The sequence below is a fragment of the Trachypithecus francoisi genome, unplaced genomic scaffold, assembly GCF_009764315.1.
Source record: "Trachypithecus francoisi isolate TF-2019V2 unplaced genomic scaffold, Tfra_2.0 Lachesis_group1, whole genome shotgun sequence".
Classification (NCBI taxonomy): domain Eukaryota; kingdom Metazoa; phylum Chordata; class Mammalia; order Primates; family Cercopithecidae; genus Trachypithecus; species Trachypithecus francoisi.
Window position 1 is genome coordinate 64,057,337 of NW_022681454.1, and position 72,089 is coordinate 64,129,425.

Here is a 72,089-nt window from a genome sequence, read left to right on the forward strand (position 1 = left end):
TCTCCAGATCTGCAAGGTGTGAGCTTAAACTGTCTATTTGTTCTCTTTCAAATTTTTGATGTAGGCTAAGACTTTCTTCTTAGCACCACTTTTCTTGTATTCCAGAGGTTTTGATAGGTTGTATCACTATTGTCATTCATTTCAATTTTGTTTTAGTTTTTATGTTGATTTTATTCTTGACCCAATGATAATTCAGTTGCAGGTTATTTAATTTCCACATATTTACATAGTTTTGAAGGTTTCCTTTGGAGACGATTTCCAATTTTGTTTTACTGTTTTCTGAGAGAGTGCTTGATATAAGTTTGATTTTCTTAAATTTGCTGAGATTATGTTGTGGCTCATCACATGGTTTATGTTAGAGAATGTTCTATGTGCTGATAAGTATAATGTATATTCTGCAGTTCTTGAGTGGAATGTTTTGTAAATATCTGTTAAGTCCTTTTTTTGTATGGAATAATTTACATCTATTGTTTCTTTGTTGACTTTCTGTCTTAATGACCTGTCTAGTTCTGTCAGTGGAGTATCAAAGTTCCCTACTATTACTGTGTTGGCATCTGTATCATTTCTTCGGTCTAATAGTGATTGTTTTATCAATTTGGGTCCTCCAGTGTTAGGTACATATATATTTATGATTTTGATATTTTCTTGTTGGACTAGTCCTTTTATCATTATATAATGTCCCCCTTTGTCTTTTTAAACCTCTGTTACTTTAAAGTTTGTTTGATCTGATGTAAGAACAGCTATTTCTATTTGCTTTTGGTGTCTATTTGCATGCAAAATCTTTTCTCATCCTTTTACCTTAGGTTTATTTGAGTCCTTATGTGTTAGATGAGTCTCCTAAAAACAGCAGAAACTTGTTTGGTGAATTCTCATCCACTCTGCCATTCTTATCTTTTAAGTGGAGCTCTTAGGTCATTTATATTCAATGTTAATATTGAGATGTGAAATAATATTCTATTCATTATGCTATTTGTTACCTGAGTAGCTTGGCATTTTTTCATTATCTTATTGTTGTATAGATTCTTTAAGATTTATGCTTTAAGGAGGTTCTATGTTGGTGTATTTTCAGGATTTGTTTCAAGATTTATAGCTTCTTTCAGCAGTTCTTGTAGTGCTGGCTAGGTAGTGTTGAATTCTCTCAGCATTTATTAATCTGGAAAAGACTATCTTTCTGTCATTTATGAAGCTTAGTTTCACTGAATGCAAAATTCTTGGCTGATAATTGTTTTATTTAAGGAAGCTAAGAACACCACTCCAATCCCTTCTAGCTTGTAGGGTTTCTTCTGAGAAATCTGCTGTTAATCTGATAGGTTTTCCTTTGTAGGTTACCTGATGTTTTTGCCTCAGAGTTCTTAAGATTTTTTTTTTTTTTTTAACTTACCTTTAGATAACCTGATGACTATGTGCCTAGGCAATGATCATTTAGTAATAAATTTCCCAGGTGCTCTTTGAGCTTCCTGTATTTTGATGTCTAGATCTCTAGTAAGGCCAGAGAAGTTTTTCTTGATCATTTTCTCCAATATGTTTCCCAGACTTTAACATTTCTCTTCTTCCTCAGAAACATCAATAATTCTTATATTTGGACATTTAACATAGTCCCAACCCTATTGGAAGCTTTGCTCCTTTTTTGAAGTTAGCTTTTCTTTGTCTTTGATCGATTGAGTTGATTCAAAAGCCTTGATTTGAGCTTGTTCAATTTTATTTCTGAGAGTTTCCAGTGCATTTTGCATTTTTCTAAGTGTGATTTTGATTTCCAGAGACTTTTTTTATTTTAATTTATGCTATTTTACTGAAGATTTTCCCTTTCATATCCTGTATCATGTTTTTGATTTCTTTAATTTGGAGTTTAGCTTTCTCTGGCTCCTTCTTGATTAACTTAATAGTCTACCTTCTTTTTTTTTTTTTTTTTTTTTCCTGATAATTCAGATACATCATCTTGGTTTGAATGCATTGCTGGTGAGCTGGCATTATTATTTAGAAGTGTTAAAGGACCTTGTTTTGTCATATTACCAAAATTGTTTTTCTGGTCCCTTCTCATTTCAGTAGACTGTGTCACAGGAAAGATATGGGACTCAAGATTCACATTCTTTCATGCCACAAGGTACTCCCTTGATGTAGTGTTCTCCCCCTTTCTCTACGTATGGGGCTTCCTGAGAGCTGAGCTGCAGTGATTGTTTTTGTTCTTCTGGGTCTGTCCACTCAGTGGAGTTACTGGGCTCTGGCCTGTACTGGAAAGTGATTGCAAAGAGTCCTGTGATGTGTTCCATCTTCAGGTCTTTCAGCAGTGGATATCAGCATGTGCTTTGGTGGAGGTTGCAGAGGAGTGAGATAAACTCTGTAAGGGTCCTTGGTTGCATTTTTGTTCAGTGCACTGGTTTTATGTTGGCTGACCTCCAGACAGAAAGTGGTACTTTCAAGAGCACATCACCTGCAGTACTATAGGAAGAATGCAAACTTTTCCTAAGGATGCCTGGTTAAGTATTAAGGTTTCTCAGGAGGTGAGCAAGGCAATAGAAATCCCAAGATATTATGACTGTTGTCTTTGGCTATCTGAATGGGTAGAAAAAAATTTCCAGGTTGGGGCATGAATAGGTGTGTCTGAGCTCAAACTCTCTTTTGGCAGGGCTTGCTGGAGCTGCTGTGGTGGATGGAGGTGTAGTTCCAAGGCCAATGAAGTTATATTCCCAGAGGGATTATGGATATCTCTACTGAGTCATACAGGTCACCAGGGAAGTGGGGAAATGCCGGCAGTAATAGGCCTCACCCTGCTATCATGCAGCCTGCAGTCCTAAAGCCTGGTCTCACTCCCATCATGCCCCACCCCCCACGCCACCAACAGAATTGGGTCTATTTTTATGCAACCAGTGACCAAGGCTGAGAACTTGCCCAATACCACAAGCCTCCCCACCTAGAAAGCAAGCAGACTCAGTTTTTCAGCATCTCAGGAAACCTGCAGTGGTGATCCATTTCCTTCAAAGTATCTGTGAAATTTCTTACCTTTCCTGATGTGTTCCTGCCATAGTCCTTGGAGAAAAAGTTCATGACATGAATTCCAACACACTGCTCTGTCCATTTGAGTAGAAGCTGCAAACTGATCCTGCCTCATTTTCATTATCTTAATCCTATACATCTGTAGCATCCTTCTATGTCATTTATCTATCTTTGTTGGTTTAAAGTCTGTTTAGAAAGAAATTAGAATTGCAACCCCTGCTTTTTTCGTTTTTTTTATTTTCTTGTTAGATTATTTTCCATTTGTTTATTTTGAGCCTATATATGTCACTGCAGGTGAGATGGGTCTCTTGAACACAGCATATCAATGGGTCTTCGTTCTGTAATCAGCTTGCCCCTCAGTGTCTTTTGATAGAGGCATTAAGTCCATATGTATTTAAGGTTAATATTGATATATGTGGACTTGATCCTACCCTAATGATGTTAGCAGGTAATTTTGCAGACTTCTTTATGTGTTTGCTTCACAGTGTCAATAGTATGTGTACTTCAGTATGCTTTTATAAAGGCTGGTAACACTCTTTTTTTTTTTGTTTTTTTCCCCATATTCAATGCTTCCTTCAGAAGTTTTTGCAAGACAGGTCTGGTGGTAACAAATTTCCTCAGCCATTACTTGCATGAAAAGATTCTTATTTTGCTTATTAAATTTTGTTAGTCTGGATATGAAATTCTAGATTGAAATTTATTTTCTTTAAGAATGTTGAATATTGGTCACCAATTTCTCCTGGCTTCCGGGATTTCAGCTGAGAAATCCATTGTTAGTCTGATGATCTTCCCATCGTAGGTAATTTGGTCTTTCTCTCTAGTTGACTTTTACATTTTTTTCTTTATTTTGACTTTGGAGAATCTGATAATTGTTTGCTTTTGGGATGATCTTCTCATGGATTATGTCACTGGGGCTTTCTGCATTTCTAAATTTGAATATTGGCCTCTCTAGCTAGATTGGAAAAATTCTCATGAATGATATCCTGAAATATGCTTTCCAAGTTGATTTCATTGTCCCCATCTGTTTCAGATACACCAATTACTCTTAGATGCATTCTTTTCACATAATCTCATATTTCTCGGAGATTTTGTTCATTCATTTGTATTCTTTTTTCTTTATTATTGCCTGTCTATCTTATTTCAGAAAGTCTGTCTTAAAGCTCTGATAATCTTTTTTGCAGTTGGTTTATTTTGCTATTATTTTTCAGTTGATTTATTTTTATTGCCTGTCTGTCTTATTTCAGAAAGTCTGTCTTAAAGCTCTGATAATCTTTTTTGCAGTTGGTTTATTTTGCTATTATTTTTCAGTTGATTTATTTGTGATTGCATTACAAAAGTCTTGTGGTGTTGTTTTCAACTCTATCAAGTCAGTTACATTTTCTCTTCACAGGCTACTTTGTTAGCTCCATCAATGTTTTATTATTATTTTTAGCTTTCTTGCATTGGGATGCAATATACTCCTTTAGCTCAGTAAACTTTGTTTATATCCCTATTTTGAATTTTACTTCTGATGTTTTGGTCATCTTGGCCTCAGCCTAGTTCCAAACCCTTGCTGGAGAGGTGATGCTGTAATTTGGATGAAAGAATGCACTCTACCTTTTTGAGTTTTCACTGTTCATGCACTGATTCTTTCTTATTTTTGTGGGCTTATCTGCCTTCAATTTTCGAGGTTGTTGGCCTTCGGATTTTTTTTTTCTTTTATTCTATTTGATTGCCTTGAGGGTTTGTTTGTGATATAAGGTGGATTCAGCCAACTAGTTTTGTTTGTAGAGGGGGCAGTCTTCAGTTCCCAGTTCCTGGACTGTATGCTTTAACTCTGGTGGACTTGCATTGAGCCCCAGCTTTGTTCTCTTGCTTTTCAAGGCTTTAAGTCTACTGCACTGGGGTGATCAAGGTGCGGCCACTGCAGCAGCATGCTAGTGAGTGCAGGAATATCTGCCTCTTTCTGAGTGTTCACCACAGTGGCAGAAGCAAAGCAGTTGGAAGGGGAGTGGAAGGCCCCTGCTGGAGACTATGTGATGTTACCCTGGAAGTAGTGTTTGTTTAGAGTGGGGTGATTACCAGCACAAGTCTGTGTGCCTTCTCTGTGTCCTGCAAGAAGAATTGATGGGAGGGTATGGGAGAATTCTCTGTCCTCTGTGCAGCATCAGAGAAAGGTGGGCACTGGCCAGACAGGGACTTCTGGTTGTGTGCCCATCAAGGCTCTGTCTGCAATGCTGCAAACACTGTCAGTGATTTTAGTGAATATGATGGGGAACATGGAGGGATACACTACAGTCCTGTGTGCTGCTGGGTCAAGTAGAGCAAAACCCATCCATGTAAACATGCACTCAACAAAGTGGTGTGAGGAGTTTCTCTAGGCTCAGGGGAAGCTGCAGTATGGGAGAGAACATGCAGACTGGTGCACAGTGGTAGGGGCTGCCTCAGTGGAACTGTCTATCATTCAGGCCTGGTCCTCTGTTGCAGAAACTATGGTGTGGATCCCCAGGTTATCAAAGACTCCCCTGTAAGTAGGCATGACAAGGCTGGGGTACCAGGGGAGGGTAGAAGATCAAGGAGTGCTCAAGTCAGACCAGCCTCATCTGATGTGCAGGATCACCATGCAGGGATCAGGTCTGACTCTTACCCAAGGGCTAGGGTTTCTTATTCATGAAACTTGAACTTGAAGAAATCTCCACACTTTGCTACAGATTCTCCTGCACCCACCCCTCTGGACTCCACATCAGTTGGCCCTGCTTCTTTGCTACTGTGTTCCTGTGGCTTCATCTCAGAGAGATGCAAGTTAGCAATGGCTCAGTGTCTTTGATCCTTTGTTGGTCCAAGGGAGGTAAGGAAACTTCCATTGCAGAGGCAGTGGTCGAGAGGCTTTCTGTTGCCCCAGGGGCTCTCTCCAAAGAGTTGCCAAGTTGCTACTAGCTAGATAGATTGGGCAGGTGTTGGCTAGAAACTCAGGCCTGGAAAATCTGCCCGATGAGGACATACAGGAGCAGGCAACCACATTACACTCTGATCATTTTTTCTGTAGGGCTGCTGTGGTATGCTAGGGGCCCACTCCAGTCACTAGTCACCTCAGATTTTATAGTACCTGGAGGTATCACCAGTGAAGGCTGAGAAACAGGAAAGATGGAAAACTGCCCTTTTATCTGGTAGCTCCATCCCAGGGAGATATGGACCTGTTTCTGGCAAAAAAGCACCTCTAAGAGGTGGCTGGAGACTGCCGTTGGGAGATCAGACCCTCAGTCAGAAGGAATGGTGTCAGGGACCTGCTTAAGGTAGTCTAGCCATATTTTTGTAAAGCTACTGTGCTGCGCTGGGGGTATACTTCAGCCCCTGGTTGCCTTGGACACTCCAAAGCTAGGAGGCTGGAATGGCTAAGTTGCCCAAACAGCAAAGATGTCAGCCTGCCCTGCCCCCTGGGGTCTCTTTACCAGGGATTCCTGGAAACTCTGTCAGCCGGTGAATACCAGAGGTGGTAGCTAAAAATCCCTGTTGGGAGGCTCCACCCAGTAATGAAGATGAAGATCAGAAACTCAATTAAAAAAGCAGTCTGGCCCCATTTTTATGGTTGTTGTGTTCTTCTGGTGTATCATTTTCACCCCAGTCAGCTTGAGCTCTTCCAAGCTTACAGACTGGAATTGATAGGTTCCTCAAACAGCAAAGATACCGGCCCATACCACTTTCTGGGAGCTCTGCCACAGGGAGTTTTCAAATCTCTGTAGACTCAAGAACACTGGTGGGAGTGATTGGAGTCCCCTGTTGGGAAGTCGCACCCAGTGAGGCGGAACAGAATCTGGTAGCTGCTTAAAAAAGCAGTCTGGCAATGTTTCTGTAGAGCAGATGTTCAGCAACTGGTGGATTCCTTCCACCACCAGTACATTTGGACTCTCCAAAGCTTGAAGGGCAGAACAGCTAAGTTACCCAAACAGCAAAAATGGCAACTCGCTCTGCACACCACGCTTCAGTTGAAGGTGTTGTATATAAATTATGTGTAAACAAAGTATACAAAAAAAAATTTGAACCTTGTTTTGTTATTTTATCTTTAGTTCTGTGTCAAACAAAATGCAGAAACATGAACCTCTCATGGCTATGTTTCTGGTAACTCTTCTAAAATAAATTACATAAGACAAGTGATGTGTCCATACAAGAACATTGATATTAGCTCAATGTTCTCACTTATAAACATAAAAGGGACATTAAACACACTTGTGTAAACAGGTCATTTATCTTAATTTATCTTCTTGCCATGTATGTGCTCAGACTGCTAATCTAATGATAATATATTTACTTTGAAGTGTAAAAGTTACATTTGAACTTCGTGATTGATTTATCCATGGATATAACCATAAGAAATGACAGGAAGAAACAGCAAATGGGAAAAAGCATTGCATTGCACCAGGACGTGTATGAAATGGACTTCAGCTTTTTTGCTGATACAGCTGACCTGTTACATTAGCTCTGGGAGTTGTGGAAAGGTACTGGTGTGGCCCACAGATTTCAGTCATTGGATGAATATAAAGACAACAGTTGATGTGCTTGTCCAGAGGGGTCATGAGGTGACTGTATTGGCATCTTCAGCTTCCTTTTTTTTTTTTTTAATCCCAACAGCCTGTCTACTCTTAAACTTGAAGTTTATCCTGCATCTTTAACTAAAACTTAGTCTGAGAATATCATCATGGTCAGACCTTCCATAAGACACATTTTGGTCATATTTTTCGCAGGTACAGGAAATCATGTGAACTATTATTGACAATTAGAAGGTTCTGTAAGGATGGAGTTTCAAATAAGAAACTTAGGGAGAAACTACAAGACTCAAAATTTGATGCTGTTCTTGCAGACACTATTGTTCGCTGTGTGGAGCTGCTGGCTGAGCTATTTAACATACCCTTCATGTACAGTCTCCCCTTCTCTACTGGCTGCACATTTGAAAAGCATAAGGGAAGGTTTCTATTTCTACCTTCCTAGATACCTGTTGTTATGTCAGAATTAAGTGACCAAATGACTTTCATGGAGAGGGTAAAAAAATATGATCTATGTGGTTTATTTTCCATTTTGGTTCCAAATATTTAATATGAAGAAGTGGAATCAGTTTTCCAGTGAAGTTCTAGGTAAGTAAATTTTTCAGTTGGTAACATGGAGATTAACTTTCCTGTGCCTTTGAAGCTGAGCTTATATAAAGCAATAAAGTCAGGGTACTTGGTGTTTTAAATTTGTTTTTGTTTTGTTTGTTTGTTTTTGGTGGAGTCTTTCTCTGTCTTCCAGGCTGGAGTGCAGTGCTGCAATCTCAGCTCATTGCTGGAGTTACAGGCATGTGTTAGCACGATTGGCTAATTTTTTGCATTTTTAGTAGATATGGGGTTTCACCATGTTGGCCAGACTGGTCTCAAACTCCTGACCTCACTTGATATGCCTGCCTCTGCCTCCCAAAGTGCTGGGATTACAGGCATGAGTCACCACACCCAGCCGGTAGTGGAGTTTTTTTGTAAGTGAATTTATGAAATGAAAACACAAGATGATCTATCAATTGCACAAATATTATAGAAAAGCTTAAATTATAAGGTCAGTTAAAACCCTGTGGCCATTGCTCATTCAGAACACTCTAGGAAGTCATAAACCTGTAAATTAGTGCACCTAATATTTCTTTAAACAATCACACATCTGTTTTACTATTAATTTTTTTTTCATTTTAAAAAAAGTCAGGCCCGTCCAAAAACATCTTACTGAATGCATACATGTAGATTGAATAGTTACACAATTTTCTACAACAACTGTCTAGGCAACATTGCAGAAATTGTTTTTCCTTGTATACCTCAGTTTCCTTATTCTGAAATTAAAATATGTCCCCATAGACATAAACCAGAAGGTTTCCTTCACACTTGAGAGAAATAGTGCCTCTATCTCAAATGCAAAAACAAATAAGGGTAAATTGTAGTTTCTAATGTCTCTACATTCCTTCACTAAAAGATTGGAAATTATTTATTTTAAGACCAATCATCTTGTTGAAGTCTGAACATTGTTATATCTATATAACTTAAAAACAAACAAAAAAACAAAAAAAACAAAAAAACAAAACAAAACAAAAAGAACTATGTGTATTACAAAATATGAGCCAAATTAAGTTTGGTACAAATCTCTATTTGAATAATTTCTCAAAATTTTCTATTTGTAATTTGCAAATATATTTACTTAAAAGCCAATATGATTAATACCTTAGCATGAATCAAAAGCAGTAGTGGGTACAAAGATTTCAGTCACACTCTCAAAATAGCCCACAGTACACTTCAATAACCAAAGATTAAAGGATTAGCTTAATGAACTGTGGAAACTAGACTATTTCTTAGAAAATTGTTTTTATGGGTACATCAGAATTAGTTGATCATGGAGCTCGAAGAGTTGTTTAAATGTTTATACTCTACTATTGAAGGTTTAAAGGGTAAAGAAATGGATGTTTACTTCTCTATAGATTATTTTAATAATGGTTTATGATTGTATTCTGATGTGACCTTAGCACAATGATGTAGTTTTCTCTCAAAATTCTCTTATCACTTTGCTTTTCTTATAAACACACATGGGCAAAATATATAATATATAAATATTAAATTATGCTTATATTTGAATATATGTTTACGTATATCAAAGTACAGACACTTTGCCTACATTTATGCCTACATTATTCTAATCCCTTTCAGAAAATTACCTAATGTAAATATCTTGTGTCATCCATCTTTTCTTTCCTTTTTCTTCTCAGGAAGATCCACTACCTTATCTGAGACAATGGGAAAAGCTGACATATGGCTTACTGAAAACTCCTGGGATTTTCAATTTCCTCATCCACTCTTACCAAATGTTGATTTTGTTGGAGGACTGCACTGCAAACTTGGCAGATCCTTACCTACGGTAAAGATAATTTTGTTGGTTTTGTATTGTTGGCTTTGAAATTTTAGTAGGAATAATTCTACAGTCTTCATGCAGAGTGTTTGACTTATACAGAAAGAAAGATGGGCAGTGGGCAGGGTAAAGCAGATACCAATTAGGAAACGTGTACATGTTGATTTGTTGATACCATCACAAGTACGTGAGTTTCATCATTATTATAGATAGAGAGGGATACTAAGAAGACTTTGAAAATGGGGTTGGTTAAATTTAAGCCTTGATTATGCAACACATAAGAAGGTATTGGTCATCCATTAAAAGAATGTTTATAAAAAATTTAAGACAAACCACAGGCAAGAGGAAAAAAATAGACACAATTTCTGTCCCTACACACATTACATTCTATTTCAAAAGATAGAATATGTGCAAGTAATAAAAATTGCACAAAAGCTATTATCTCAAGGAAAAACCCAATGCCAAGATAGCATCAGCGGAGAGAATAGAAAGTAACCTGGACTCACTGATAATGAAGCTGAGAGCTGAACAATGTGCAGAAATTGGTGAAATAATGAGGGGGCAGGAAAACACAAAGAAGAAACCAAGGTAAAGTATTCAGGAAAGTTCTCAAGACCCCAAGTTTAGTTTACAGGGAAAGGCTGAGTGAGAATCAGATGATGCTGCAAGGCAAGTTAGAGCCAGATATTTATTAGGAGTTAACATATTTATTAAGCACCTTTGAGAACTACTAAAAAGAGTTAGGAAATGAAGATATATGATAAAGTTATTAAAAAAAGAAACAAAGAAAGAAAGAGCAGATTTTTTGGGAAATTTTGCATGGAATCTGGTAACAGATGATGGAAAGGTGAACTAGAATGTTGATTGAAATAATTATGTCTACATTTACAGTAATAGTACCCACTTCACACTGTGTTTTGTGGAAAAAATGTTAATACAGACAAAACACTTAAAATGTCTCTGTTATATAGTTAGTGATTCAGAAATATTAATTTTGCAATTATGATTATTTTGTCAGGATTACTAACACTGCTAGTTACTTAACATGTGCAAGTCACTTGAGATATCATTCTTCATTTAATAGAACCAGATTGCTCAGCACATCAAGATTACATTTTCTTGAAAAGTCGTGGATGACAGATATATTGTGGACTTGAATAAAAGCAAGAATACTAGTTTTTCCAGTAAGATGGGCAAGTTGCACATGTGCCTTAGAATTAAAGTATAATAATAATAACAATAATAAAGAATGCTATTCTAAAATTCTACTGTAAGTGATGCAGCTCTTAAGTATTCTAACTTAAAAGAATAACTCAATGATATAAATGTGTACCCCTAATAATCTTTGCAGCCAAATCCAGTGTTCCCTTGATTTTACTCAAGAATGTAACTCATTCTATGCTGAGATACCAGATGTTTACATCTGAGAACAGAAACATGCCCTACTAGAGAAGATGTTTTCAGCGTTATGACATGCAACTTAGTAAAGCTTCCTGATGGAACTTGTGTCTAGACACCAAAGCTCCCTACAGAAAAGCATGGAGAAAATGAACGATGCATGTATTATAAGTACCAAATAATTTCTATCACTCGTATCTGTATGGTAGTAAACTTAGTTTGCAATAACGAAAGAATTCTGTCTACTTAGAAGATGATATTCTTTACAAAGGAACACAACACCCTCATACATTTTAAATTAAAATCATACTTTTAAGACATATGTAGAAAGTAAGCATTATTTAATACATTATTAACTAATCTCTTAAGATTTTTGTCTACATAAAACTGAGAACGTATTCCATGGTTAAAATACAATATCTATGTCGAATGTAAATTGTATGTGCTTTATAACTTTTGAAAGAGACAAAAGCTGAGGTAAGACTAATGAAAATTCTATGCCACCCTACCCTATTATTGAAAGATTTCCCTATTCACATTAAGGGAAAGTGATAGTGCCAATAGGAGGGGGAAGAGAGTAGGAGGTGTGGAGGGACAAGGAAAAGGATGACTAGTAGTACAATAGTGATAATTACTAATAGTAGCTGTTGTTATTAATTTGCAGAAAAATTTGAATGAAAATCAATGGTTGTCAAATTGTTTCTCTAATTGTTTATTATACAGAATAATTGTTAACCCAAGTTGTTTTCTTTTCAATTAAATATTAGATTCTCAGAATATATGTGTATATTTTAAGAAAAAAAGACACGGCAAAATGATTCTAGTGATGTAAAAATGCACATAACCATTGGTTTCATAATATAGTATCATGTAATCATACTGAGAAAAAAATAAGTCAAGATGTGCATATTTAATATTTATGGAAAATATTCATAAATTAACATTGGAAGTAATCTAACATCTTAAATGAAGGAATGCTTAAAAACTTATACTATATGCATACTATGGTGTTACAATAATTTTATCAATCAAATATTCAATTACACTGTGAGCCAAAATGCAAGTAAAGGGAGGTAGAAAATGGTAAATATAACAAGATGACAAGATTTTGTAGGAGAAAAATGTATGTACAATAAGGCTAAAACTTTCTAAATAAATGGCATGTGTGTACATGTGTAAATAGAATAAAAGCCATGATGAGAACATGCATATTTTACATTGGTAATATCTCTAGATAGAAATTTTAGAAATATTTCCTTTTCTTTTTGAAACTTTTCATACTTTTATTAAATTACTTACATAGGTTTTGTATTACTTTTATGAAGTTGTCACAGAGTGGGAAAAAACCAGTCCACATCAGTGATGAATCAGTAAACAGAGTTTAGATTACTTCCACACTGGTGGATGAAGAAGGCTCCGGGCATTAAGACACTGAGAGTAAACACTGAACACGCATGACATTAAATGTGGCAACAGGTAACTGCAATCACACAAAATGCCTAGATGCCCCATGTGTCATCTGGAATAGCAGTACAATGACTCTCACATTAACACTGATGTCTTAAGTTTAAAAGTCATATTTGAAAAAATATACAGCAATATACGGTCTTCACAGTCAATATTTGGATTTTTTTTCTTTGTTTTATAAACAACAGTTAAAAAAAGTTTTACCCTAATGATTAAATCTGAAAGTTTAGAAATGTAAATATTGGCATAGCTTTGAGAAAGCAAATCAGAATAAATATCAATCAATTTTAGCCAAGCACATCTTCACCAGGAAGTGTAGTGTGAGTGAGCTACTCATGAGGGTGACCAGATCTCCCCTGTGGAAAGTCCTGGGGGCCTCTCCCATTATGGTGCAAGTGCTGCTGCCTCCGAGACCTAGCAAAGTGATGATGAGAGCTCCTCACATGCAGTTATAGATAACCCATCAATTTAACAGTGTGATTTCAGGGAAAAGTTCTTCCACCTAAACAATAACCTGAAAAATATGATCATTCAACCATCTAACTGTATACTGTGCAATTCTGTATTATAAATGAGACTCTCAGGATTAATTCATAGAAATTCCAAACCACAACCAGACTCCAGAATATCAGTGATTCTTCACCACCTTTCACAGTTACATTTTTTCTTTTTTGAGAAAAGACTGGAAACCTCTGACAAAATTTAAGGAAATGTAAAGTATTATAGAGAAAGATAAATGTAGACATAAAATCATCCCAAATGTGAGTAACTTATCCTCAGGGCTTATAGTTAGGGAAGCAAACCATTGATAGCTTCAAATCAAAACAATTCTGCGGAAAACCTGCCTGAAATAAAGATATGTGATTTAGTAGGATGACAATATAGAATTAAAGCCAGGTAGTGTCACTTTCCAAGAACCTATATTAGTAACTCTAATATTAGAAGTGAAGAGTCTGGGTATAATATTTTCTAACGTTATCTCCCTGACTACTATGAAATAGCTCCATTTCATTTCTCCCTTATACACACACACACACACACACACACACACACAAACATGCACACACACGTATTTACATAAATACCCTTAGTAGAGCCCCATTGTCTCATATTACACATCTTCTTGATAAGAAACTGAGTGATTGAGTTAGTTAAAATACATAATTTCCTCCAATAATTCCTGATAATACTTGATTTTCTCTCTTTAGTAATTTGTACCAATTATTTCAGTAGTGCCTGCTGTGCTGTTACTCTTTTGTGATGGAAAAAATTCTTTTGTTACAGGAAATGGAAGAGTTTATCCAGAGCTCTGGAGAAAATGGTTTTGTGGTGTTTTCTCTGGGGTCAATGGTCATTAACATAATAGAAGAAAGGGCCAGTGTAACTGCATCAGCCATTGTCAAGATCCCACAGAAGGATAGATAAAGTTCCTTACTGGTATGGAAAACTACTAAAAGAAGCTGTGATAGTCTATAAATAATTCAATTATAGAAATTTCCTGCCTGGAAATGTAGCTCTTGGAAAAGCTCTCATTATCAAATATTAGTTCAAAATCAGAAATATAGGCCAGGTGAGGTGGCTAACACCTGTAATCCCAGAAGTTTGGGAGGCTGAAACGGGTGGATCACGAGGTCAAGAGATCGAGACCATCCTGGCCAACATGGTGAAACCCCGTCTCTACTAAAAATACAAAAAAAATTAGCTGGGCCTACTGGCGGGCGCCTGTAATCCCAGCTACTCGGGAGGCTGAGGCAGGAGAATGGCATGAACCCGGGAGGCAGAGCTTGCAGTGAGCTAAGATCGTGCCACTGCACTCTAGCCTGGGTGACTGAGCGAGACTCTGTCTCAAAAAAAAAAAAAAAAAAAAAAAAATCAGAAATATACATGGAAGAGGCTAAAATAGTACAAAGGGTATACTCATGGATAATAAATTTGGCACTAATATTGTGATCAGGAATAAATATATTAAGAGGTGTAGGTAAAGTTTTGATATTATCATGATATTGGGATCGCATAAGAGATATCACCAAATTATTTCCCTGTCATTTGATCCTTATGTTTAAGGATTTCTGAGGGTGTTGGACACACTACAGATGTTATCAGAAGAAGTTACATTTTAATGGGTAACTTCACTAGCACAATAACGATACCAGGTATTTCAAAATGTCTAACATGCATCATGTAGTTTAGGCTTGCCATGTAATCCAGCCTCATATACTGCCTCTACATTTTGGAATAGGCCTATCTGAGTGATGTTAAGGGTATGATTCAGAGAAAGAATGGCCTAGGCTGACAGACTTAGTCCAAGTTCCCATCAGCCAGGTAGATCCAGAGAAAGAGTAAAAGCAGCCTCCTTTGCTGGACTGGGCCCAGCCAATGTCTGAAGCAGGAAGATGAATGAGAAAGGATGGAGATAGATGCTGACCTGAAGGTGAATCCTGTGCTGTGTAAAATGTGGTCCCACAAGGACTCAGCACTAACTATCAGATTAACAACTCCTCCCAATGGAGGCTGCAGAAGGAAATATAGGAAGGAGTCAAACAGAAGGAAGTCAGGTGGGGGAACAGGTTCAGATGCTCCCTCCATAGAACATAGTAGGAAACGTATTTTCTTCTGTATAGAATAAAATGGTGACCTTTGTGTATTTGTCAATTACTTTTTTAGTTCCCTATTTGATATAGTCTTCTTGTAATGACCTATACTAACGCTTTTTGCTGAAAACTCAGTTATTTTAATACTGATATAACAAGTAAAAGTTAAACACAGTAAATTATTGTTCAGTTTATGAGGATTGCTTGGGAGTTCCCAAATTAGTAACTTAAACATAAAAATGTCTTGGCTATAGTAGAACATATTAATCATGGTTGTCAAAGCTTTGTAGCACATTGTCTAAGTGTTAACAATCAGTTGGCCAAATTCAGAAAAATACAATTTTGAATTTATTCAACAGCTCTATCTTTATTTATGATACCAAAATATTCCTCATTTCAGTGCTGAACAAACAACCAAAATTAGCAATACTAATAATGCTCTGAATTTGTCTCAGAAATTGTCCCTTGAAATTTCTCCTTGAAGTAGTTCTTGATAATTTGTAATTTGAAAGAAGTTATACATGCTACCTTTGTAGCATTGATTTATTTCTTACAATTAGCTTATTTTATCAACTTGTTTTTTTGTCCATCAAAGAACACAAAACTCTAGTATAATAACTTATAGACAAGCAGAATTACATGAACTACTTCCTATGTTACCAGAAAATGAATAAATTAATATTTAATGTGGAAGATGAAAACTAGTATAAAACACATAAAAAAATAAACATATAGGTCATTACTAAATTGTTACTACTTAATCTCACAAGAATTATAATGACTAAATATTTTTCATGCATATAATTTTTTAGAATTTTTATGTGTTTAAAATTAAATTTATTTTATTTTTTAACTTTAATTTTAAGTTCAGGCATACAGGTGCAGGTTTCTTACATAGATAAATTTGTGTCATGGGGGTTTGTTTTACAGATTGTTTAATCATCCAGGCATTAAGACCAGTACCCATTAGTTATTTTACCTGATCTTCTCTCTCCTCCTGCCCTCCACCCTCCAATACACCCCAGTGTATGTTGTTCCCCACTATGTTTCCATGTGTTCTCATCTTTTAGCTTCCACTTCGTAGTGAGAACATGTAATATTTGGATTTCTGTTTCTATGCTAGTTTGCTAAAGATAACAGCCTCTAGCTCCATATATGTCCCTGTAAAATACAAAGTCTTGTTTTTTTATGGCTGCATAATATTCCATGATGTATATGTACTCCATTCCATTTTCTTTATTCAGTCAATCATTGATGGACATTAAGGTTGGTTCCATATCTTTACTATCGTGAATACTACTGCTATTAATAAACATGTGTATGTGCCTTTATAAGGGAATCATTCTTCATCCTTTGCTTATATGCCCACTAATGAGATTGATGAGTTGAATTGTATTTTAGCCTCTAGGTTTTTGAGGAAGTGCCACATTGTCTTCCACAATGGTTGAACCAACTTACACTCTCACTAACAGAGTATAAGCATTCATTTTTCTACACAATCTCACTAGCATGTACTACCTTTTGAGTTTATAATAGCCGTTATGACTGGTGCAAAATAGTATCTATTTTGATTTTGATTTGCATTTCTCTAATGAGCAATGATGTTAAGTTTTTTTCATATGATGGTTGGCCACACATAGGTCTTCTTTTGAAAAGTATATCAATTTTTTGAATACTTGAACTTTTCATTTCTAATCTCATTTTTCTAAACTATTATTTGGAAAATCCTGATTTCCTTACGTATTTAACTAATTATAGAAGTTAAGAAAATGAAACGTTGGCCTCCTGTTTACATCAGTCTTTGAGTAGTTTTATTACCCAGCATCCCCTGATCTCATTCTTAATCTCTTTAGTTTTCTAACATTCTTTAATTTTGGAATTCTACTCATGGAATAAGATATTTTCTTTACTGTAGCAGGTTCTGTGGAGATTTGATGGGAATAGACCACATGCCTTAGGACTCAGTACTCGGGTGTACAAGTGGATACTCTAGAATGACCTTCTTGGCATGACTCGGGAGTACAAATACTGAATATATTAGTAACAATCCATTGGAGCATTAATAACTAATCATAAAATAAGCTTATTGAAAATGTATTATGGAAAAACTTAAAAATAAAATGAAACTTCTTTGTATTTATTTTCCTGTCCTATGGGGAAAATAATAAGCTATAATTTTTGGTATTTTATGATATACATTCACATTCTTTGTGGTCAGCATCAGAGTATTTTTATTTCAGGTGTTATTACGTCTCACCAAATTTTTTACAACTTCATAGATTGTCTCTTTGTCTCCTATTTCTATAACTTTACACCTGTTCTTTCTTTTTATGCAGGGCTATTTCAAATGTCACTAAAAATAACAGCACTTCTGCTATCCCCAGGGACTCTGCATTTTCTGTAGGATGATATTCCTAATCTTAATCATAATGTGATGACATATTTCATGATGAAGTGTGACCTGTCCTTCCTCAATCCTAGCACCACCACCACCCCATTGCCTGCTGCCTCACACATCTCACATATCACACTCTGTGACTGCACTGAGAAGAACACATTCTTACATGTTCATCTCTTTTCTTTGCTTCTTTTTTTTTGTGTGTGCATTTTATTTAGATTGCACTTTTTCTTCAGTCCAACTGGTAATCTTGTTTAATTTTTTTTCAGTCTGAAGTCACATACACCATATAGCTTTCACTTACATCTCCAGCAGAAGTAGGCGCTGCTTCCTCTGAAGTCTGAAACACAATATTAATTTAGTTCCACGTTTTAGCTAGAAAACACTGTCACTTGAGCGTTTAGTTGTTCATTCCTCATTTTATTCCTATGAATAATATTGCTAAAATTTATCCAATCCTAGGTCATCCAAAAGCCAGAACTTTTATAACTCATGGTGGATCCAATGGCATCACGAGGTGATCTACCATGGGATCCCTATGGTGGGCATTGCATTGTATGAGGATTAACCTGATAACATTACATAAATGAAGGCCAGGGAAGCAGCTATTAGATTGGACTTCAACACAGTGTCAAGTACAGATTCGCTCAATGCACTGAATACACTAACTAATGACCCTTTGTGAGTGTAACAATATTTTTGTACTAGGTGGTATTTTTAGATAGCTTATCTATTCAATAGTATGAGTTTCATCCTTTTTTAAGAGTCTAATTGTGAAAGAATTTACATGATGTAACCAACCTGAAATCATCTTTTATTTATTTATTTATTTATTTATTTATTTATTTATTTTGAGGCAGAGTCTTGCTCTGTCGCCGGGCTGGAATGCAGTGGCCGGATCTCAGCTCACTGCAAGCTCCGCCTCCCGGGTTTACGCCATTCTCCTGCCTCAGCCTCCCGAGTAGCTGGGACTACAGGGGCCAGCCACCTCGCCCGGCTAGCTTTTAGTATTTTTCAGTAGAGACGGGGTTTCACCATGTTCGCCAGGATGGTCTCAAACTCCTGACCTCGTGATCCGCCCGTCTCGGCCTCCCAAAGTGCCGGGATTACAGGCTTGAGCCACCGCGCCCGGCCAATCATCTTTTATTTTTGAGTGGTTATTTAAAAATTGTGTTTTGAACTCCATACATGTAATGGGTATCCAATAGTGAAACAATTTTCTACACAAAAATAATTTAAAGTAATATAGCTAATATAAAAAAGGCAGTTTTTAAAAAAATTATATGATCAATCCGCAGTAGAAAGGAAGGATAAACTTAAAGAAATATGGTAAAATATTTTGATTAAATATCTAAAATGTCTAAAAGTATAACTATTTTCTTGATGAAAAATTCATTTTTATTGTTTTCATTATTGTAACAGGCTTGATAATTACATGTAATTTTCATGACTTAAAACCCACGTATTTAAGGTGTAAAATCCCAATATATTTAGAATGCTTACGAATCATGAAGCCATCTGGAATGATACAATTTAAGATGTTGTGAAAGTGACTTCTTTCACTGAATATAATTTTTTTAAAAAATAGCTTTTAGATTCATTCATGTTGTAGTGTGTATTAATACTTCATTTCTTTTTGCAGAAGTATAATATTTTATGGTATGGATATGCCATATTTTCTTTGTTCATTTAGTTCATTGGCTTTTTGATTGTGTTCAATTGTGGCTACTAGGAATATTGCTATACATGTTTTTGCATAAATATGTTTTTCTTTGGGATTGATATTAAAAGTGGAATTCCTGGTTCATGTGGGAACTATATGTTTATGAAGAGCTGCTAAACAGTTTTCCAAAGTACTTGTTCCACTTGCCATTACTACCAACAATGCAAGAGGGTTCAAATTCCTCCACACTGTTGCCAACACATGTTATTATCTTTTTGCTGTAGCCTTCTTAGTGGGAGTGAAATGATCTCTCATTGTCGTTTTCTATTGGATTTTCATTACAGCTAAAAATGTGGAGCATTGTTGTATGTGCTTACTGACCACATATCTTCTTTGGAAAAATGTCTATTCCAATCCTTGAAACATTTTTAAACTTTGCAACTTGTCTTATTATTGAGTTTTAAGAACTAATTATATATCATGAATATTATGTTGGGTATATAATTTTCAAATATTTTGTTTCATTCTTGGTGTGCTAACATTTTACTTTTTTGATAATGTTTTTGAAGCACAAAAATTTTAATTTTAGTAAGTTAAATTTTTAACAATTGATTTATTTATACTCTAAAGATACAATGTGCAAAATATCTACCCAGTCCAGCTACCATAAATTCAGCATTTATAACTACTATCAATAATGTTTTTATGTAAGAAAGGTATCACCTAAAGGAATGCTTTTATAACAGATTGTACCATAAAACAGGTTGGACCAATATAAAAGAAATATAAAATAAGGTGGTTTATTTAAATGTAAATATACAGATACTTCCATTAAATCTAAACAGACTTTAAAAAGAGGAGCAAATAATGATAAATGACATAGAACATTAGAAGAACACAATTAACAAATGGAACCTTATAATGTACCATGATACACATACACACATGCATGCATATATATATATATATATATGCACATATATGTATTTTATATATATCAACTGGAAGACACATTTTTGTAGAGCATATTGAATTTTTAATACTTATTTGAAGTGATATGTAGCGGGGCATAAATCAAGTTTTTTCCTAAAATTTATGGCAAAATGTTTATTATTTTAGAGCTTTATTCATTTCCCCAGTGGAATGTATGTGAAATTACAAATATAGCAGCTGCTATCTGCTTCCTACATTAATACTGAACTATTTTACAATATCAACAAAATCAAGACATCTTTGCCCCCAAAAAAATTAGAAATGGAGAAATGAGTGAGTGAGTGGTGGAGAGAACACTGGACTAAAAGTCAGGAGAGCTGGGGTCCAGTCCCACACTTCTGGTGAGCCAATCTTTCACACTGAGCCTCAGTGTACCCATTTCTTCTGGTCATTTAAAAATATTCATCTGGTTGATTTTATTCTCATGTTTTAAATTATTTCAATAGATTTTAGGGAACAGGTGGTGTTTGATTAGATGGATAATTTATTTAGTTGTGATCTCTGAAATTTTGGCACACCCATCACCCAAGCAGTGTACACAGCACCCAAAGTGTAGTCTTTTATCCCTCTTCCCATTCCGACCTTTCCCGGAGTGCTGAGAGTCCATTATATTACTCTTATGCCTTGGCGTTTTCATAGCTTAGCTGCCACTTACAAGTGAGAACATCCAATGTTTGGTTACCTAATCCTGAATTACTTCACTTAGAATAATGGTCTCCAACTCCATCCAGGTTGTCATTAATGGCATTATTTTGTTCCTTTTTATGGCTGAGTAGTATTCCAAGTGTGCCTGTGTGTGTGTGTGTATGTGTGTGTATGTGTGTATCACATTTTCTTTATCCACCCATTGGGTGATGGACATTTAGGTTTGTTTCATATTTTTACAGTTGGGAATTGTACTGCTGTGAAGATGTGTGTGCATGAGTGTTTGCATATAATGACTTCTTTTTTTCTGGGTAGATACCCAGTAGTAGGATAGCTGGGTAAAAATGTAGATCTACTTTTAGTTCTTTAAGGAATCTCCATACTGTTTTCTATAGTGGTTGTACTAGTTTACATTCCCACCAGCAGTGTAAAAGTGTTCCCTTTTACCACATCCATGCCAGTATTGTATTATTTGGGGTTTTTTTAATGATGTCCATTCTTACAGGAGGACAGTACTATTTCATTGTGGTTTTGATTTGCATTTCCATGATAATTAGTGATGTTGAGCATTTTTTTATGTTTGTGGGACATTTGTATATTTTCTTTTGAGAACTGTCAATACACGATCAACCTACTTTTTGATGATATTTTTTGTTTTTCTCTTGTTAATTTGTTTGAACTCTTCATCGATTCTGAATATTAGTCCTTTGTCAGGTGAATAGTTTGTGAATATTTTCTCCCACTCTGTGAGTTGTCTGTTTACTCAGCTGATTATTTCTTTTGCTGTGCAGAAGCTTTTTAGCTTAATTAAGGCACATCTGTTTATCTTTGTTTTTGTTGCATTTGCTTTTGGGTTCTTGGTCATGAAGTCCTTGTTAAGCCAATGTCTAGAAGAGACTTTCTGATGTTATCTCCTAGAGTTTTTATTGTTTCAGGTCTTAGGTTTGATTTTTTTCATCCATCTTAAGTAGATTTTTTTTAATAAGTTGAGAGATGTGGATTCAGTACCATTCTACTACATGTGGCTTGTCAATTATCCCAGCACCATTGGTTGAATAGGGTGTCCTTTCTCCACTTTATGTTTTTGTTTGCTTTGTCAAAGATCAGTTAGCTATAAGTATTTGGCTTTATTTCTGGATTCTGGATTCTGTTCCGTTGGTCAACGTGCCTGTTTTTATACCAGCGCCACCCTGTTTCAGTAGCTACAGCCTTGTAGTAGGTTGAAGTTGGGGAATGTGATATCTCCAGATTTGTTCCTTTTGCTTAGTCTTGCTTTGGCTATGCAGACTTCAAACTGAGAATCAAATCCAGAATTCAACCCTTTTCACAACAGCTGATTCAAAACGAAAAAAATAAAATAAAATAAAATAACTTAGAAATATACTCAACCAAGAAGGTGAAAGACCTCCACTAAGAAAACTACAAAATACTGTCAAAAAAATCATAGACAACACAAACAAATGGAAACATCTCCCATGCTCATGGATGGGTAGAATCAATGTTATGAAAATGACCATACAGTCAAAAGCAATCTATGAATTCAGTGCAATTCTCATCAACATAGCATCATCATTCTTAACAGAGCTAGGAAAAACAATCCTAAATTTCATATTGGTTTTATTCTCATTTATGACCTTTAATAGCAAATGTAAGTTCTTAATTTTAGTTTGTGATAATATAGGAAATGCATTCTAAAGGGACTTAGTGAATTTTCAATCTTGCTAAACATACATGCACATATACATGTCCATTTCTTTTGAAACAAGACACAGCATCACTTTACTATCTAATAGGTATGTTGCAAAATTCAATGTGTTTATTGAAGACAGTTTGAAATAATAATTACTATTCTATATAACTATATTTTAAATGATCATGTCTAATTTTTTTCTCTTTTCCACCGTCTTTTGATTCTTCCCTCCTATAAATATAATATGGCAACACTAAATTTTCAGCATAACAAATATATATATACAAAGAATACAAACAGTTTATACATTTTGTGGAAAATAGTTAAATCAAGCCATACACCTTTAATCTGCACATCAGTGAAGTACTTTATGATCAAAGTGGTCCAGATTGACAGAAATCCAGGTGTCTTTGGTAATCAGAAGTCTCATCATTAAACAAGTTTCCCAACAAATATTCTTGAGCCTAAGGCATGATTTAAATATATCACTATATGTGTGTGTGTCTGTATACACACATATATATCACTATATATAGATCACTAAATATATAGATTTGTATTTGTATATGTATATATAAATCATGTCATACACAGACACATATAGCTTAAAACATTGCTGTTAAAAAATTATAGGAAGTGTTTACAACAGAATATTTTATACAAATCATCCAGGTATTGATACAGAAAAGCAGGAATAATAAGGTGGCAAAGGTTAATAATGTTGTTTTATCATTCTTATAAGCCTGAATTAATTCACATTAAACCTATTCTACAACACACTTAAAAAATGGGTGTCTATTGTTTAGAAAGTACTACAATCACCAACCAAAAAAGAGAAATATTCCAATATAAAACTTAATGTAACTATAAATGTGCACTTCAAAGTAAAAATTGCCAAAAACATGTGAAAGATTATAAAGTAATTGGTGCTCAGGAAAATATAAACAATGCCAACAAACTAATGCTATAGAGATTTGCAACCTATAACAACTTGAGAAATCTATTTTTGAGGGAGTATAATGCAAAATAACCTTCTAAAATAAAATGTCAGTATACAGTTTGAAACTGAAGTTCTACGTCTAGAAATCTGTCATGCAGAAATCCTTCCACATAAGCACATGAATGAACAGAATATTTCCTCCAGCACTTAATTGGCTCCAGTCAATGAACACACATAGTTCCAACAAATGTATGAGTGTAGCCATTGCAGAGAACAGTTTATTCCACTGCTAAATAGAAAAAGTAGTTTACAGAAAAAAAGTCTTCCTTGCAATGAAATAAATTAAAATATATGTAAACTCATACAAGGAAAAAAAAATCTAGAAGAATACACATTAATCCAAGGATGGGAATTTTAGATTTTATTCTCAGAATTCTGCAGTATTTAACCTTTTACAATATTTTCATGTGTTATTTATGAGGATTAAAAATTAATTTGTAAAATAAACATAAAATCAATACAGGAAGTTTGAAAAATTAACATCTCATTATTAATTCATTAGTGTTATTCAAAAAACTTGATCATGTTTCTCACATGAGATTTTACTCATTTGCAGCTTTTTTTAGAACACTTATTCAAGGTTTAAAATATCTATGGATACATAAAATACAACGTTTAAAAAATAGCAAGAACTGAAGATATCTAAATTCACAAAATTTTCATATTTTGTTCTTTTATTATTTTTAATATTTTATGAATCTTTCAATAGCTTCACAACTTCTGCTGTCTTCTTCAAAAGTTTATGTTGATTGTGATTTTATGATATGGCTATAAACACTTTGACAATTATCCTGTCAAGTAACATCCCCTCCCTTCGAAGTTTGGCAGACCTTGTAGCTGTCTCAACAAAAATGATGTAGTGGAAATAATGCAGCTTAACTTTCAAAGTTCTGTTGGAAACACAATATGTTCTCTCTCTCTTTCTCTCCCTCTTTTTGGATATTTTGTTTGTATGTTTCTTTTTCTCTCCACTCCTCCTTAACTCAATCTGTAGTCCCCGTAATAAATGACAATTTGGCAGACAGACAAAAATATATGCCTAAGAAATCCTGGTAGCCCACGAGCACTTTTATCCCTTCAACTTGAATCATTAAGTATGTAAGCGAATGACCTTCAGATAATTATAGAGCAAGGCACCATAGGAAAGTAGCTACATAAGAAACTCTGTGGAAGGAACACATACCTGAGTCCAACCAACAACCCCAAACTCTGAGCGATGATAATAAAATTATTACAGTTGTTTTAAGGCCTGACATTTGGGAACAATTTGTCATGTAGTGATACATAACTGGAATAATAATTCTACATATTTTAAATTATACATTTGTAATAAAATTATCATTAATATATAGCTACATGAGTGGAAAATAGGGAATATTATATTTTGAAAATATCTGGACCCCAAATAGAAGAGTCAGCATAACATGGTGGTTAAGAGCTGGCACTCTGGATCCAGATGCCCTTGATTCAAGTCTCTGAGAAACCACTACATGATGATGTGGTGTTGGACAAGTTACTTGGGCTTTATTTGCTTCAACTTCCTCACCAATGAAATGGCAGTGGTGGTCATAGTATTATCAACCTCATGGGGTTGATGACAGGATGAATTCATTAATATTTCAAAGCACCAAAAACAATTGTATATACAGCACAGTAAAATTTTTTGGAACACTGAATTGGCAAGGTTTTTAAATATCACACCAGGAGCAGAAGCAACCAAAATAAAATTGATAAACTGGGTTTCATCAAGATTAAGATTTTCACACATCAAAGAACACCATCAATAAAGTCAACAGAGAAACCAGAGTTTGAAGTATATATTTGCAAGTTACATACCTGATAAGTGACTTATATAAAAATATATATAAAGAAAGCTTACAGCTCAATGTTAAAAAGACAAATAACCTAATCAAAAAATGTTTAAAAGATCTAAACAGGAATTTTACCAGGGAATATGTAAACGTCCAATAAGAACATGAAAAAAATGTTTTATGTTAGATTACATAGTTGAGAGAAATACATAACGCCTTCCCAATAACGAGTAACTTTTCCTTTGTGCTCATAGTCAGGTAAATAAATCCTCATGACTAAACAGAAAAGCTGCCTGGAAGAAATACAAGTTATTTAGCAGAACTATAAAAATATAAAATTAAAGATACATAAACAAATAACATTAGTTTTCCTAAGAATCCATACTAGTGATTAAAATATTATAAATGAAGAGTCTGGTTTCCATATGTTTTAACAGTATCTTCCCCACCACTGTGCAAAGATGCTATTTTAATTCTTACTATATGTACTAAGTCAAACACGCACACACACGCACACTTGCATGACTATGCATTAATAATAGAGGAAATGTATCTTGTGGCACATACCTCCTTCCAAAGGAACTGAGTGATGAGGTTTGTTTAAAAACTTGGCACTACTGAAAACAATGTGGAGGTTTCTCAAAAAATAATTAACATCAGATTACCATGTGATGCAGCAATCCCTCTTCTGGATATTTATCCATAAGAATTAAATCAGAATCTCAAAGAGATATTTGCACATCCATATTCATAACAGCACTATTATGAAAACTCAGACCTTGAAGCAATCCCAGCATCTATCCAAGCAAAGTGTAGGACCAACCGGGTCTGATTGGTCTAAAATGAAAGGAAAGGTGAATGTGCGGTGTCATAACCTCCAGGGAATGGGAGGAAAATCGTCGAAACCCACCCCATTGGAATGCATGTTAAAGAACTTTAAGAAAGGCTTTGCGGGGGGTTAGGAAGTCAAGTTAACCCATCGAATGCTGAGAGCTCTCTGTGAATTAGAATAGCCCTCTTTTGGTGTTGGCTGGCCGGCCGAATGTACTACAGATAGGGAGACCACTGGCCATGTGTTTAAGGTGGTGACCAGAGTCGGAGGACAGTCATGGCGTTCAGACCAAATTTCCTTATACTAACTCATGGCCGAATGCAGCCCTGTTTAGCAGCTTATTGCGGAATGCTCGCACTGGAGCAGAGAAATCAGCTGCGCTGGCAGCTACAAAGACAAAGTGAAAGCTTCGCCTGTAAACACAGAGTTAAAGAGAAAGTCATAGGAGCTTGTAGCATGAACTGAGCGGAGAGTGAAAGCTTCTCTGGCAAACACGGAGACAGAAAGAAAGCCGCAAGAAAAAACGGTTTCGCAAGAACCACTGGAGGGAAAAGAGACCCCTCCTCCATATGTTCCAATCTAACCCCCTTTACCCAGAGTTACTGACTCTGAGGAGTCAAGCTCAAAAGGATACACGCCCCCAGTCTCTGCTGAGATGAAAAAATCTGAGCGCTCGCTGCAGGAAGTTAAGGTAAAATGCTAGGAAAATCAAGCAAGCTGTCTCCAGTCAGGTCGTGTTCGGACTATGCGAATGCGTCTCTGGGAAACAAGAGGACCCCCATAGGATCCAAATGAGGCAGCCCAACTACAGCAGCTGCCCAGATACCAAGAGGCACTCCTGCAAAGTTTAAGGGAAGGCAGGAGAAAGGCAATCAATTAAGGGAAAATCTCAGAGGTGCTTCAGGGCGCAGATGAAAGCCCCAGTCAGTTTTATAAAAGACTTAGTGAGGCCAGGGCATGGTGAACAGGGCATTTGTATTGCAAGCCCAGGGGGATATCAGGCGAAAATTGCAGAAAGTGGAAGGTTTTGCAGGCATGAATGCTACTCAGCTTACTGAAGTGGCCACAAGTTGTACATTAACCGAGATCAGGAGGCAAAGAGGGAGGCTCATTGAAGGCTTAAGAAAAAGGCTGATTTGCTGGCAGCAGCCCTCACAGGGAGGGAAGCTGGCTTTGCAAGGGGTCCTGATGTGGGCACGGATGTGGGCGGGGAAGAGGCCAGTATGGACAGGGATGTGAGAGCCCACTGAGGCTGGAAAGAGATCAATGTGCATGATGCAAAAGATAAGGACACTGGAAGGATCAGTGTCCAGAGAATAATATCAAGGATAAGGGTCGGGGCCATGGTATAGTAAGGCCACCAGTTTGGGGCTGCCACACCCAGGAGAAACCAGACCCTGATCTGATCAGACTGGCAGGGGATGAAGGATATGAGGACTAGGACAGATCAGGCTGCTTCACTTTGGGCATGGAGGAACCCACAGTCAGATTAGAAGAGAGAGGCCAGCTAATGGACTTTAGGGTAGACACCAGAGTTAAACACTCAGTAGTGACTCAACCTATAGGGCCACTATCCAAGAAGTGTGCAACTATTGTAGGAGGCACTGGAGTCTCTGAAAAGAGGCCCATCTGTCGGTCAAAGAGGTGTGTTATAGGAGGATGAGAAGTCCAACATCAATTCCTATACCTCCCAAATTGTTCAGTTCCTTTGCTGGGAAGAGACTCACTTCAAAAACTGCAGGCACAGACTATATTTTGGCCAAAAAGGAATGTAACTTTAAACCTACCTCGCCAAGAGGCTATGACGCTAACCCTTACTGTTCCCTAAGCTGAAGAATGGAGACTATATGCAAATACAACTCTGGAACCAGCAGTAAATGCAATGCATGGGTTGCTTACTAAAATTCCCGGAGTTTGGGCAAAAGTATCTCACCTGGACTGGCTGTAAGTCAGGCACCAGTGGTGGTAGAGTTAAAACCGGGAGCAACTCTGGTTCTGGTCCGACAGTACCCGGTACTCCCCAAGATCCTGCGGGGTGTCCGCAAACATTTAGAGCGGCTTCATAAGCATGGAATCATAGTCAAATGGCAGTCACCATGGAAAACCCCTCTCTTGCCAGGGCGGAAGCTGTCTGGTGAATATAGACCAGTACAGAATTTGTGTGTGGAAAATCAGGCCACGGTGACCATCCACCCAGTGGTGCCAAACCCGTCTACTTTAATGGGACATATTCCAGCAAGGGCCACTTTGTTTACAGTCCTAGATTTAAAGGATACATTTTTCTGTCTCTGGCTTGCACGAATCAGTCAGTCTATTTTTGCTTTTCAGTGGGATGAATCACCGTACACTTGGACAAGACTCCAACAAGGATTTAAAAACTCTCCTACAATCTTTGAAGAGGCACTGGCCTCAGACCTTAAAGCATACTCCCCACCGAATAGTGACTGTGTCTTGCTCCGGTACATTGATGATCTTCTTCTAGCAGTCCCAACCTGAGACGACTGCTTCCAAGGGAACCAAGACCTCCTGCACCTGCTATGGAAGGGAGGATATAAAGTGTCAGGGAAAAAGGCTCAAATCTGCCTAAAAGTGACCAGTATTTAGGCTTCTATATAAACCAAAGGAAAAGATGGCTCATAGCAAATGGAAGCAGGCTGTTTATGTGCTTTCTACTCGAATCACCCAGTGAAAAGAGAGTTCCTAGGGGCAGCAGGGTTCTGCCGCATCTAGATCCTGAATTTCTTGCTCGTGGTTAAGTCGTTATATGAAGCCAAAAAGAGGGGAAAAAGGAGCCCTTCCTCTGGGAGGCCGACCAGGAGAAGGCCTTTAAGGAAATCAAAGAAGCCTTGACTCAGGCCCCAGCTTTAGGACTGCCAGATCTAACTAAGCCTTTCTTTTTATATGTCCATGAGCAAAAGGGAATGGCCGTAAGAGTTCTAACTCAAGCCATAGGGTCATGACATCACCCAGTGGCACACTTATCCAGGCAATTGAATTCTGTGGCACTTGGATGGCCTCCTTGTTTTAAGGCACTAGCTGTCACTGCTTTGCTAGCACAGGAAGCTAATAAACTGACTTTAGGACAGCAACTGACAATCCAGGTACCACACTCAGTTATAACTTTGACCAACCAAAGGGGACACCATTGGTTACCAAATCCAAGAATAACTCAATAAAAAGGGCTCTTATGTGAAAATCCCTGCATAACTTTAGAAACTGTGAATACCCTAAACCCAGCTACCTTGCTCCCCATTGAATCAATGTCAGGAAGCCCCCTTCATTGCTGAGTGGATGTGGTAGATGAAGTGTTCTCAAGCCAGAGAGATTTGACAGACAGGCCCCTCGGAGACCTGGACATTCAATATGTTACTGATGGGAGCAGCTTCATACTAGAGGGGTGTGCCACACTGGGTATGCAGTGGTGACTTTGGACTCAGTAGTAGAGGCACAGTCTTTGTCTACAGGAACTTCCTCTCAGAAAGCAGAGCTGATAGGTCTGATAGCAGCAAATATTTACACAGACTCTAAATATGCTTTAGCCACTTTGCATGTTCATGGGGCTACTTGCAAAGAAAAAGGACTCAACTCCTGGAGGTAAAGAAATAAAGTACAATGAAGAAATTCTATGGCTCTTAGATGTGGTATGGGCCCCCAAACAGGTAGCAGTAATGCAATGTAGGCAAAAGGCAGGAGCGTTAGAGGCTAAAGGACACAGAAAAGCAGACAAAGAGGTAAAATAAGCTGCAATGGCGACTCCACCTTCTAAAGAAGAAGTCTTCTAAAGAGAAGATGCCCCCTCCTCCCGGAGATTTGCCTTCCAGGGACCCCAACCTACATTCCAAATAAAAGGACTTAGTTTGCCCAGGAAAATGGGAATGACTTTGAAGGAGGATGGTGGAAATTCTTCAATGGGAGGCTAGCCATACCTGAAATGTCGGCCCCAGATTTGTAAAACAGTTCCACCAAGGAACTCACATGAGAAAAACGGCACTAGAGACATGATTAGGGCATCATTTCTATGTGCTATGAATCACTGCTATTATTTGAGCCATTTGTAAACAGTGTTTAACTTGTGCTCAGAACAACTCCCGAAAAGGGCCCACTCAGCCCCCGGGAATTCAGGAAAGAGAAGCCGTGCCCTGTGAAAACCTGCTTATGGACTTCACCGAATTGCCCCGAGCAGGGGGTTATCAGTACATTTTGGTGCTTGTCTGTACCTTTTCAGGATGGGTCAAGACCTTCCCCACCCAGACAGAGAAGGCATGAGAGGTGACCAAGGTGTTGTTAAGAGACATTATTCCCAGATTTGAACTGCCCCTAACTTTGGGGTCAGATAATGGACCAGCATTTGTGGCTGAAATAGTTCAGGATTAACTCGACTATCAAAAATAAAATGGAAGTTTCACACAGCCTACCAGCCTCAGAGCTCAGGAAAGATGGAGTGCATGAATGGGACACTCAAGCAGCTGCTGAAGAAATTTTGTCAGAAAACTCATCTGAGGCGGGACCAGGTCTTGCCCATGGTCCTTCTCTGAGTCAGGTGCACCCCCACAAAACAAACCACACTAGGTATTTGCCCTGTGAGATTTTGTTTGGCCGGCCACCACCAATCATAAGTCAGATTAAAGGTAATCTCCATGAACTACAAAAACTAACTTTAAGGAAACAAATGCAGGCTTTAGGTATGGCCATGAAAAAAGTCTATTTTGGGCACAGGAAAGAATGCCTATAAGTCTGGCATACCCAGTGCACCCTTTCAAATGTTAAGACTTTGCTTAGGTTAAGAAATAGAATCCAACTACTCTGTGCCCCTTAAGGGATGGGCCCCATACTGTGATCTTGTCCACTCCCACTGTTGTTAAAGTTGCAGGTGTTGTGCTTTGGATCCACCACAGTCAGCTGAAACCATCGGCCCAGGACCAGTGGACAAGCCAGCAGGACCTAGACCATCCGACCCAGCTGATCCTGCAATGCTACCATGGTGCCAGTGCAGATGACAACAGCCCTGCTCTGGTCACTCTGGAAGATGACCAGTCTATGCATGGTGGAAGCTTGAGAAAACAGTAAGCCCTGCTCTAGTCACACCAAGAGTTGACTAGTCTATGCACAGCCAAAGCTTGAAGAATCATCATCAAACGAGTCAATGTGGCCAGAAATCTTAGGCCCACTAATCTTCTTTGTATTATTCATTATACTGCTCTTGTGCTATTGCTTTAACCAACCACCTACATGCCTTTACTGCCCATGCTGGCCGTAAGAATGCTACTGTTTGCTTTGTTTGTGCTGATCCCCATATCTGTTCTAGAAGGAGGACGACCCATATTAGGATGCCATCACTCCATGCACACTCCATAGATAAGAAACATAGTAGTTAAGACTTTATTGTACCATACATACTATAGGTACCTGGACACAAGATAGGTCGGGGGTACTGTACCCCTATTTACATGCTTAATTGCATCGTAAGATTGCAGGCAGTACTTGAAATCATCACTAATAAGACAGCAAATACTTTAGACTTGCTGGCCCAGCACACCACAGGGAAACAAGGAACACCATCTATTAGAATAGACTGGCTTCAGACTACCTCCTAGCCCAGAAAGAAGGAGTATGTAGAAAGTGGAGCCTGAAGAATTGCTGCCTAGAAATTAATGGTAACGGGAAAGCTATCATAGAAATAACTGCAAGGATGTGGAAGATAGCTCATGCCCCAGTTCAGACCTGGAACTCAGATGGTCTCCAGATTCCGTCTTAGAAGGTTAATTTTCATCCTTTGGTGGTTTTAAAACATTAGGGGTGGTGTTGGCTGTATTAAAACGTTGCCTAATGCTCCCTTGCCGTTTGTCCCTCCTCATCAGAAGCATCCAATCAACCATAGAATCCATAGTTAACAGAACCACCTCCACTCGACTGACGGCTCTAACCAAGTATCAACCCGTACCAAACAGAGAAGAACTGACTTGTAATGAGGAACCAAATGATGGTGATGCCTTCTATTAAATTCCATTACAGGAGGCATCAAAGGGGAAGATGAGGAGAAAATAAGAAGGAGAAAGAAAGAAAGAAAGAAAGAAAGAAAGAAAGAAAGAAAGAAAGAAAGAAAGAAAGAAAGAAAGAGAAAAGAAAGAAATTAAAAAGAGAAATAAGCTTTCCTGTATTAGACTAACTTGTCCCAGAGGCAGCAATGGGTGAAATCCAGACCCAGGGAAAGTCTTGGTAATATTATCTAAAAAACCAAGACACACACCAAAAATATGTGGTCCGGAGACTCTCCCAGCACTCCTTCAACATAGGGGGAAAAAACAAATTTTCCTCTGTTTCATGGTATGAGTTTATAGAAGTAGCACTTAATAATTTGTAATCCGAAACAAATTATGTGTACTTTCTAAGTAGATTAATGGATCTCTCATACGTAGATGATGACATAGATTTGCTTTTTTAGTAAATTATCAAATATAAGATTAATTTATGGAACAAGTGAATATAAGTAAACTCCCTCTCATTTCAGTTTTTAGAAATGAAAAGATTAACATTAAATTTGTAAGATGAATATGTATGTATCAAATACATTAATAAAATAGGTGTAGACCACTAGTAGTAACTTTTTACTCTTCTTTATACTAGGATTAGGTCTGCCTAACAATTACTTAAATATTTGAAGTTTTAATTTATTATCACAATTCTCTAAGTCACTATATATGAAACCTCATGATTGCAATTAACTTGACAATATAAAAATGAGTCAAGATAATATAGTTGTTCTATTTACTTCAGTCTTCTAATAGTTCTCGTTACTTAACTTGTCCTCATTTCCTTATTAGCCATATGGAAGGCATTTGACCGGGTGAACTCAATCTTTTTAGAATTCTAACAGACATGCTATAATTTGAATTTTACTCATAGAACAAAGTACATTCATTTTTAAAACTTTTAAGTTCAGGGACACACGTTCCAGTTTGTTACATATGTAAACTTGTGTCATGGGAGTTTGTTTGACAGATTATTTCATCACACAGGCATTAAGCCTAGTACCCATTAGTGATTTTTTCTGCTCCTCTCCTTCATCCCACCTTCCACCCTCTGAAAGGCCTCAGTGTGTGTTGTTGCCCTCTATGTGTCCGCATGTTCTCATCGTTAGGCTCCCTTATCTATATAGTTCTATGGAAATTTGATGACAGGAAATCAGATACCTTATTACCAATATTCAACAATATGGTGGGTTGTCCAGAATCACCTTCTCAGTAAGATTCTGAGGATCAAATATTGAAAACTTGGGTAACAGCCTGTGAGGATGAAAATGGTTCAACGGAAAACACACCGTTGAAATAATAATTGATTCACCATTTATCATTTAAAAAGTCAAAAATAAAATCTAACTTCTTTACATTTGTCTTCCAGTCCTAGGAAAAATATAATAAACTAAAAGGTATTGACATTTTATTATACACAGTCGCATTCTTTATGGCCAGAAACAAACTATCTTAATTTCAAGTGTCGTTACCTTTCACAAAATTGTTTTCCAATAATTTTCTGGGTTGTCTGTCTCCTAATTCAATCATCACACCTACTCTTTCTCCTAATGTATAGATGTTGCAAATGCAACAGAAAAAGGACAGCTCTTCTTTCATTACCAGTTGCTTCATTTTCTATGAGAGTAAATCCCCTATTTTTATCATGGAGTGGTGGTAACACATTTCATGATGGAGTATGGCCTATCCTTCCTCTATCCAAGCACCCCCACCACCCCACTCCCTGCTGCACTGGATACTATGCCCTATCATACTCAATGACTTCATCATTTCTCTAAGAGAACAAGTTCTGGCATGCATGCTGCTTCTTTTTTGGGGGAAGGTTGTAATGAGAAATGGGTGATACACAATTATCTTTATCCACAGTGTTCTCTATTTGTCCATGTGACAACCTTGTATTAATTCTTCAAGTCTCAAGTCACATACCATGTCTTAATGTGTAGCCTTCACTTACTGCCCCAGAGGACTTGGTGCTTCTTCCTTTGTGATCTGAAACTGATTTTAACGCAGTTTTACTGTTAAAATAATTTGTGATCTAGAGAACACTGCCTGTTTCATTGACTCATATTGTGCATTGCTCATTTTAGTTCTAAGACTTATAATGCATACTTTTTCAAAAAATCATCTACTCTTAGATCATCCACAAACTAAAGCATTTATAACTCATGATGGATCTAATGGAATGTATGAGGGAATATACCATGGAATCCCTACGGTGGGCCTTCCTTTATTACAGATCCACCTGGTAACTTTGCTCACATGAAGGCTAAGGGGGAAGCTGTTAGATTGGACTCAAAAACAATACAAATTACAGATTTGCTCAATACATTAAAAGCAGTCATTAATGACCCTACACGAATGTAAATTTTTTAAGCTCATAGCATCTATTCATACTTTCTCACATGAAGGCCAAGGGAGCTACAGAGATTCTGAACATGAACACAGTGCTGAGTACATATATTTTTTGCAACACCTAAAGGCCATGATCAATACATCATTTTATCACAGTATGTTTTTTTGTTTGTTTGATTTAGTGAAAACATTTTTCAGGAGTTTTAGGATAGTGCATAAGTTCTAAAATAGCCAAAAAGTGAAATAATAGGAATTGCTAAAGATGGTAACAGAAAGATTATAAGGAAGATTGAGGACAAAGATGAAGCAGAAAACTGTAAATATTATTACAGTACTGACCAATTTTCAGGACACTTATGTTGTCTTTCAGCATGAGAACTCATCAAATGTTCATTTTAAAATACTTTTTGTGTATATTGAAGGCATATAAAATGATATTATGGAATATAAATACATATTTTAAAAGTTACCATGATAAAACAATTAAACATATTTGTGATCTCCTATTGGTTATACATTTCTTTTGTTTCTAAAGCATTCCTGATGATTTATTTTCTGTAGTCATCATGACATAGTCAATCTCTAATTACCATCATATTCAATGTTTTACAAATTTTCACACTACATTTTGATCCCATCATTGATAATTTGTAAACAGCTAGAGCTTTCAAATTTGCCTTTTAAAAATTATTGAAAAGAGGTGATATTAGTATGAATGTAGCCATTTACTTGTTCTTACAGTGTTGTTGATTTGCTTATTTGGAAGAATTATAAAATCAAAAGATAGTTGATCTGAAAGAGATAAGTTGGAATATTTCTGTTTAATAGCCAAATTGTATGAAACCAGAAATATGTGGTTTAAAAATTATTTCAGCATATACATTAATTTCAGTTATGCTATTACTATTATATTAGTAATAGCAATAGTTTTTAATAAACAGCACTGATATTGAAAAATGCCAATTTTTAATTATTTGATACAGACTGAATGTGTGTGGCACACATTGTATTGGTTCTTTGTATTATGAAACCCAACTGTATGAAAAAATATATCAGAATTAGTGCCCTCTTCTGAAAAACACCGTTCCACCGTGTGTTTTTTTAAGTAACAATGAGAGAAGTTACCTCCATTGCTAGTGCTACAGTGCCATGTTTTAGCACTTTTTGGTTTTGACTTGGTAAGCGATATACTTATATGCATCCTTATTCTTTGTCTATTAGACCATAATTATTTCAACACTAGAAACAAATGGAACTGCAACACCACAAAGTAAAATATTGAAAGCCACTTAGATTCTAAAATACCAATACAAGAAAAATAGTAATTACACTGATCATTTACTGACAATCACTTTATGAAGAGAATAATTCTACCAAGTATTCTGAGAATCATTACATGACGACTCAAAATAATCAGGCAAGATACAATTCTTATTCATTCAAATTAGCAATTAAAAAAACTTGGAACAGATACATTGTTTAAAAAAAGGACCAGTAGATATCAGGTTAGGATTCAAGCTAAGGCCATCCGCTTTCATACTTCTAGCCATGAATCCACTGATGTAATGTTAATTCCAACTCTTGGTCAGTGCCAACTTCTTATGAGCTTTGTCCTGACGTGTACCTGACCTCGTCAGATTTGTCTGCTATCTCTAGACTTTGATATTATTTTGAAACTTGTACACCAGGTCCATTATTTTTTTTTTAATGGATAAGTCAATTTCTGTACTCTCAAATGACTTTTTTAACCCTTTGGACTTATCTGATTTCAATTTCTAGGCTAAAAATACTTGTTCTCTCTTAAATTATCTTTTTACATCTTGAAATCTTATGCATGAAACAAATTCTAGCCCATGAACCAAAATCTCTATAACCACCATGAAATAAAATATTTTATTTTTCATCCACTTTTATGTGACATTCATTTTTAACATGTACACAAAAATTTCACATATTTGTGTTTTCTGGTTCGTTATATGAAATATTACATAAATATTAAGTGTACATGATTGATTATTAGACAAGATGAGTTAGATAGGGTAATTTTGCAATTTGGCAGGATCACATTTTATTGAGGAAGGCCTCAGCATGAAGGCTAGGGTCACCTTCCAGGACAAATCCATGACATAGTGCACAATACACATCATTATATAAGTCAATGTCTATTTGATTTTCCATTATCTGTAAAAAGAATGTGATGTAGTTATCAATCATTTATTATGATCAGTCTCTGAAACCCTTGGACCAAAAACTTTTCTGGATTGAGTTTGCCATGCACCACAATGGAACCAAGTACCTGCTGCCACCTACCCACAACCTCACCTAGTTGCAGCACTGCTCTATGGATGTGCTGGCCTGCATGGCAATTGTTACTCTCTTTGTCATAATATGTGGCTTGATTATCAACTGTTTGTTAAGGTAAGAAAGAAAGAAAAGAGAGTAGATCTGTTTGAGATCTAAGACAGGCAGGCGTGATACAGAAAATCATGCCATTTAATGCCGCCAGCGTATATCAAGGTATGGACTAAATACTTCACTGTATTTTAGAAAAACTATGCCTTCTTGATTTGTTTGAAATTTTTAGTATTTGTTAAACATTAAATAATGTACAATTTTAATTTCAGAAAACCTGTAGTAATTCACTTTTAATGCTTATCTATGTATATATTTAAACTGAAAATAAAATGAGATTCACTAGAAACTCAGTCTGTTTCCTTGAGAGGGCCAGAAAGACTAGATATATTTTTATTTTAAGAAATGTCTTCATATATATATATATATATGTAACATATAATGAATCCATATATTATACATTTATATAACATATAAATAAAATATTTATATATTATATTTTTATTATTTTATTTCAACTTTTATTTCAAGTTCAGAAATACATGTGCAGGATGTGCATGTTTATTACATAGATAAAGAACCCTCTTCTATGTAAACAAATACAATTATATGGAATATATGTGTGCATGTCGAAAAAAAAAAAGAAACACTGAGCAACATCCTTATCAATAATTGCAAGACAAATTTTATTTTGACTACTGAAGTAGAGGATAGAGACTGCAATATGTACTGAACTCAACCCCAACTAAGGCAAAGGTTAACTGAGACTTTTTTAAAGAGAATCTGTTTGTGAATAAAAAGGGAATATGAGGAAATAAAAATAAGGAAACCAAAAAGAGAGTAGTTGGCTATATGGAAATAGAAAATTGCATAAATATTAAGTGTACATGATTGATTATTAGATAAGATGAGTTAGACAGGGTAATTTTGCAATTTGGCAGGATCACATTTTATTGAGCAAAGCCTCAGCATGAAGGCAAGGGTCACCTTCCAGGACAAATCCATGACATAGCGCACATATAAGCTGGACTAAACTTAGCCAACTCTCTTAGCATGGTGTTTAGGCAGTTCTTTGTGTTAAATGGGTGTTTCCAATTCATATCCCTCATGAAATGCAAAATATTTTCTCATGAAAATTTTCTTTATTTCAAAACTCTAGATAGTCATAACTGGCTTCCTATGTAAAACTATGCAATCTGGTAAAATGTTTGGTTAGAAAGACTGAAGATATTTTCCACATAAGACCTTGACTAACTTGAGTTATTATTTTTGCTTTAGTAACGACAATTTGCAATTGGATAGTAATACATAAAAGAAAAGAAAAGGCTAGTTCCCTTTAGTTAGGAATTATAGACATGGTCCAGCAGGTTTAGTCCAGTCCCTCTAGATTATAATGTTACATGATTTCTGTCCTGCAATAAGATCTCACATTTCTTGTCCTTCCCTTGTCAAGTATGATACCTCCACCTACTTTAATGCCTGGTATACTGAGGATATACAAGTCAGAAATGTGTATAATTATTTACTTATTCTCTTCTCATAACATATTAAAAACTAAATTGTAGGTGGAATAAGGAGCCAAATATCACGTGCAAGAATTTTTAAAGTCTATGCTGGAAAAAAGGTAGTAAATGGCAAAAAGCTCTCCAATGCCTACATTCACCTGTTGTTCATTACAGCCTTTGGACTCAGAACAAGGTTTTAAAAGAAAATAACAAATAAGGGAACCAACTTAAGAGCAGTTCTTCTGTCTGACCAGAGTTGTGTCTAAAACAGTTGAAAGAAAGAGAGGCATAATGATTTTTTTGTGACACATGAAATAGACTTTTATAGTGTTCTTCTCTAGGAGAAAATGCTGTAGCAATAATTGGTAATAAAATGAATTATTATAATGTCTAGAAAAGAAATATACACTAAATATTTTACTTTACTACACTTTGAACATAAGTCATGCCAGTAGAAAGAAAAAAATAGCAAAGTACAAGAAAAAAAGTGTAATGCATTAGTGCTTTTTATAGAAATGTCTTCTTTATAAAAGGGGAAACCTTATAGATAAATATTAGTCTGGGGAAATAATGTAACTCAACGTGTACTACACAAACTAAATTTTAGTCTATTTATATTTTCTTAATGAAACAACTTCTGCAAATGCATCAAGGACCTTGCCAAAATAGATCCTCTTTGCAATTCATAGACCATATAGCCAGATACAAAAATCTATGTCTATTCATGAGTTATCAAAGAATACTTTCATTTGTTTGAATATTGAGAAACCTTTTCACATAAAATACTATGTACACTTATAGTTAGGAAAGTATGTGAATATGAAGGTTTACTTGAGACTCATAAAAGCACATAGTATATGAAATTCTAAAAATTTCAATATTGTGCATGTGTCTGTTTCTTTCAGATTGATTCTAAAAGCTTTTAAATATCTCAGGAGTTAACAAAATTTAAACACAGAAACTCTAATCACCTGGAATCATTGAATTGAAATAATATTCTTCATTCTCGTGATCATCTTTTTCTATAAAATTTTGAATATACTGCTTAAAGACTGGAATATGAAGCACCACAGAAGTTGAAGACAAAAATAACATAATTGTGAATTTAATGATGAAAGCAACATATGAAGCTGAATCTGTTTGTGTCAAGGACAAATGGTTTATGTAGTTTTCTGAATTAATATCTATGCAGAAGGCAATGTTTCTTAAAGATAAAACAAATGTGCTAATTAGAAGTTTCTTTCTTATATTCTTTAATAGTCATACATATATTCTTTAAAATACAAATTCCTAAAGCACAATAATAATTATAAAAATTACTGAATAACAGTAAAGAGTAGGGTCTTAGAAGCGATGTGTCTTCCAGCACCTAACACCTCACAACCTCTCCAGTGTTCTCTATTGATGAAGCTTAACATTCAACTAGCTGACAAAGGAGGAATGCTTACAGGATCCAGATTCAGTATCATAAAGTTATATTTGCACCCAGGGGACAATAAATTGAAAGCTCATAAAGCATAAATTTTCAAATTTTTCATTTGCTATCATTCTAAAAGTTGTGTTCCTTCTGACACTAAATCTTGGAAAAAATTGGCTAAGTAAGAGGCATGGCTTTCTTTTTAAAATAACATTTTTGAAAGTGGGGGCATGTAGCAATTCTGAGAAAGATGACTTAGAGTTGGCCAACGGGGTTCACCACCCCCTTGGTCATCACTTCCCTAATGTCCAAATATATAATAAGAATTGACATATTAGCATGTTGGATTTTTTATTTCAGTAGTAGCTAGCTCAGACTTGGTTAGAGGAAGTTTTGTTGTGCTGGACCCAATGCATACCCTTAGCCTATCGCCACTCTATTCATACTCCCAACAAATCAACACTGGAGTAGCCAGATATTTAGTGATTTATCTATAATGGATATTAACCGTCACCAATTCAAAGCATATCAAGCTGTCTCATTGATTTCATTGCAAGTTCCTAGTTATTAGCCTCATTAATCACTTTTTGGATTTATGATCCAGTGAGAATTTCATTCATGCACTGCACTGATTTTTTTCAAGTGACATTTTTCTATAGATTCGCCTTTGGTATAGAGACTTTATTTAAGGATGAATTTGTTCTTCATAAGAGATCTAGAATCCTGACTCATCATGACAGTGGCTCAGAGTGATTGTCTAAAACAAGATTGATCAAGGTCATATAAACAAGTAAAAATTAATGAATAATCCTCAGTCAGACAAGGTGAACTTTGCTATTGGATTAATCCATCATAATGAGGACATGCAGGTTGCAAGAGTTAAGACAGAATGAAATACAACTTGAGACAAACACATTGAATCAGGTTATAAATGTTTGAACAAAGCATATAATGAATAGTTAAGACCAAGAAAACAAGTGGAAACAAGAGAGTTTTGGAGAAAAACAGGTAATCAGGAAATTTCTAACGTAAGGTGTTAACAAGCAATGCTTTTAGGTTTTAATCGGTTTGCTGACAATTTCTAGAGCATTAGGTGATTTCTCTTGGGGGTTCTACACGTCAAGCATTTGGTTTCATTTTATTTTGTGTAATCAACCATCATTTCATATATAATTAGGGAGCCCGTGTCTGATTTCAGAAATATCTGATTTTTTTATTCATCCTCCTGACCTCATCTCATTCTTGCTCTATATTAGTGATGCTTGCATCTCTGAACAATTGAATCATGCTTATTTAAAAATCTCATTTTGTCCAGGCATGGTGGTTCACATCTGTAATCCCAACACTTTGGGATGTTGAAATAGGAGGATTGACCCCAGAAGTTTGAGATCAACCTGGATAACCTAATGAGAGCTCATCACTGTAAAAAATTAAAATATTAGTTGGGTGTGGTGTCATGCACCTGTGGTCCCAGCCACTTGGGGGACTGAGGTGAAAGCATCACTTGAGTTTCAGAGGTTGAGGCTGAAGTGAGCTGTGATCACACCGCTGCACTCTGGGCTGGACAGCAGAGTGAGAGAGTCACTTGAGCTTTGTAGGTTGAGGCTGCAGTGACCCCTGAACACTCCACTGCATTTCATTCAGCCTGGATGATGGAATAATATCTTATCTTTATATATATATATTATAAATCAAAGCTTCATTCTGATTGTGTCCTCTATCTGCAATCCTTGGGTGAAAATCTTCCAACTGTGTATCACTGGTTATTTCCTCATACGGTTTTCTTGAGGAAATCTTCAACATGTGTTGATTTCTGCAACATCCTCCATATTCTCTATTGTAAGAGAAACCTTTCACAATATTTAAAATTGCCCCTGCTGCAGTCTAGGGAGACCTCCAGTTACACACATATTTTATTTTATTTTTTAAACAAAAATCACTGCACTCTGTAATTTTTTTTTCCTTACTTCAAGGTACTATTTTTCATTTGGTTTCCTCCCAAAAGTCACTTTCTCATAGTTTTCACAAGCATCTATTCATAGAATTTCCTCCAATTTTAACAATTGGTGGGCATTCTTCCTTCACTGTATACTAGACTATATGTGTATTTTGACATCATTTTTTAATGCATGTATATGTGTCTGGAGCAGAATAAGTTGGAAAAAGTTGAGTCACTTATGATCACCTCAGTATACTATGTTGTTTAATTTATTTGAGTCTAGTTTTTAGGCCACCTATTTTGTATATAAAAATCTATAAGTAAATAATTTAAAATGCTTAATGAATGATTCACTAGTTGTAAAAATATAAATTCACACAATTTTTAGGATTGTATTTTTTTAATGTCCATATATAATAATTTCATAGTTGCTTACAGACTTCTGTTGACCAAATCAATAGCTTAAATTTGTGGAATTTTGATACATCACTGCAAATACTTTGACATTCTTATTAAACATGGTCCCTCCCCTTGAAATGTGGTAAGGCTTGTTGCTTGCTCAGCAAATTTATAGTGAAAGTGACAGCATAATTTTGAAGACTGTGTTAGAAAAGGCAGTACATTATCTCCATCTCTCTGTCTCTGTCTCTCCGTCTCTGTCTTCTACTTATACTTTTTTCTCTCTTTCTTTCTCCTTCTCCCTCTTTCTCTTTTTCTCCCTGTATACTCTTTGGAGCCCAGTATCACACACAAAGTCCTGATGATAAAAGACAATTTCAAGGAGAGATGCAAAGAGGAGACTAAGAAGTCATGATTATTCAGTTTCACAGGAATTTGAGTCTTTTGACATCAATCACCAAGTGTGAATGAATGACCTTCAGATGATTACAACCCCAACCACCATATGAAAGTAACGGCCTGAGAAATACTGTGTATGAACCACTTGACTGAGGGTACCCAACACTCATGCTATGGGAGTTGTAATAAAATGCTTACTGTTTTTCAAAATACCCACAATAGAGGGTAGTTTTTTATAAAGTGATAAATAACTGCAAGGATATTTCTTTACTGTATTATGTTTATTATACTTTAAGTTCTGGGATACATGTGCAAAACGTGCAGGATTGCTACATAAGTATACATGTGCCATGGTTGTTTGTTGCACCCATCAACCTGTCACCTATATTAGGTATTTCTCCTAATGCTATCCCTCCCCTAGCTCCCGACCTCGTGACAGGCCCCATTTTGTGATGTTCTCCTCCCTGTATCCATGTGTTCTCATTGTTCAACTCCCACTTATGAGTGAGAACATGCAGTGTTAGGTTTTCTGTTCTTGTGATAGTTTGCTGAGAATGATGGTTTCCAGCTTCATCCATGTCCCTGCAGAGGACCTGTATTCATCTGTTTTTATGTGTGCATAGTGTTCTATATTATATATGTGCAACATTTTCTTTATCCAGTCTACCATTGACGAACATTTGGTTTGGATCCAAGTCTTTGCTCTTGTGAACAGTGCCACAATAAACATATGTATGCATGTGTCTTATGCAATGATGTATAATCCTTTGGGTATATGACCGATAATGGGATTACTGGGTCAAATGGTATTTCTAGTTCTAGATCCTTGAGGAATCACCACACTGTCTTCAATAATGGTTGAATAAATTTACACTCCCATCAATGTGTAAAAGCATACCTATTTCTCCACATCCTCTCCAGCATTAGTTGTTTCATGACTTTTTAATGATCACTATTCTAACTGGCATGAGATGGTATTTCATTGTGGTTTTGATTTACATTTCTCTAATGACAAGTGATAATGTGCTTTGTGTCTTATATTTGTTGGCTGTATAAATGTCTTCTTTTGAGAAGTGTCTGTTCATATCCTTCACCCACTTTTTGATAGGGTTGTTTTGTTTTATCCCTGGTAAATTTGTTTAAGGTCTTTGTAGATTCTGAATATTAGCCCTTTGTCATATGGATAGATTAGATAACTTTTTCCCATTCTGTAGGTTGCCTGTTCACTCTGATGATAATTTCTTTTGCTGTGCAGAAGCTCTTTAGTTTAATTAGATCCCATTTGTTTATTTTGGCTTTTGTTGCTATTGCTTTGGTGTTTTAGTCATGAAGTCTTTCCTACGCCTATGTCCTAAATAGTATTGTCTAGGTTTTCTTCTAGGATTTTTATGATTTTAAGTCTTATGTTTAAGTCTTTAGTCTGTCTTGAGTTAATTTTGTATAAGGTGTAAGGAAGGATTCCAGTTTCAGTTTTCTGAATATGGCTAGCCAGTTTTCCCAGCACAATTTATTAAATAGGGAATGTTTTCCCCATTGCTTGTTTTTGTCAGGTTTGCTAAGGATCAGTTGGTTGTATATGTGTGGTGTTATTTATGAGGCCTCTGTTCTGTTCCATTGGTCTATATATCTGCTTTGATACCAGTACCATGCCGTTTTGGTTACTGTACAATTGTAATGTGGTTTGAAGTCAGGTAGCATGATGCCTCCAGCTTTCTTCCTTTTGCTTAGGTTTGTCTTGGTTCTGCAGGCTCTTTTTTGGTTCCATATGAAGTTTAAAGTAGTTTTTCTTTTTTCCAATTCTGGGAAGAAAGTCAATGATAGCTTGATGTCAATAGCATTGAATTTATAAATTACTTTGGGCAGTATGGCCATTTTCATGATACTGACTCTTCCTATCCATGAGCCTGGAATGCTTTCCCATTTATTTGTCTCCTGTCTTATTTTCTTTTCTTTTCTTTTTTTTTTTTAATTTAACACCAGAATTTATTGACTCAAGTGGAAAAAATAATGAACAGACAGCATCCCAGCATTCTATCGAGGTTGACAGTCTCCATTAAGCAGCAACAGGGGAAGGTCGGGGAAATGTAGTATGTATTATTTCAGAAGTATCTGTGCCATTTTTTGGTCAAATTGAATAGATTCCATTCAAATTCTGATAGGAATCAACCGTCTCTCATCCTCCAGGAAGAAATGAGACCTTAGCTGAGAATCACTGGACCCACGAGTGCCATGAGCCCCAGGCATAGTTTAGGCTTTGGCTGCCCCACTTCATGCCCCTGTAATGTGGAGTTGCTCTTGGCCTTTGAATGTGACTTGGATGAATTTCTTCTCCTGGCCTCTCCCCTGCTCAATTTTTTTTTTTTTTTTTGCCTTTTTTTTTTTTTTTTGTATTATACTTTAAGTTCTAGGGTACATGTGCATAATGTGCAGGTTTGTTACATATGTATACTTGTGCCATGTTGGTGTGCTGCACCCATCAACTCCTCAGCACCCATCAATTCGTCATTTATATCAGGTATAACTCCAAATGCAATCCTTCCCTCCTCCCCCCTCCCCATGATAGGCCCCCGTGTGTGATGTTCCCCTTCCCGAGTCCAAGTGATGTCATTGTTCAGTTCCCACCTATGAGTGAGAACATGCAGTGTTTGGTTTTCTGTTCTTGTGATAGTTTGCCAAGAATGATGGTTTCCAGCTGCATCCATGCCCCTACAAAGGATGCAAACTCATCATTTTCTATGGCTGCATAGTATTCCATGGTGTATATGTGCCACATTTTCTTAATCCAGTCTGTCACAGATGGACATTTGGGTTGATTCCAAGTCTTTGCTATTGTGAATAGTGCCGCAATAAACATATGTGTGCATGTGTCTTTATAGCAGCCTGATTTATAATCCTTTGGGTATATACCCAGTAGTGGGATGGCTGGGTCATATGGTACATCTAGTTCTAGATCCTTGAGGAATTGCCATACTGTTTTCCATAATGGTTGAACTAGTTTACAATCCCACCAACAGTGTGACAGTGTTCCTATTTCTCCACATCCTCTCCAGCACCTGTTGTTTCCTGACTTTTTAATGATTGCCATTCTAACTGGTGTGAGATGGTATCTCATTGTGGTTTTGATTAGCATTTCTCTGATGGCGAGCATTTTTTCATGTGTCTGTTGGCTGTATGAATGTCTTCTTTTGAGAAATGTCTGTTCATATCCTTTGCCCACTTTTTGATGGGGATCTTTGTTTTTTTCTTGTATATTTGTTTGAGTTCTTTGTAGATTCTGGATATTAGTCCTTTGTCAGATGAGTAGATTGCAAAACTTTTCTCCCATTCTGTAGGTTTCCTGTTCACTCTGATGGTAGTTTCTTTTGCTGTGCAGAAGCTCTTTAGTTTAATTAGATCCCATTTGTCAATTTTGGCTTTTGCTGCTGTTGCTTTTGGTGTTTTAGACATGAAGTCCTTGCCCATGCCTATGCCCTGAATGGTACTACCTAGGTTTTCTTCTAGGGTTTTTATGGCAATAGGTCTAACATTTAAGTCTCTAATCCATCTTGAATTAATTTTCATATAAGGAGTAAGGAAAGGATCCAGTTTCAGCTTTCTACTTATGGCTAAGCAATTTTCCCAGCACCATTTATTAGATAGGGAATCCTTTCCCCATTTCTTGTTTTTCTCAGGTTTGTCAAAGATCAGATGGCTGTAGATGTGTGGTATTATTTCTGAGGACTCTGTTCTGTTCCATTCGTCTATATCTCTGTTTATGTACCAGTATCATGCTGTTTTGGTTACTGTAGCCTTGTAGTATAGTTTGAAGTCAGGTAGCGTGATGCCTCCAGCTTTTTCCTTTTGACTTACGATTGTCTTGGCAATGCGGAGTCTTTTTTGGTTCCATATGAACTTTAAAGCAATTTTTTCCAATTCTTTGAAGAAACTCGTTGGTGGCTTGATGGGGATGGCATTGAATCTATAAATAACCTTGGGCAGTATGGCCATTTTCATTATATTGATTCTTCCTATCCATGAGCATGGTATGTTCTTCCATTTGTTTGTGTCCTCTTTTATTTCAATGAGCAGTGGTTTGCAGTTCTCCTTGAAGAGGTCCTTTATATCCTCATAAGTTGGATTCCTAGGTATTTTATTCTCTTTGAAGCAATTGTGAATGGAAGTTCATTCATGATTTGGCTCTTTGTTTGTCTGTTACTGGTGTATAAGAATGCTTGTGATTTTTGCACATTGATTTTGTATCCTGAGACTTTGCTGAAGTTGCTTATCAGCTTAAGGAGATTTTGGGCTGAGACAATGGGATTTTCTAAATATACAATCATGTCATGTGCAAACAGGGACAATTTGACTTCTTCTTTTCCTAACTGAATCCCCTTGATTTCTTTCTCTTGCCTGATTGCCCTAACCAGAACTTCCAACACTATGTTGAATAGGAGTGGTGAGAGAGGGCATCCCTGTCTTGTGCCAGTTTTCAAAGGGAATTTTTCCAGTTTTTGCCCATTCAGTATGATATTAGCTGTGGGTATGTCATAAATAGCTCTTATTATTTTGAGGTACATTCCATCAATACCGAATTTATTGAGCGTTTTTAGCATGAAGGGCTGTTGAATTTTGTCGAAAGCCTTTTCTGCATCTATTGAGATAATCATGTGGTTCTTGTCTTTGGTTCTGTTTATATGCTGGATTACATTATTGATTTGCGAATGTTGAACCAGCCTTGCATCCCAGGGATGAAGCCCACTTGATCATGGTGGATAAGCTTTTTGATGTGCTGCTGAATCCGGTTTGCCAGTACTTTATTGAGGATTTTTGCATCGATGTTCATCAGGGATATTGGTCTAAAATTCTCTTTTTTGTTGTGTCTCTGCCAGGCTTTGGTATCAGGATGATGTTGGCCTCATAAAATGAGTTAGGGAGGATCCCCTCTTTTTCATTGATTGGAATAGTTTCAGAAGCAATGGTACCAGCTCCTCCTTGTACCTCTGGTAGAATTCAGCTGTGAATCCATCTGGTCCTGGACTTTTTTTGGTTGGTAGGCTATTAATTGCCTCAATTTCAGAGCCTGCTATTGCTCTATTCAGGGATTCAACTTCTTCCTGGTTTAGTCTTGGAAGAGTGTACGTGTCCAGGAAATTATCCATTTCTTCTAGATTTTCTAGTTGATTTGCATAGACGTGTTTATAGTATTCTCTGATGGTAGTTTGTATTTCTGTGGGGTCGGTGGTGATATCCCCTTTATCATTTTTTATTACATCTATTTGATTCCTCTCTCTTTTCTTCTTTATTAGTCTAGCTAGCGGTCTGTCAATTTTGCTGATCTTTTCAAAAAACCAACTCCTGAATTCATTGATTTTTGGAGGGTTTTTTGTGTCTCTATCTCCTTCAGTTCTGCTCTGATCTTAGTTATTTCTTGCCTTCTGCTAGCTTTAAATGTGTTTGCTCTTGCCTCTCTAGTTCTTTTAATTGTGATGTTAGAGTGTCATTTTAGATCTTTCCTGCTTTCTCTTGTGGCATTTAGTGCTATAAATTTCCCTCTACACACTGCTTTAAATGTGTCCCAGAGATTCTGGTATGTTGTATCTTTGTTCTCATTGGTTTCAAGAACATCTTTATTTCTGCCTTCATTTCGTTATGTACCCAGTAGTCATTCAGGAGCAGGTTGTTCAGTTTCCATGTAGTTGAGCGGTTTTGATTGAGTTTCTTAGTCCTGAGTTCTAGTTTGATTGCACTGTGGTCTGAGAGACAGTTTGTTATAATTTCTGTTCTTTTACATTTGCTAAGGTGTGCTTTACTTCCAATTATGTGGTCAATTTTGGAAAAAATGTGATGTGGTGCTGAGAAGAATGTATATTCTGTTGATTTGGGGTGGAGAGCTGTATAGATGTCTATTTGGTCCACTTGGTGCAGAGATGAGTTCAATTCCTGGATATCCTTGTAAACTTTCTGTCTTGTTGATCTGTCTAATGTTGACAGTGGAGTGTTGAAGTCTCCCATTATTATTGTATGGGAGTCTAAGTCTCTTTGTAAGTCTCTAAGGACTTGCTTTATGAATCTGGGTGCTCCTGTATTGGGTGCATATATATTTAGGAGAGTTAGCTCTTCCTGTTGAATTGATCCCTTTACCATTATGTAATGGCCGTCTTTGTCTCTTTTGTTCTTTGATGGTTTAAAGTCTGTTTTATCAGAGACTAGGATTGCAGCCCCTGCTTTTTTTTGTTCTCCATTTGCTTGGTAGATCTTCCTCCATCCCTTTATTTTGAGCCTATGTATGTCTCTGCATGTGAGATGAGTCTCCTAAATACAGCAGACTGATGGGTCTTGACTCTTTATCCAGTTTGCCAGTCTGTGTCTTTTCATTGGAGCATTTAGTCCATTTACATTTAAGGTTAATATGTTATGTGTGAACTTGATCTGCCATTATGATATTAACTGGTTATTTTCCTCGTTAGTTGATGCAGTTTTTCTAGCCTCGATGGTCTTTACATTTTGCCATGTTTTTGCAATGGCTGATACCGGTTGTTCCTTTCTATGTTTAGGGCTTCCTTCAGGGTCTCTTGTAAGGCAGGCCTGGTGGTGACAAAATCTCTAAGCATTTGCTTATCTGTAAAGGATTTTATTTGTCCTTCACTTACGAAACTTAGTTTGGCTGGATATGAAATTCTGGGTTTAAAATTCTTTTCTTTAAGAATGTTGACTATTGACCCACACTCTCTTCTGGCTTGTAGAGTTTCTGCCGAGAGATCTGCTGTTACTCTGATGTTCTTCTCTTTGTGGGTAACCCGACCTTTCTCTCTGGCTGCCCTTAAGATTTTTTCCTTCATTTCAACTTTGGTGAATCTGGCAGTTATGTGTCTTGGAGTTTCTCTTCTCGAGGAGTATCTTTGTGGCATTCTCTGTATTTCCAGAATTTGAATGTTGGCCTGCCGTACTAGGTTGGGGAAGTTCTCCTGGATAATATCCTGAAGAGTGTTTTCCAACTTGGTTCCATTTTCCCCCTCACTTTCAGGCACCCCAATCAGACGTAGATTTGGTCTTTTTACATAATCCCACACTTCTTGCAGGCTTTGTTCATTTCTTTTTCTTCTTTTTTCTTTTGGTTTCTCTTCTCGCTTCATTTCATTCATTTGATCCTCAATCGCTGATCCTCTTTATTCCAGTTGATTGAGTCAGTTACTGAAGCTTGTGTATTTGTCACGTATTTCTCGTGTCATGGTTTTCATCTCTGTCATTTCGTTTATGATCTTCTCTGCATTAATTAGTCTAGCTGTCAATTCTTCCACTCTTTTTTCAAGATTTTTAGTTTCTTTGCGCTGGGTACGTAATTCCTCCTTTAGCTCTGAGAAGTTTGATGGACTGAAGGCTTCTTCTCTCATCTCATCAAGTCATTCTCTGACCAGCTTTGATCCGTTGCTGGCGATGGGCTGCACTCCTTTGCAGGGGGAGATGCGCTCTTATTTTTTGAATTTCCAGCTTTTCTGCCCTGCTTTTTCCCCATCTTTGTGGTTTTATCTGCCTCTGGTCTTTGATGATGGTGACGTACTGATGGGGTTTTGGTATAGGTGTCCTTCCTGTTTGATAGTTTTCCTTCTAACAGTCAGGACCCTCAGCTGCAGGTCTTTAGAGATTGCCTGAGGTCCACTCCAGACCCTGTTTGCCTGGGTATCAGCAGCAGAGGTTGCAGAAGATAGAATACTGCTGAACAGCGAGTGTACCTGTCTGATTCTTACTTTGGAAGCTTCCTTTTAGGGTTGTACTCCACTCTGTGAGGTGTGGGGTGTCAGACTGCCCCTAGTGGGGGATGTCTCCCAGTTAGGCTACTCAGGGGTCAGGGACCCACTTGAGCAGGCATTCTGTCCCTTCTCAGATCTCAACCTCCATGTTGGGAGATCCACTGCTCTCTTCAAAGCTGTCAGACAGAGTCATTTGCATCTGCAAAGGTTTCTGCTGCTTTTTTTGTTGTTGTTATTATCCGTGCCCTGTCCCCAGAGGTGGAGTCTACAGAGACAGGCTTGAGCTGCTGTGAGCTCCACCCAGTTTGAGCTTCCCAGTGGCTTTGTTTACCTACTTAAGCCCCAGTAATGGCGGGCGCGCCTCCCCCAGCCTCGCTGCTGCCTTGCGGTTATATCGCAGACTGCTGTGTTAGCAATGAGGGAGGCTCCGTGGGGGTGGGACCCTCCTGGCCAGGTGTGGGATATATTCTCCTGGTGTGCCTGTTTGCTTAAAGCGCAGTATTGGGGTGGGAGTTACCCGATTTTCCAGGTGTTGTGTGTCTCAGTTCCCCTGGCTAGGAAAAGGGATTTCCTTCCCCCTTGCACTTCCCAGGTGAGGTGATGCCTCGCCCTGCTTCAGCTCTCGCTGGTCGAGCTGCAGCAGCTGACCAGCACTGATTGTCCGGCACTCCCTAGTTAGATGACCCCAGCACTTCATTTGAAAATGCAGAAATCACCGGTCTTCTGTGTCGCTCACGTTTGGAGTTGGAGACAGGAGCTGTTCCTATTCGGCCATCTTGCTCCGCCCCCCTGTCTTATTTTCTTCAGCAGTGGTTTGTAGTTCTCCTTGAGGAGGTTGTTCACATCCCTTGTAAGTTGCATTCATAGGTATTTTATTCTCTTTGTATCAATTGTGAATGGGAGTTCACTCATGATTTTGTTCTCTGGTTTTTAAATTATTATTATTATTGGTGTATAGGATTGCTTGTGATTTTTGCACATTGACTTTTATCCTGAGATTTTGCAGAAGTTGCTTATCAGTTTAAGGAGATTTTGGGCTGAGACAGTGAGGTTTTCTTAACATATAATCATGTCATCTGTAGAGTGAATTTGACTTCCTCATTTCTTATTTCAATACCCTTTATTTCTTTATCTTGCCTGATTTCCCTGTCCAGAACTTCCAATACTGTGTTGAATAGAAGTAGTGAGAGAGGGCATCCTTCTCTTGCACCGCTGTTCCAATGGAATACTTCCAGCTTTTGCCCATTAAATATAATATGGGCTGTGGGGTTTGTCATAAGTAGCACTTATTATTTTGTGATATGTTTCATCAATACCTAGTTTATTGAGAGTTGTTAGCATGAAGTGGTGTTGAATTTTATCAATGGCCTTTTCTGCATCTATTGAGATAATCATGTTTTTTTTTTTTTTTTTCCATTGGTTGTGTTTATGTTGTGGATTACTTTTTTTGATTTTGGTAGGTGGAACCAGCTTTGCATCCCAAATATGAAGCCAACTTGCTTATGGTGGATACACTTTGTGATGTGTTGCTGGGTTTGTGTTGCCAGCATTTTATTTAGGATTTTCACATCGATCTTCGTCAGGGATATTCACCAAAATTTCCTTCTCTTTTTTGTGGTTCTTCCAGGTTTTGGTCTCAGGATGATGCTAACCTCATAAAATGAATTAACAAGGATTCCTCCATTTTCTACATTTGGGATAGTTTCAGAAGAAATGGTACCGTCTCCTTTTTGTACCTCTGGTAGAATTCAGCTGTGAATCCATCTGGTCCTGAACTTTTTTTGGTTGGTAGGCTATTAATTACTACCTCAATTTCAGAACTTGTTTTTTCTTTCTCCTTTCTTGATGCTCTTAGGGGTTTAAATATTAAATATGATGAATTCAGTTGACTATCTTTGATTCTAGTCCACTCCTGGGTCTTACTGGAGCCCCTTCTGATACTTTCTCCATGACTGTTTATCTTTTGTTAAATGTTCTGACCAGGTATCCTCCTCAGGAAGGGGCCATAGATGGCACACAAAACCATACCTTTGGCTTGTCAACCCTAATCTGCTGCCTTTGTGCTTCCTGAAGTTCAGATGAAAGTGAGAATGCTAGGTGGGTTGTAATCTTTGGCCTGTCAACCCTCATCTGCTGTCTTTGTGCTTCCTGAAGTTCAGATGAAAGTGGAAATGCTAGATGGGTTGGAAGCTCTTGCAGATGTGGCCCATCTGGCTATGGAAGGTGGGGATAAGTGAAGTTATTTGCCATGCTGTCGGTGTGTTACCAGGGCAATAGGAGTCTGCACTGCCTAGTGACAAGTGGCAGTGGTGGTTGGAATGTCACACATCCTGCCATACAAGTGTTTCCTGGGGTAACAGGAGGCTTCACACTTTACCTGAACTCACACAAAGCAAGATTACTGGGCTGGAAGCTCTATCAGGTATTACCTGCCTGGTTACCAGTGACAGGTTCAGGTGGAACATCCTCTGCTATTCAGGTGTTTCCTGGGACAATAGGAAGCTGAGTCCTCCAGCTGAGTTCACACAAAAAGGAGGCCACTTGGCTGGAAGCTCTAGCAACCATTGCCCATCTGGCAAACAGCAGCAGAATGGGTGAGGTTGTGTGCCATGCCATCTGGGTGTTTCCTGGGACAACAGGAAGCTGCATCCTTCTGCTGCATTTAAACAGAAGTGAAACTGCTGAGCCGGAAGCTCTAGAAAGGATGATAGTAATACAAGTTGATTCTTAATTAATTAAAGCACATGGAGGAGCTAATCCAAAAAGACAAACACTATTAAATCTCTCAGACTTTAAAAATACAGTCATATTCATTTTTCACAACATAGCATATTGTGACTGGTCTTTCTTGGTTTACTACATTTACTTATTATCCTCTGAAGTATATCTTTATACCTGAATTTTACCTAGCTTCAGTCTTCCATTAACTTTGCATTCATTCTTAATTTTTGTAAACCACCATATTTTCTAGAAATTGGTGATTATATTCTAAAATCATTGTAGTCACCAAATCATATGAACACCTGCTTGGCCTCTCTGGATAGGGTCAAGTTTCTCACATAAGCAAAATTTACTTTTATTTGGCATTTACAATGTGAACATAATCTTAAAACCTAACATTGGCTTTTGGTGTTATTAATAAGGTTTCTAATCCAATTTGTGTTTTTTACAGAAGTGATACAGCCATGCTGTAATCCTAGCATGCCTGAGTTCTGTATATAGGTAGGAAGTAATATTTATTGTCAAATATTTATAAATATTTAACTTTCTTTTAAGATATTTATTAATTTCAGCATCTTTTTATTTTTTTTGCATTTTTTCCCTGTGAAGTGCCATTCACTCTATCGATTACTACCAGAAAATCTGTTGTCACCTTGCCTATTTATACAAAGTGAATCATTGTCCAACTGTTGACTCTAATCCTTCCTCTCCAATAGGTTCTGCTATATAAATGACCGTGAGTCTCTGAGACATTTGTTGTATCAAAGCACAACAACATTAACAGTAAAAAAAAAAAAAAAAAATATTGGGAAATATGAAATATCTGATCCTTTCTCCCTCTCTCAAAAATTCTGTCAGCCAGGTGTGGTGGCTCACACCTGTAATCCCAGCACTTTGGGATGATGAGAAGGTTTTATCACCCTAGGTGCGGAGTTTGGGACCAGGGTGGACAACATGGTAAAACCCCGTCCCTACTAAAAATACAAAAATTACCCAGGTGTGGTAGCACATGCCTGAAATCCCAGCTACTTGGGAGACTGAGACACATAATTGCTTGAACCAAGGAGGCAGAGGTTGCAGTGAGCTGAGATCACACCACTACACTTGGACCTGGGCTGAAGAGACCAAAACTCCATCTCAAAAAAAAAAAAAAAACTCAATGACTACACTTCCAAATTTGCGAGTGGTTCTCTTCTAAGCAAAATGAGGCTATTAAAGTTGTTTGGGGTTTTAAATAACATTCTTTGACTTTCTAAGCACCTATTGAAAAGTCTCAGTTGAAGCACAGCTTCATCTGAAAAAAATCAAATGCATTTAGTTTTCTATACTAAACATACTTCTCCTCACTATGGGATATCTTTAGTGGAGCCCTTTATTTATTTATTTATTTTATTATACTTTAAGTTCTAGGGTACATGTGCACAGCGTGCAGGCTTGTTACATATGTATACATGTGCCATGTTGGTGTGCTGCACCCATTAACTCATCATTTACATTAGGTATATCTCCTAATGCTTTTCCTCCCCTGTACTCCCTCCCCACAATAGGCCCTGGTGTGTGATGCTCCCTTTCCTTTGTCCAAGTGATCTCATTGTTCAATTCCCACCTATGAGTGAGAACAGGTGATCTTTGGTTTTCTCATCTTGTGATAGTTTGCTGAGAATGATGGTTTCCAGCTGCCTCTGTGTCACTACTAAGGACACGAACTCATTCTTTTTCATGGCTGCATAGTATTCCATGGTGTATATGTGTCACATTTTCTTAATCTAGTCTGTCACTGATGGACATTTGGGTTGATTCCAAGTCTTTGCTATTGTGAATAGTGCTGCAATAAACATACATGTGCATGTGTCTTTATAGCAGCATGATTTATCATCCTTTGGGTATATACCAAGTAATGGAATGGCTGGGTCAAATGGTATTTCTAGTTCTAGATCCTTGAGGAATCGCCACACTGTTTTCCACAATGGTTGAACTACTTTACAGTTCCACCAACAGTGCAAAAGTTTTCCTATTTCTCCACATCCTCTCCAGCACCTAATGTTTCCTGACTTTTTAATGATCGCCATTCTAACTGGTATGAGATGGTATCTCATTGTGGTTTTGATTTGCATTTCCGTGATGGTGAGTGATGATGAGCATCTTTTCATATGTCTGCTGGCTGTATAAATGTCTTCTTTTGAGAAGTGTCTGTTCCTATCCTTTGCCCACTTTTTGATGGGGTTGTTTGTTTTCTTCTTGTAAATTTGATTGAGTTCTTTGTAGGTTCTGGATATTAGCCCTTTGTCAGATGAGTAGATTGCAAAAGTTTTCTCCCATTCTGTAGGTTGCCTGTTCACTCTGGTGGTAGTTTCTTTTCCGTGCAGATGCTCTTTAGTTTAATTTGATCCCATTTGTGAATTATGGCTTCTGTTGCCATCGCCTTTGGTGTGTTAGACATGAAGTCCTTGCCCATGCCTATGTCCTGAATGGTATTACCTAGGTTTTCTCCTAGGGTTTCTATGGTTTTAGGTCTAACATTTAGGTCTCTAATCCATCTTGAATTAATTTTCATATGAGGAGTAAGGAAAGGATCCAGTTTCAGCTTTCTACTTAAGGGTAGCCAATTTTCCCAGCATCACTTGTTAAATAGGGAATCCTTTCCTCATTTCTTGTTTTTGTCAGGTTTGTCAAAGATCAGATAACTGTAGATGTGTGGTATTATTTCTGAGGACTCTGTTCCGTTCCATTGGTCTATATCTCTGTTTTGGTACCAGTATCATGCTGTTTTGGTTACTGTAGCCTTGTAGTACAGTTTGAAATCAGGTAGCATGATGCCTCCAGCTTTGTTCCTTTGGCTTAGGATTGTCTTGGCAATGCGAGGTCTTTTTTGGTTCCATATGAACTTTAAAGCCGTTTTTTCCAATTCTGTGAAGAAACTCATTGGTAGCTTAATGGGGATGACATTGAATCTATAAATTACCTTGGGCAGCATGGCCATTTTCACAATATTGATGCTTCCTATCCATGAGCATGGTATGTTCTTCCATTTGTTTGTGTCCTCTTTTATTTCACTGAGCAGTGATTTGCAATTTATCCTTGAAGAGGTCCTTTACATCCCTTGTAAGTTGGATTCCTAGATATGTCATTCTCTTTGAAGCTATTGTGAAGGGGATTTCATTCATGATTTGGCTCTCTGTTTGTCTGTTACTGGTGTATAAGAATGCTTGTGATTTTTGCACATTGATTTTGTATCCTGAGACTTTGCTGAAGTTGCTTATCAGCTTAAGGAGATTTGGGGCTGAGACAATGGGATTTTCTAAATATACAATCATGTCATCTGCAAACAGGGACAATTTGACTTCTTTTTTTCCTAACTGAATAACCTTTATTTCTTTCTCTTGCCTGATTGTCCTACCCGGAACTTCCAATATTATGTTGAATAGGAGTGGTGAGAGAGGGCATCCCTGTCTTGTGCCACTTTTCAAAGGGAATGCTTGCAGTTTTTGCCCATTCAGTATGATATTGGCAGTGGGTTTGTCATAAATAGCTCTTATTATTTTGAGATACATTCCATCAATACTGAATTTATTGAGCGTTTTTAGCATGAAGGGCTGTTGAAGTTTGTCAAAAGCCTTTTCTACATCTATTGAGATGATCATGTGGTTTTTGTCTTTGGTTCTGTTTATATGCTGGATTGCGTTTATTGATTTGCATATGTTAAACCAGCACTGCATCCCAGGCATGAAGCCCACTTGATCATGGTGGTGGTGGATAAGCTTTTTGATGTGCTGCTGGATTCAGATTGCCAGAATTTTATTGAGGATTTTTGCTTGATGTTTATCAGGGATATTGGCCTAAAATACTCTTTTTTTGTTGTTGTATCTCCGTCAGGCTTTGATATCAGGATGATGTTGGCCTCATAAAATGAATTAGGGAGGATTCTCTCTTTTACTGTTGATTGGAATAGTTTCAGAAGGAATGGTACCAACTCCTCGTTATACCTCTCATAGAATTCAGCTGTGAATCCGTCCAGTCCTGGACTGTTTTTGGTTGGTAGTCTATTAGTTATTGCCTCAATTTCAGAACCTACTATTGGTCTATTCAGGGATTCAACTTCTTGCTGGTTTAGTCTTCGGAGAGCATATGTGTCCAGAAATTTATGCATTTCTTCTAGTTTTTGTAGGTTATTTGCATAGATGTGTTTATAGTATTCTCTGACGGAAGTTTTTATTTCTGTGCGATCGGTGGTAATATCCCCTTTATCATTTTTTATTGTGTCTATTTTATTCTTCTCTCGTGTCTTCTTTACTTATCTCGCTAATGGTCTAGCAATTTTGTTGATCTTTTCAAAAAACCAGCTCCTAGGTTCATTGATTTATGGACGGTATTTTTGTGTCTCTATCTCCTTCAGTTCTGCCTCGATCTTAGTTATTTCTTGCCTTCTGCTAGCTTTTGAATGTGTTTGCTCTTGCTTCTCTAGTTCTTTTAATTGTTATGTTAGGGTGTCAATTTCTTTCCTGTTTTCTCTTGTGGGCATTTAGTGATATAAATTTCCCTCTACACAATGCTTTAAATGTGTCCTAGAGATTCTGGTATGTTTTAACTTTGTTCTCATTGGTTTTAAAGAGTATCTTTATTTCTGACATCATTTTGTTATGTACCCAGTCGTTATTCAAGCGAAGGCTGTTCAGTTTTCATGTAGTTGAGTGGTTTTCTATGAGTTTCTTAGTCCTGAGTTCTAGTTTGATTGCACTGTAGTCTGAGAGACAGTTTTTTATAATTTCTGTGCTTTCACATTTGCTGAGGAGTGCTTTACTACCAACTATGTGGTCAGTTTTGGAATCAGTGCGATGTGGTGCTGAGAAGAATGTATATTCTGTTGATTTGGGGTGGAGAGTTCTATAGATGTCTATTAGATCTGCTTGGTGCAGAGTTGAGTTCAATTCCTGAATATCCTTGTTAACTTTCTGTCTTGTTGATCTGTCTAATGTTGACAGTGGCGTGTTAAAGTCTCCCATTATTATTGCATGGGAGTCTAAGTCTCTTTGTAAGCCTCTAAGGACTTGCTTTATGAATCTGGGTGCTCCTGTATTGGGTGCATATATATTTAGGATAGTTAGCTCTTCTTGTTGAATTGATCCCTTTACCATTATGTAATGACCTTCTTTGTATCTTTTGATCTTCATTGGTTTAAAGTCTGTTTTATCAGAGACTAGGATTGCAACCCCTGCCTTTTTTTGTTTTCTGTTTGCTTGGTAGATCTTCCTCCATCCCTTTATTTTGAGCCTATGTATGTCTCTGCGTGTGAGATGGGTCTACTGAATACTGCAAACTGATGGGTTTTGACTCTTTATCCAATTTGCCAGTCTGTGTCTTTTAATTGGACCATTTAGTCCATTTACATTTACGGTTATTATTGTCATGTGTGAACTTGATCTTGTCATTATGATATTAGCTGGTTATTTTGCTCATTAGTTGATGCAGTTTCTTCCTAATATCGATGGTCTTTACATTTTGGCATGTTTTTGCAATGGCTGGTACTGGTAGTTCCTTTCCATGTTTAGTGCTTCCTTCAGGATCTCTTGTAGGGCAGGCCTGGTGGTGACAAAATCTCTAAGCCTTTGCTTTTCTGTAAAGGATTTTATTTCTCCTTCACTTATGAAACTTAGTTTGGCTGGATATGAAATTCTAGGTTGAAAATTATTTTCCTTAAGAATGTTGGATATTGGTCCCCACTGTCTTCTGGTTTGGAGCATTTCTGCCAAGATTTCTGCGTTAGTCTGATGGGCTTCCCTTTGTGGGTAACCCGACCTTTCTCTCTGGCTGCCCTTAACATTTTTTCCTTCATTTCAATTTTGGTGAATCTGACAATTATGTGTTGGAGTTGCTCTTCTCCAGGAGTATCTTTGTGACATTCTCTGTATTTCCTGAATTTGAAAGTTGGCCTGCCTTACTAGGTTGGGGAAATTCTCCTGGATATTATCCTGCCGAGTGTTTTCCAACTTTGTTCCATTCTCCCCGTCATTTTCAGGCACAGCAGTCAGACGTAGATTTGGTCTTTTCACATAATCCATTTTTCTTGGAGGCTTTCATCATTTCTTTTTACTCTTTTTTTTTTTTCTCCACACTTCTCTTCTTGCTTCATTTCATTCATTCGATCTTCAATCACTGATACTCTTTCTTCCAGTTGATCGAGTCGGTTACTGAAGCTTGTGCATTTGTCGTGGAATTCTCATGTCATGCTTTTCACCTCTATCAGTTTATTTATGAACTTCTCTGCCTTGGTTGTTCTAGTTATCCATTATTTTTTCAAGGTTTTTAGTTTCTTTGCATTGGGTACCTAGTTCCTCCTTCAGCTCTGAGAAGTTTCATCAACTGAAGTCTTCTTCTCTCAGCTCGTCAAAGTCATTCTCCAACCAGCTTTGTTCCATTGCTGGTGATGAGCTGCATTCCCTTGCAGGGGGGGATGCACTCTGATTTTTTGAATTTCCAGCTTTTCTGCCCTGTTTTTTCCCCATCTTTGTGGTTTTATCTGCCTTTGGTCTTTGATGATGGTGATGTACTCATGCAGTTTTGGTGTGGGTGTCCTTTCTGTTTCTTAATTTTATTTCTAATGGTCAGGACCTTCAGTTGCAGGTCTGTTGGAGTTTGCTTGAGGTCCACTCCAGACCCTGTTTGCCTGGGTATCAGCAGTGGAGGCTGCAGAAGGGAGAATATTGCTGAACAGCAAGTGGTGCTGTCTGATTCTTGCTCTGGAAGCTTTGTCTCAGAGGTGTACCCAGTCATGTGAGGTGTGAGGTGTCAGCCGACACCTAGTGGGGGATGTCTCCCAGTTAGGCTACTCAGGGGTCAGGGACCCACTTGAGTAGGCAATCTGTTCATTCTCAGATCTCAACCTCTGTGCTGGGAGAACCACTGCTCTCTTCAAGCTGTCAGACAGGGACAATTACATCTGCAGAAGTTTCTGCTGCTTTTTGTTTAACTATGCCCTGTCCCCAGAGGTGGTGTCTACAGAGGCAGGCAGGCCTCCTTGAGCTTCAGTGGGCTCCACCCAGTTCAAGCTTCCCAGTGGCTTTGTTTACCTACTTAAACCTCAGCAATGGCGGGTGCCCCTCCCCCAGCCTCGCTGCTGCCTTGCTGTTAGATCTCAAACTACTGTGCTAGCAATGAGGGAGGCTCCTTGGGCATGGGACCCTCTGGGCCAGGTGTGGGATATAATCTCCTGGTGTGCCGTTTGCTAAGACCCTTGGTAAAGCATACTATTAGGGTGGGAGTTACCCGATTTTCCAGGTGTTGCGTGTCTCAGTTTCCCTTGGCTAGGAAAAGGAATTCCCTTCTCCCTTGCACTTCCCAGGTGAGATGATGCCTTGTCCTGCTTCAGCTCTCGCTGATTGGGCTTCACCCACTGACCAGCAGTGACTGTCTGACACGACCCAGTGAAATGAACCTGGTATTTCAGTTGAAAATGCAGAAATCACCCATCTTCCGTGTCGCTCATGCTGGGAGCTGGAGGCTGGAGCTGTTCCTATTAGGCCATCTTAACCCTCTGATTGTAGACCTTTCTTTAATATAGAAATAAATGCCATTCAAATTATTTAAATATAAACATGTGAGCTACTTGATCACAGGAACTATATCACATTCTCTTTTATTCTCTATATACCATTCATGAGTGGATTACATAAGTGCTGTAAATTGTGCATTTAATGTGTAACATGAAACAAATAAACAGAAGCATAGAGAGCTGAGTAGATAAATTATTATCTAATTTATATTATGAAACTCTATCACTATACCCAACAATGAGTCTCCTAGGAAATTATAATTATTTACATAGAGAAGTATTATTACTTAATTAATCACTGAAGAAAAACCAGTTGCAGAAAGATCATATTTTTCCCAAGCATAGTATTAATTTTTTGTGTATATTTTACCTGAAGACATTGTCAATGTTTTGACCATGCAGGTAGAAACCATATCTGTGTCTTTGTGGATACAATACTTTCAGCCTCAGATGTAGTCGGTCGGTAATCTCAAATTCAAATTATATTTCTCACATTTACTATCATGCAAGCCACAGCCCTATAGTCTTACACTTGCTTTCCTAATATATACTTTTAATTATTTTCCCTACATTTACGCTCTTTTGTTTACTTGCCAATCTTTGTTTAGCTGCCAGACTGGCTTGCTATAGAAACAAAACAAAACAAAAACAGCAATGACCTTTTGGCTGGTTTTCCTTAATACTAGATTAAATTATTTTGCCTGTAAATTAAAACAGAAACCTGTATACATCACATAAAGCTACACAAGGCCTCCAATTTCAACCATTTTTTTTTTTAATAATCTCTGTTATACAATTTACCCTAAAATTCATACTTGTGGGAGTAGTTTGCAAATATCAGGACTTTCTCTCATTTTGTGATTTATTTCCTTTAGCCACACTCTGTCTAGAGTCTACCAAGGTTTCATCTCACCATATATGTGATCTGTCACATCAGCTTTTTCTGATTTCTCCACAGATAACTAATGGTTTTCTCTGGGTTTCTGATCATGTTGCACCATTTATATCACACATCATAATATCCTTCAGACTACAAGCATACCTTACTTTATTGCACTTTGTTTTATTATGGTTTGCACATATTTAGTTTCTTTTTCGTTTTTTGTTTTCTTTTTTTTTTTTTTTTTTTACAAATTGAATGTTTTTGGCAATTGCACATCATGCAAGTCTATTGACATTATTTTTCAAACTGCAAGTAACTAATTTATATCTCTGTGATCCATTTTGTTAATTTTTCACAAAAGTTCAAGCTTTTTTGCTATTATTATATTTGCCATGGTGATCTGTGATTGATGATTTTTCATATTACTATTGTAATTGGTTTGGGGCATCACATATAAGATGTCCAACTTAATAAATGGGTGTCTACTGAGTGCCCCACATATCATTTGTTTCCTAGTCCCTCTCCCATCCCTCAGGCCTATTTCCTGAGACACAACAACATTGAAATTAAGCCAGTTAATAAACTTACAAAGGTCCCTAAGTAGAAAGGAGAACACCACATCTTTCACTTTAAATCAAAAGCTAGAAATAACTAAGAAACATGAGGAACGCATGTTAAAAGCTTAGAAAGACTTAAAGCTAGGCCTCTTGCATAAAATGGTCAAGCTGAGAATAATAAAAAAAAAAAGATAAAACAAAGTTCATGAAGGATATTAGAAGTGTTACTCCGGTGAATGCCCAAGTGGTAAAAAGTAAAACCCCAATATCATTGATGTGAAGATGTTTTAATCTGGATATATCAAAGCAGCCACAATCATAACTTAAGTCTAACCCCAATCCAGTGCAAGACCCTACCTCTTTTTAATCTATGAAGGCTGAAATAAGTGAGGGAGCCACAGAGAAAAATTTGGAAAGCTAGCAGATATTGGCCCATGAGGCTGAGAAAGAAAAAAGAAAATCATCTCTATAACAAAGAAGTGCAAAGGAAAGTAGCAAGTGCCAATGTAGAAGCTGAAGAAAATTATTTAGAAAGCCTAGCTAAGATCATTGGTGATGATGATTACACTAAACAACAGAATTTGAATGTTGACAAAACAGTCCTTTATTGAAAAAATATGTCATCTGAGACTTTAATAGCTAAAGAGGGGAAGTCAATGCCTGACTTTAAAGCATTAAAAGACAGGCTGACTCTTTTGTTAGTGGCTAATTCAGCTAGTGACTTTAAGTTGAAGGCAATGTTCATTTATTATTTTGAAAGTTCTAGAGTCTTTGAGAATTATGCATTGAGAGCCCTTGAGAATCCGCTCTGCCTGTGTACTATAAACAGAAAAACAATGCCTAGATGACAGCACATCTGTTTAAAGCATGACTCACTGAATATTTTAAGCTGACTGTTGAGATCTACTCCTCAGAAAATAAAATTTATTTCAAAATATTACTGTTTAATGACAATGCACATGGACACCCAAAAGTTCTGAGGAAAATGTACAAAGATATTAATGTTGTTTTCATGCCCACCAGCATTACATCTATTCTGCAGCCTACTAATAAAGGTGTAAATTTACTTTCAAGTTTTATCATTTAAGAAATACATTTTGTAATGCTATTGTTGTCTTAGATTGTGATTTCTGTGATTAATATAAACAGAGTAAATTGTAAACCTTCTGTAAATAATTTACCATATTAGAAACTAAAACATTTAGTTTAACAGGAGCAGGACAGCATATCAACATTAACAGGAGTTTGGAAGAACTTGATTCCATTCCTCATGGATTACTTGAGAAGTTCAAGACTTTGTAACTACAGATATGTTTTCTTCAATTTCTTTCAGTAATGTTTTATCATTTTTATTGTAAAGATCTTATATCTTCATGGCTAAATCTATTCCTACATATTTCATTTTTGTAGCTTTGTAAATGTGATTTCTTTTTTTCACTCTTTTTTATTTTTTTCATTTAGATATTGGAATACAGAAACACAACTGATTTTTTGGATGATGATTTAGTACCATCTGCCTTTACCGGATTTGTTGATCAATTTTAAGAGCTTCTGGTGGAGTCTTTAGGATTTTCTGTGTATAAAATCATGTCATATGCAGAGAGGGATAATTTGATTTTCTCCTTTCCAATGAATGCCCTTTATTTCTTTCTCTTGGCTAATTGCTATGGCTAGAAATTCTAATGTTATATTGAATAAGAGTGGTCAACATGGACATCTTTGTCTTGTTCCAGATCTTAGAGACAAAGCTTTCCAACTTTCCTTTTTTAGTGTGATGTTACCTGTGCATTTGTCATATATGGCCTTTATAAGTTTGAAGTGTTTTTTAGTATACTTTATTTTTTTAAAGTTTAACGTTTTCCTCATGAAGAAATGTAAATTTTATCAAATGCTTTTTGTGGATCGACTGATAAAATTATATGTTTTTTCTTAATTCTCTTGATGTAATGTATTACATTTATTGACTTGCATATGCTTTACTTTCTCTGCATCCCTGGGATAAATCCCAGTTCACCATCGTGTATAATCTCTTTGATGCACTCTTGGATTTGGTTGGCTAGCAGCTGTTGAGCATTTTTGCATCTGTGTTCATCAGGATTATTGGTCTATAAATCCCCACCCCCCAACCCTCTCTCTCTCTCTCTGGCTCCTTCTTTCTGGTTTTAGTATCAAGGTAAACACACTCTTGAAAAATTATTTTTAAAGCATTTACTTTAGTGTTTTGGGAAAAAACGTTTGAGAAAAAATGGATTAATTTTTTAATTATACTTTAAGTTCTGACATACATGTGCAGATCATGCAGGTTTGATACATAGGTATACATGTCCCATGGTGGTTTGCTGTACCCATCAACCACTCACCTAGATTTTAAGTCCCACGTGAATTAGGTATTTGTCTTCATGCTCTCCCTCTGCTTGCCACCCACCATGACAGGCCCCAGTGTGTTATATACCCCTCCATGTGTCCATGGGTTCTCATTGTTCAACTTGCACTTAGCAGTGATAACATGAAATGTTTGGTTTTCTGTTCCTGTGATAGTTTGTTGAGAATAATGTTTTCTGGCTTGGTCTATGTTCCCACAAATGACACAAACTCATTTTTCTTATAGCTGCATAGTATTCCATGGGGTATATTGCCACATTTTCCTTATCCAGTCTATCATTGAGGGGCATTTGGGTTGGTTCTAAGTCCTTGCTCTTGTGAATAGTGCTGCAATAAACATATTTGTGCATTGTCTTTATAGTAGTATGATTTATAATCCTTTGGGTAGATGTCCAGTAATGGGATTACTGGATCAAATGGTATTTCTAGTTCTAGATTCTTGAGGGATCGCCATACTGTCTTCCACAATGGTTGAACTAATTTACACTCCCACCAACAGTGTAAAAGCATTCCTATTTCTCCACATCTTCTCCAGCACCAGTTGTTTCCTGACTTTTCAATGATTACAATTCTAACTACTGTGAGATGGTATCTCATTGTGGTTTTGATTTGCATTTCTGTAATGATAATGATGATGATCTTTTTTTTCATATGTTTGTTGGCTGCATACATGTCTTCTTTTGAGAAGTGTCTGTTCATATCTTTTACTCAGTTTTTGATATGGTTGTTTGTTTTTGCCTTGTAAAGTTGTTTAAGTTCTTTGTAGATTCTGGGTGTTAGCCCTTTGTCGCATGGATAGATTGCAAAAATTTTCTCCCTCTCTGTAGGTTTCCTGTTCACTCTGATGATAGTTTATTTTGCTGTGCAGAAGCTCTTCAGTTTAATTAGATCCCATTTGTCAACTCTGGCTTTTTTTGCAATTGCTTTTGGTGCTTTAGTTATGAAGTATTTGCCCATGCCTACATCCTGAATGGCATTGCCTAGGTTTTCTCCTAGGGTTTTTGTGGTTTTAGGTTTTACATTTAAGTCTTTAATCCATCTTGAGTTAGTACTGAAGTCATCAGTTCATGGTTTTTAGTTTTTGTTTTTTGATGTGAGTTCTTATTACTGCTTCAATCTTGTTACTCATTACTTCCCTTTTCATGTTTCTATTTCTTTTTAATTCAATACTGGTTGATTGTGTGTCTCCAAAAATTTTTTATATCCTTTAGATTTTTATTATTTATTGGCATGAACTTGTTTTTAACAGTATCTTATAATCCTTTGCATTTCTGTGTATCAGTTGTTATGTATCTTTTCCATCTTTCATTTTATTTATTTGAGTCATAACTTTTTGTAGTTAATCTAGCTGAAGATTTTTCAGTTTTATGTATTCAATAAACCAACTTTTGTCTTGTTGATTTTTAAATATTTTAAAAATCTTTTTTATCTATATCCACAATAATCTTTGTTGTATTCTTTATCTACTTTTTTTTTAGTTTAGTTTCTGTTTTCACATTTCTTTAGGTGGTATAGGTTGCTTATTTAAGATATTTCTGCATTTTTAACATAGACATTTATTGTTATATATTTGTTATTTTAGAGCTTATTTTTTCTGTATCTTCTAGGTTTTGTTATATTGTCTTTCCATTTTTATTTTTCTCATATGTTTTAAAATAACTTATCTATATACTCAATGGTTGTTTATGAGCACAGTTAATTTCTGTATAGCTGTACATGTTCCCAAATTCTTTCTTTTATTGATTTCTAGTTTTATTCCGTTGTGGAAAAAATTGACCTAATTTTGATTTACAAACATTTTAAGACCTATTTGGACCTAAAATATGGTCTATTCTAGAAAATGATCCATGTGCTGTTGAGAAGATTACATATTCTGCAGATGTTCGATGGAATGTTCTGTAAATGTCCATGTTACGTTTATCTTATCTAGAGTGCAGTTTAACTCTGAGATTTCTTCTTTGATTTTCTATCTGAGTTATACTTTTATTATTGTAAGTAAAGTGCTGAAGTCTTCTACCATTATATCACGGTAAATCTCTCTCCTCAGCTCTGTAAATTTTGCTTTATATATTTGGATGTTCCAGTGTTACGACCATATATATTTACAATTTTATTCTGTTGCTCTAGTGTGCTCTTGACTATTATATAATAACCAATTTCCTATCAATCTCAACTTAATATATATTTTAACTAAGTATAGCTACTACTGTAATTTTTTTTATTGTTTACAATGACAATAAACAAAGTTTTCTATTTCTTTCCTTTTAGTCTGTGTATTCCTTCATAGGGGAAGTGAGTTTCCTGTGGGGACAATAGAGTTGAGTTTTAATTATTTATCTATGCAGTCACTCTATGTCTTTCACCTGGATCATTCAATCAATTTCATTCTGTAATATTATTAATAGATAAAGATTTGCTACCTCCATTTTGTTAATTCTTTTCTGGGTTACTTTTTGTATCTCCTTTCTCTCTCAATCTGTCTCGCTTTCTTTCTCTCTCTCTCTCTCTCTCTCTCTCTGTCTCTCTATTTCTCTTTGTGTCTTCCTTTATGGTTAAGAAATTTTCTCTAGTAGTATGTTTCGATTTCATGCCACTTTTGTGTATTGTGTCTAAGTTTGGCTTCTCAGTTAATGAAAAATTTACAAGAATATTGTATTGTTAGATATTTTAAAATGATGACAACTTTCAGCACAAAGAAAAATAAGCAAAACTGTATTTTGACATAATTTTGTCTTCCACATAATGACTTTTGATGTCTAAATTTATATCTTTTCAAATTTCCATCTCTTAACCAATTGTAGTTACTACTTTCTTTAATATCTTTGTCTTTTTTCTTCATGATAAAGATAAAATGGCTTATATACCACAATTATAGTATTAGAGTATTCTGAATTTGTCTTTATAATTGCTTTTACTAGTGCTTTTTATGCCTTCAGACGTGTACTTGTTACATATGAGTGTCTTTTTCTTTCCAATAAAAAAATTTTCCTTCCTATTATTTCTTATAAGATTGGTCTGGTGTTTATGAATGCCTTAGCTTTTGTTGGTATGGGAAAATCTTATCATTCTTTCCAGTTTTTTTTTTTTTTTTTGAGACGGAGTCTTGCTCTGCCGCCCAGGCTGGAGTGCAGTGGCCGGATCTCAGCTCACTGCAAGCTCCGCCTCCCGGGTTCACGCCATTCTCCTGTCCCAGCCTCCCGAGTAGCTGGGACTACAGGCGCCCGCCTCGTCGCCCGGCTAGTTTTTTGTATTTTTTAGTAGAGACGGGGTTTCACCGTATTAGCCAGGATGGTCTCGATCTCCTGACCTCGTGATCCACCCGTCTCGGCCTCCCAAAGTGCTGGGATTACAGGCTTGAGCCACCGCGCCCGTCTCTTTCCAGTTTTAAGAACTGCTTTGGTAGGCACAGTATCTTTGCGTGGCAGATTTATTTTCAGCACTTTAAATGTATATCTTATTTTCTTCTTGCTCACGAGCTGATTTATTTTATTTTATTTTATTTTTTTTGAGATATTTGATGAAACTTTAATTGGGACATTGTTTAATATGGTACAAACTTTTTCTCATATTGCTATCACTATTCTTTCTTTGTATTTGCCTTTTAACCATTTAAATAGGATGTGCCTTTGGGAAATACTCTTTGGATTAAATTTGATTAGGATACCTGGATACTGTCATCTTTCTCTAGATTTACAAAATGTTCCATCATTATTTTCTTAAGTATGCTCTCTAGAACTTTTTATTTCTTATCTTCTTCAAGAACTCCTATTATACGGAGGTAGTTTGCTTAATAATATTTGATACTTTACGTAGGCTTACTTCACTAATTTTAATTACTTCTCTTTTTTGGCTCTTCTGACTGCGTAATTACATATGTTTTACCTTTAGGATTGCTGATTCCTTACTCTGTTTGACCAAGTCTGCTGTTGAAGTTTTCTAATGAGCTTTTCAATTCACTTCACTTATTTTTTTTAATTGTATTTCTTTTTATTTTTAAAACATTTCCACTTCTTTGCAAAATTTTATCATCTTTTTCCTGGATTATTCTCTAAAATGTGTTTTTTTCAACTTTATATTCATATGTGCTGTGATTTCTGAATTTTTAAAATAGGTGTGCACTGAATTTCTTATCAATAATATTACGGATAATCTGAACTTTAACTCTGCATTGTAACTTAAAACCAGACTTGCAGTGATTTGTAGGTCTTGGAGAGACTTAAGCAATAACTGAAACTTAATCTCAAATGTTATACTTGTTTGCAGGTCATAGTAAAGCTCCTTATGAGGACCTGAAAATTGTAAAAAATATGGGCCAAAGATTCAGACCTTCTTTTGGATTTTGGTCCCTGCAGTATTACGGTGCTGGTCAGACCCTGCAGTGTGGCATTCCTGGTAATAGGAACACCAAGCAGTTGCTGAGATCTGTGTGCTTGTCACTGTGATTAGTACTCCCACTCTTGTTTCCAATTCACCCCAGGTCATTCAACCCTCTAGCCGCTCCTAATGCCTCTCCTGGGGCACGACAAAAATGGGCTTCCCAAAAACAATCACAGATCCATGAAGAAACTGAACATTCCCCTCAAATTTCCTCCTCTGAGCTTGGTAACTTCAGGTAAAGTTCTCTCACAGTGGTGTGTCTTCTTGGTGTGTGGAAGGGGTGTCATAATCCAAAAGAATTATTCATCTTACAGATCATGAGTTTTCCCATGTCTATGAGTCTTGGGATTTTCTTCTTCTCTTTTTTTAGCTCTGGTGAATTCAGCGTGGCTTTTTGTATTTACATAGTTACTAGCTGTCTCTTTGTGTGGGAATTAATTTGGGGGGCGTTATTTCATCATTTTACTAACATCACTCCTCAAGGAATATTTTTATGAGTTTGCAAACCATTATGATTTTAGAATTTAGAGTATCTGCCAATTATTTAAAAAGCTTTGTATTTATTACTTAAGTGTCCTGTATAATTATTTGGCTGTGTACTATTTCTAGTAAATAATTACTATGTATTGAAGCCATGTGTTTCTAACACAAACTTTCTTGTAGAGACTAGAAGTATATGGCAGAATATAGGGACAATATAATGATACATATGGAAACTTTTTCAGATTTTTATTAAAGCATAGGTAAACTATATTATTCCACATGATATTGCATCTTTATGATGCAGACACTATTTTCTTTGTAAGAAATGAAAGAATTTGTCCAGATCTCTGCCAAAGATGGCACTGTGGTGTTTTCTCTGGGGCCAGTTGTGCAAAATCTTATGAAAAGGAAGGCTGATCTCATCGTTTCAGACTTGGCCCAGATTCCACAGAAGGTGAGTACAACCTCCAGTCCTTATAAGCAGCCATTTACACAGTGAAGAAAGTGTGACTTCTCATTTGGAATTTGAATCTCATTTTCTGCTTTGCATTAACAGGCACTACTTCTACATAAAAAAAATTTTAAAGCATTACAGTAGTGTATGTGGGCTCAACTAATCATTTGCCTTTGAATTCTTGAAGTTACTTTGGAAATACTCTTTGTTGTTATTTGTTTGTGACAAAATGAAAAGAAAATATTAAGTTCCTATCTCACATTTTGTTATTTTAAATCTCTGGTTTTTTTTTTAGACAGAGTCTCGCTCCGTCGCCTAGTCTGGAGTGCAGTGGCCTGATGTCGGCTCACTGCAAACTCCACCCTTGCTGGTTCACGCCATTCTCCTGCCTCTGCCTCCCGAGTAGCTGGGACTACTACACTCAGCTAATTTTTTTGTATTTTTAGTAGCCTAATAGCTGACACTACAGGCACCCACCACCACGACCCACTAATTTTCTGTATTTTTAGTAGAGAGGGGATTTCACCATGTTAGCCTGGATGATCTCACTCTACTGATCTCGTGATCCATCTGCCTCAGCCTCCCAAAGTGCTGGGATTACAAGCCTGAGCCACGGCACCCGCCCAAGGTTTTAAATCTTAAGGTCAGTGCTGACTACTCGAAAATAAACAAATCAAAAACCAAAAAAAAAAAACAAAAACAAAAACAACGCTGAAGTGTACTAACTCCAAGGAACATATAAAGGGAGGGCTGAGGCCGGGCGCGGTGGCTCAAGCCTGTAATCCCAGCACTTTGGGAGGCCGAGACGGGCGGATCACGAGGTCAGGAGATCGAGACCATCCTGGCGAACACGGTGAAACCCCGTCTCTACTAAAAAAAATACAAAAAATAGCCGGCGAGGTGGCGGGCCCCTGTAGTCCCAGCTACTCGGAGGCTGAGGCAGGAGAATGGCGTAAACCCGGGAGGCGGAGCTTGCAGTGAGCTGAGATCCGGCCACTGCACTCCAGCCCGGGCGATAGAGCGAGACTCCGTCTCAAAAAAAAAAAAAAAAAAAAAAAAAAAGGGAGGGCTGATATAACAAAGATAGAGAAGAATTATGCCCAAGAATCTCCTCAACATATTTGATTGTATAAGAACTCCATCCACTGTACTTGGGCATGAACGTAGAATCTTAGATTCATGTAGTCTTTCTTATGAATTAGACTTTTCTAGAATTAAAAGTCAATTACAGTTTTGATGTTACAGTCTAGCAATCAGATAATTTTAACTTTCTTCTTATCTCAATTCTAGATTTCCACTCTTTAGGTACTACTATTTGTACACTATCCAAGGAGTTTTTAAAAATTTAATGGTTAATTACATTTCATAAAATTCAATAAAATAAATATGCTAATTAGGATTGTGAAATTTGTTTTGCTTATGAAATTGGAACATCTATGTATTCCTATGTTTTCAAATGCAATATTTTCATATAGGTTTCCCATTAAAAAAAAAAAGTATGTGACAAAAGGCATAAGGATGAACAAAATTCAACATTGAACATAAATTCTAAGTAACCGCTGTCTTTTTCTTTTTTAATTAAAAATAAATTAATATATAAAATCAAGGAGCAAAGGAGGCATGAAGAAAAGCAGAAAGTAAAGATAACTAACTATCCAAAAACAAATAGCAAAATCTAAAAAAAAGTTTTTTTATGAAGAGAATAGCATGGAAAAACTCATCCCCATGATTCAATTAACTCCATCAAGTCCCTCCTACAACATGTAGGAATTGTGGTAGTTACACTTCAAGATGAGATTTTGGTGGGAACACAGCCAAACCATATCAGGCCATTATGATCTTCTGTTTTGGTTACAAATGCACATTTTTTATAATCCTTTCTAATTTAAGGTCTTGACGTTGCACGCCAATATTAGTTGACACAGTTGCTTCCTAAAGGAAAATCTTGATTTCATAACTGTCATTCTTTAAAAGTTGTGTAAGTAAATTTTGGTGGTGTATTAAAATCCAAATCCATAGTGTGACAAGTAAGACTGCCTAAGGTCTTCATTCCAAATTAACTGTCTTTTGTAATCTCCTGCCCTCAACTTTCTCTGTGATCCATACACATTGGGATGCTCTGTATATGTCCATGACCTTTAATCTTTCTGTTCTTTGTTGGAAAATCCTTTCTTGGCCACACACTGCCTAGGTGCAATCAAAG

General features: G+C 36.8%; 1 pseudogene; it reads left to right on the forward strand.

Annotated features, from left to right (window-relative positions):
- Positions 1 to 7,394: 7,394 nt before the first annotated feature.
- LOC117085542 lies at positions 7,395 to 37,154 on the forward strand (annotated as a pseudogene).
- The last annotated feature ends 34,935 nt before the right edge of the window (positions 37,155 to 72,089 follow it).